The sequence below is a fragment of the Gobius niger genome, assembly GCF_951799975.1.
Source record: "Gobius niger genome assembly, chromosome: 9".
NCBI classification, from domain to species: domain Eukaryota; kingdom Metazoa; phylum Chordata; class Actinopteri; order Gobiiformes; family Gobiidae; genus Gobius; species Gobius niger.
Genome location: NC_136860.1, coordinates 6,477,488 through 6,549,576, shown reverse-complemented (window position 1 = coordinate 6,549,576; position 72,089 = coordinate 6,477,488). Strand labels below are relative to the sequence as shown.

At 43.1% G+C, this 72,089-nt stretch overlaps 2 protein-coding genes across 3 annotated transcripts in view; both read right to left on the bottom strand.

Moving 5' to 3' along the window:
• Window positions 1-24,418, bottom strand: part of pde9aa (phosphodiesterase 9aa) — a 30,725-nt gene extending 6,307 nt beyond the window's left edge. Inside the window, exons 1-14 of one of the 2 annotated variants that reach the window (XM_079562937.1) lie at window positions 24,205-24,418; window positions 19,923-19,993; window positions 18,426-18,503; window positions 18,299-18,342; window positions 13,739-13,793; window positions 12,487-12,557; window positions 6,546-6,630; window positions 5,957-6,017; window positions 3,844-3,918; window positions 3,156-3,242; window positions 2,982-3,086; window positions 1,355-1,437; window positions 1,107-1,263; window positions 636-749 (exon numbers count right to left, since the gene is read on the bottom strand). In XM_079562937.1, coding sequence (XP_079419063.1) covers window positions 636-749; window positions 1,107-1,263; window positions 1,355-1,437; window positions 2,982-3,086; window positions 3,156-3,242; window positions 3,844-3,918; window positions 5,957-6,017; window positions 6,546-6,630; window positions 12,487-12,557; window positions 13,739-13,793; window positions 18,299-18,342; window positions 18,426-18,503; window positions 19,923-19,993; window positions 24,205-24,267 — 1,149 coding nt within the window. In that variant the 5' untranslated portion in view covers window positions 24,268-24,418. The remainder of the gene's footprint in view (window positions 1-635; window positions 750-1,106; window positions 1,264-1,354; window positions 1,438-2,981; window positions 3,087-3,155; window positions 3,243-3,843; window positions 3,919-5,956; window positions 6,018-6,545; window positions 6,631-12,486; window positions 12,558-13,738; window positions 13,794-18,298; window positions 18,343-18,425; window positions 18,504-19,922; window positions 19,994-24,204) is intronic. The other variant, XM_079562938.1, reaches the window with a different exon arrangement.
• An 8,722-nt stretch (window positions 24,419-33,140) lies between these two features.
• slc37a1 (solute carrier family 37 member 1) lies at window positions 33,141-60,477 on the bottom strand. Its single transcript, XM_079563012.1, has 20 exons — window positions 60,231-60,477; window positions 55,394-55,505; window positions 53,470-53,551; window positions 53,274-53,382; window positions 51,097-51,175; window positions 48,033-48,168; window positions 47,309-47,385; window positions 47,080-47,246; window positions 46,951-47,000; window positions 45,212-45,271; window positions 41,343-41,462; window positions 40,125-40,215; window positions 39,988-40,050; window positions 39,347-39,432; window positions 37,947-37,995; window positions 35,900-35,973; window positions 35,691-35,769; window positions 35,480-35,577; window positions 33,646-33,710; window positions 33,141-33,563 (listed from the first exon to the last, which is right to left on the bottom strand). Exons 2-20 carry the CDS (start codon window positions 55,447-55,449, stop codon window positions 33,548-33,550), a joined length of 1,557 nt encoding a protein of 518 aa, XP_079419138.1. The 5' UTR covers window positions 55,450-55,505; window positions 60,231-60,477; the 3' UTR covers window positions 33,141-33,547.
• Window positions 60,478-72,089: the final 11,612 nt, after the last annotated feature.

The following is a 72,089-nucleotide window of genomic DNA, read 5'->3' as shown; positions in this document are numbered from 1 at the left end:
GCCCTGGGTCTGTCTATACCCTGTCTTCAGCCCTATCTGCAGACGGACTCCCATCAGCCCCTGGGTTTGTCTATACCCTGTCTTTAGCCCTATCTGCAGAGGGACTCCCATCAGCCCTGGGTCTGTCTATACCCTGTCTTCAGCCCTATCTGCAGAGGGACTCCCATCAGCCCTGGGTCTGTCTATACCCTGTCTTCAGCCCTATCTGCAGAGGGACTCCCATCAGCCCTGGGTCTGTCTATACCCTGTCTTCAGCCCTATCTGCAGAGGGACTCCCATCAGCCCTGGGTCTGTCTATACCCTGTCTTCAGCCCTATCTGCAGAGGGACTCCCATCAACCTTGGGTCTGTCTATACCCTGTCTTCAGCCCTATCTGCAGACGGACTCCCATCAACCTTGGGTCTGTCTATACCCTGTCTTCAGCCCTATCTGCAGACGGACTCCCATCAGCCCTGGGTCTGTCTATACCCTGTCTTCAGCCCTATCTGCAGAGGGACTCCCATCAGCCCTGGGTCTGTCTATACCCTGTCTTCAGCCCTATCTGCAGACGGACTCCCACCCATATGGTACCTTACCCAGTGACTTTCCTGACAATTGTGTGGGACAATGCAGAGTACGTCCCGGCCTAGACTTACACAGGTGACGTGCTCCTCGTCTGCGTAGTCGAAGCTGTCCACCTTTTGTTTGAAAGAGTCCAGGATCTCCCCATGACGTGCCATGTCTGTGGCCAGGATCAGGGTGATGGTCCCCTGAGAACAAACACTCGTTATTTCAGGATGTCCTGAAGTCAGACCTACAGTAGACCCATTCTAGTTCCACCATTTTATCATTGTATTAATATAAAAAACGGCCGATATTTTCAACAACCATATCTAAAAAATAACCTAGAAAATGAACAATATTGTCTGCTCAACACTGACACATTTTACAGTTTGGAAGCATCATTCACAGGGTTCAAAAGGAGGATGTCTTTAATGACTGAATAATGGTCTGTCACATACCTCCAGTGGGACCATGACACTTAACATGTAAGTGGGACTGTTTTCTGAGATGTTCTAAGAAATGTCCCTCTAAAAAAAGCCGCGAGTCTCGGTTCAGTCCTGTACCTGCCGGATCTGTTTGAAGGCCTCGGGGTCAAACTTGGAGAAGATGTTGCAGTCGGGCTGGGAGAAGATCTGGAAGGCCACGGCACAGTGATGGTTCTCCAGCGGCGAAAGGTCGTTGTAGCGCACGGCCAGCTCCGTGCGCGCGTTTATCTGGTACCTGCAAACATCAGTTCATTCATAACTACATCTGCAAGGTCTTTTGATCCATCCACTTTGAAATGACAATCCAAGCTGAGGGTGAGACCTACGTGTTGTTGTAGCCGGGATGGTCCAGGTCGTGACACACTGCTGCCGTCATCAGGATCAGAATGTCCACCTGAGTGAGCTTCTCCTGCAACAAGCACACATGATCTACAGTGTGTAGGCCTGGATGAGCCTGGTTCAGATCGTGTTTAGACCTGATATATAAACACAGTTTAGTCATTGCTTAAGGGGGAATAACATCAGCGGTCCTGAAATCAATTTCACTGAAGTCCAATCAAGTCCAAATTGAAAAAAAAGTTGTCAAGCAAAGGAATTATCCCCCTGAACATATGGGGTTAATTCACAGTTCTATGGGGATTTTTGTGTTTTGTTTATTTATAATAATTACTATGGAAATAAATGCAATTCATTGAATCCTGTTGTTTTTGTTTACTCTAAAATACATTTGGCTCCTAAATAGAAGAATGCATATAATCCATATAACTATGTACGTGTATTTCTCCTCTTTGCAGTTCAACACACTGGGCCCTGTTTAGTCCAGGTTTAGTCCAGGTTCAGACCTGCTCGCTGCTGATCAGGAAACAGCGTCCCTATTTGCGCATTACGACCCCACATGCGCATTTAAAGCCACACTGCGGAAAATGTTACCCAATATGTAAAATTAAAATACAATTAATTCTTTTATGATAGATATTTTCATCATTGAAAAGTACTTCATAAATGTACAAACAAACATGTGCTTTTGCTGTGAGCGGCTCAGCTCTCCTAAGACATGATTGTAACTTTACCGGGAGTGGGTACGTCTCCAGCTCGTCTCCATGGAGACATTGACTAAAGTCAGACAAATCTGAGATTCAAATTGGTTAGGTTCTCATCCAAATAGATTGTTTGATTACCCACTGCAGAAATGGCATTTTTTGTGTCAAGCTGGTCATTAAGAGCATGTTTTGTACTGATGGCAACAGCATAGTCCAAAATGTTACGCAGTGTGCCTTTAAGTGGGGTGTCTTTGGTTTGAAAACTTTAGCGAGCCGTATTTCAATCATAAAGTGTAAAGTATGAACAGTGTCAAGGAGCTCAGGGGCTGTTGAGCTGGGCTGTAGTTTACCGCTCTGACAGAGAGGAGCGGAGAGACTGGGGGGTTCACACATAACGACTGAGAATCAGGAGGGCGGCTGCACTACATCAGTCTGTCATACAGCTGACACCACGCCGCTGTAGGCAGTGTGTCCAGCGTCTCAGTCAGCGTGGGAAACACGTGCATGTCCTGATTGGTCAACAGTGTCATGTGATCACTGTCGGCACATCACAGTTCAGTGCTGCAGGTACCAGTCTTCAACTCGTCTATAGTTCTGTCAAGTGGAAATTCAAAGTGGGCAATATAAAGAAGCAGGACATATTTCAGAGGATTTAATAAGAAAAGGAGGAGGACATCAGCCCTGAGACGGCGGTGAGAAGTGTGTGAAAAGAGTGGTTCTTGTGGGCTTTTGGTAAAACAATGTCGTATTCATAGAGAAATGACTAAGGAGCCACTGTATTTTCAGTGTGTTTTCTGCTCTGTAACTGGCTGCAGCAAATGTCCATCATCTGGGTGATGCAGAACCACTTCACATCACCCAGGTCTGGTATAGTCTGGCTTGGCTCAGCTTAGTCTGGTTTGGTCCCCTTTACCTGTAGGTTGCAGAGGCAGATCATGCTGTACATCATCTGGGTGACGCAGAAGCAGTGCCTGAAGTTGTGGAAGGGGTTGTTCCTGTAGTTGTCATGGATACACAGCTGCGCACACACAGTCGCACAGATGAGTAAAGCTGCAAACGCACCTTCCCTGACTTAGGGATTCCTCACCAGCCAGCGCTTGAGCGTGATGGGGTTCATGTTGAAGTCCTTGACCAGCCCCAGGTCGTGGTACATGTGCTCCAGGCAGCTCAGCATCTGCGGACCGACAACAATCTTGTCAGGGCACTTTCTAAAGACCTATTCATACTTCAAAAGACTTCTTGGTGCCAAACTTCTCTGAAGACCCCCAACAACTGCTATATAAAGACTTCAACTTCCAACAAGCCCCAATGTGCTTTAGGAAATCAGAGAAATCCCTGGAGCTGCCTTAAATGCAACCGGCACCATCGTGTAGACTAGTCGTGTTCTTGGGAAGGTGATCTCTTTGTCCGGTATTGATAAAAATATGTTCCTGCTGTGGAGGAGATAGAGGCTGCAGTGGCTTTGTCTCCCCCGTGCCACTGTGGCTCAGTGAGGAAACATAAAAGTCATGATTCTCCAGTATAGACATAATATACTGAAGCTGCCATGTCCCGAGTGCTCTGCCCCCAGCAACCAAACACACTAAACGTGCAGTTATTCCAGCTCCAGAAACAGCTTTTCAGTGACCATGTCCAGCAACGACAGCTCATAAAACGGATGGTAAACGTGCATTAGCTTGGCTCTAGTTAGCGGGCGGTAAGTAACTAGGCCGTTTATTGGATTTGAACTACAGGAAACGGGCTCAGTCATCATCAAAAGCTGTGCTGTGTCGTACCTCGTTGGGCTCCCACTGCCAGGCGTCGAACGTGGGCAACCTCAGCGCCTCCACCGTCTCCTTGGACAGATGGTACTGCAGCAGGGAACAGGGTTATTTTCCCCCCTCTTTACTGCAGGGTTGTTGTTTTGTAACACAGCGATACGTTATATAATTGTGCATGTATGCAAAAACGCTCATGAGTCAGGTCTGAAGATTAAACATTTGTACTAAATCTCTTAACTCCTACCTGAAAAGAGCACATTTTCTTTAGTTCAGCTTTACCCTAATCTAATGAACTTGATGTTTTGTGTTGCTCTTTTGTCGTCAAACGGGGGAAAATGTGCTCGGTTAAAGTGGGGGTTAAGAGATTAAAAAAAGATACACGGCAATTGTCTGAGTAAATCTTAGTAAAGATTTCAGAACAACACACTGTTTCGCCCGAGAACAACATCTTTTACTTTTAGTTTGTTACTCTGAATTTAATGTCATGCCCATCTACACAAAAAATCTCAACAAAACAAAGGATGTTTCAAATGACATGGAGGCATTCCTTCAGTTCTGTATCTATTAAAAAGAAGTTCAGAGTAAAAAAGTATTGATTTTGTGTGGATTTGCACGTCAGCGTTTTTTGTACAGTTCTATAAAGGAAAAAAAGGCACCTTATGCTTAAGTGCTTTTATGCGAAAAGGCTGATATTTGTGTGTATTGGACCTTGTAGTGACCCTGCGGCTGTATGAGTGGGCAGCATGGAGCTTTTTATTTCCATCACATTGCTCTCTCGGACGCTCCAGGATCAATTGTCTTGTAGGTTTTCTGGTCCATCAGCATTTAAAGCCTTCCAAACAGTTGATCCTGGAGTGTCCTGGAGATAGAGTTGCACCAATCCAGCCTTTTTACTTCCGATACCGATACTGGGGTTTTGACTATCTGCCAATATCCGATATTAACTGATACCAAGAGACTTCCTTAAAAGTGGCAGCTCTAAAGTCTTGCAGATCAATGATCAATTATATCTATTGATAAACTCATGGAAAAACACTGAACAAGGATCAGTGGACTTCTCTTGGGTAGGACAGACTTTACATTATAAACAACTCACATAACATAAACTGACATCTGATCATTACAAATATGTTACTTCACAAACGAAACACTCGACCACTTCAGCAGTGGCCCATTTGATTTGATTACTTTAGGTTGTTCTATAATAGCTTCTGTCCCGACTTTGATTAGTTGACGTTAGCATTAACATGCTAGCCGTGGTATTTTGTCCGGCGATACAATATATTTGTGGAGGTTAAAAGTAACTCAGGGATTGAATTCTCCAGGTTCTGCTCTTCAAAATGACATATAGCATGTCCTTATATTTAAGTAGTGAAAGTTGTGTTTTTAAAACCAGTATCAGGTTCAGTATTGGATATTTGTAGACAATATCTGATACCAGTATGGGATCGGTGCATAGAGACCACTGTGATGCAAAGTAAAGGCTCCATGCTGACCTCTCATACGGTTGCTGGGTCACTACAAGGTCAAATACACACAGATATCAACCTCTTTTTTCAAATAAAAAGTAGCATAATGCACCTTTAATACAAACTTTGATCAATTTGAAACTTGCTGTATATTGCTGATATAAATAAAAGGAAAACTGCACAGCTTATATGAGACATTTTATGAATAAACATGGCTAATTTTAAGGGACGAAATCTAAATAATGGATAAACCCAGGTTTAAATGTATGGTTTTATTTTTAGTTCCAAAGATTTTTTTCAGAGATTTTGGATCTGAGCTATTTACAATACGCAAAAAAATATTGTAACATCCAAATTTTGCCCTGTTTTTTTTTTGGGGGGGGGGTTCAAAGCTCAATAAATCATGCAGGGATTACATATAACACCATAACATAACTGGACCTTAGCTCATCTGTCCTGACAAATAAGACCTTAAACATTGTGTCAGGTTTTATTTCATGTGGATTGGCCCAGGAATTCCAGAGGTATTAACCATAAACCCGGTCAAGAAATCCTAATTTGACAGTTCCCATAGTTCCCATAGATGTCACGTGAACAGAACGTATGACAAACATGGCGGTGATTCCCAGCGTCCCACACGTGCACAGCAGCTCACTGACCTTTGGGTATGAAGGCACGTCTCTGCGAGGGGTCAGCTTCTTATTGTCCTCCAGGAAGCTATTGCAGGAGACACACAGGACACACATGACATATACTGCCAGCAGGGGGCGTCAAAATGATAACTGTCCTGAGCAGGCAGCAAAAGGGCAGATGAAACACTTTCTCCATTTTAATCACATTTTTTCACCATTTTGCCCCATTTTTGCCAATTTTGTCTACATTTTCCCCCCACTTTTTTTTATAAATTTGTTCTACATTTTTCCCACATTTTCCCCTTTCTTCCCCTACTCCTTCCCCTACCCATTTCCTATATTTTCCCTCATATACTCTTTTCACTTTCCCCCCATATTTCCCCCAATTTTTCCACATTTTTGGAACTTTTCCCTTACAGTCTTTCCCCATCTCTCTCTACTTTTCCACAGCTTTTTACCCACTTTTTCCCTACATTTCTTGACAATGGAGATAAACTCGATATTGTAAATGTGCATATTTCCCAAACTGCAATTTCGATATTATCTTGTCGACGATATATTACCCAGCTCTAGCTCAGAGCCCACAATTTGTGACGACACCGATGCTCTAGGTCACCTGTTGTTTCGAGACGCCATCTCCTCTCGAAGTTTCTTTATGTCGCTACGGCATTTCTCGATCTCCACCACCTTCATCCCCTCCACTGTGGACAGAGGACACAGGAGACATGTGAGACAGGAGGACAGAGACCACAGGAGACGGCACATTCCAACCGGAGACTCTCTGGTCGTGAGGCGACCATAGAGTCTGACTCTTGATGTGAAGACGCCTGTTGCACTCACTGCCTGGTAAAGCGGCCCCACTCTGAGAACAGATGCTAAGTGCCTGGATACCTGGTCGCCATGACAACCATGTGCCCACACAAATGTGTATCCTTGCATCACTCTGGTCTCCATGGTGACCTATCCCTCCTGTCGCTACGGGTTACATGCTCAAAGGCAGCTGAGTGGAGCAGAGAGGGAGACGACCTTTCCCTCGATTAAACCAGGATTTTCAGGAACATGGCCCGCCAAAAGGCCAGCCGGAACTAACCAATCAGCAACAAGGACTAACCAATCAGAAATCGGATTCAACCAATCAGCAACCGGAACTAACCAATCAGCATCTTTTCAATAAGATTAATGGATTCTGTAATCCATCAAAACTAAACTATACTGGGTCTAACCAATCAGCAACTGGCTCCAACCAATCAGACACTGGGACTAACCAATCAGACACTGGGACTAACCAATCAGACACTGGGACTAACCAATCAGACACTGGGACTAACCAATCAGACACTGGGACTAACCAATCAGACACTGGGACTAACCAATCAGACACTGGGACTAACCAATCAAACACTGGGACTAACCAATCAGACACTGGGACTAGCCAATCAGCAACAAGGACTAACCAATCAGAAATCGGATTCAACCAATCAGCAACCGGAACTAACCAATCAGCATCTTTTCAATAAGATTAATGGATTCTGTAATCCATCAAAACTAAACTATACTGGGTCTAACCAATCAGCAACTGGCTCCAACCAATCAGACACTGGGACTAACCAATCAGCAACTGGGAAGAACCAATCAGACACTGGGACTAACCAATCAGCAACTGGGAAGAACCAATCAGACACTGGGACTAACCAATCAGCAACTGGGAAGAACCAATCAGACACTGGGACTAACCAATCAGACACTGGGACTAACCAATCAGACGCTGGGTCTAACCAATCAGCAACTGGGAAGAACCAATCAGACACTGGGACTAACCAATCAGACACTGGGACTAACCAATCAGACGCTGGGTCTAACCAATCAGCATCTGGGAAGAACCAATCAGACACTGGGACTAATCAATCAGACGCTGGGTCTAACCAATCAGCAACTGGGACTAACCAATCAGACACTGGGAATAACCAATCAGACACTGGGACTAACCAATCAGACACTGGGACTAACCAATCAGACGCTGGGTCTAACCAATCAGCAACTGGGACTAACCAATCAGACACTGGGACTAACCAATCAGACACGTGGACTAACCAATCAGACACTGGGACTAACCAATCAGACACTGGGACAAACCAATCAAACGCTGGGTCTAACCAATCAGCAACTGGCTCTAACCAATCAGACACTGGGACTAACCAATCAGACACTGGGACTAACCAATCAGACACTGGGACTAACCAATCAGACACTGGGACTAACCAATCAGACACTGGGACTAACCAATCAGACACTGGGACTAACCAATCAGACACTGGGTCTAACCAATCAGACACTGGGTCTAACCAATCAGACACTGGGTCTAACCAATCAGACACTGGGTCTAACCAATCAGACACTGGGACTAACCAATCAGACACTGGGACTAACCAATCAGACACTGGGTCTAACCAATCAGACACTGGGACTAACCAATCAGACACTGGGACTAACCAATCAGACACTGGGACTAACCAATCAGACACTGGCTCTAACCAATAAGACACTGGGACTAACCTATCAGACACTGGGACTAACCAATCAGACACCGACCTAACCGATCAGACACTGGGACTAACCAGTCAGACACTGGGACTAACCAATCACCTCTCGGGAATAACCAATCAGCAACAGGTACCAAAAAATGAACTCCCATGAGGGGGGTGATGGGGCAGACAGAATGCTCCAATTGTTAAAAAAAAACTTTCTATACCCGATTTGTTTTTATTTCTTACAATAATGACTGAAGTAAAAGTTTAAGCTCATTCCTGACTCACGGTTCTAACATCCCAATTCTTCATAGAAATGTGTTCATAACTTTCAGGGTCACTTTTCAAGGTCACTGTCACAGTAGCGCTAATCTTACAAACATTAAAAATCTTTGTAATTACATGAGAGGTGAACAAAACAGATTTAATTTCACTACTAGTATAAAAATCGTGTACATGGCCTACTAACCAACGTCCCAATCTGTGCGGAGTTTGAAAATATAAGCAGATTTTAATCTTGTTGAGCAATAAAACAATGAAGTCTAATATAAAGGTTACTTTGGGGCAGTGAGCAGTCGAAATTCACTGGAATTGCATTTTATTTGACCTTGGAGGAGGCTCCCAGACCCCCCAGTTTTACCCAGTGCCCATATAATAAATGCTTTCTAATAAATGTGAACAACACAGTAACTGATAACAAAGACTGAACATTATCTCCAGATGACGGCAGCCTGAGCATACAGCTGTCCTTAGTTATTATCTAATGACCTGACTGTCCGGTCAATCAGAAAAATGAATGACTTTAACAGGGCTTTCGACGTGTGTGAGACTGTTCAGTTCAGTTAGAGTCCGCTCATGACCTTCAAACTCTCTCCAAACATGGGGTCAAGTGTACTTCACTGTCCCTGCGGCTATGGGGAAATCCTGCGCTGTTCTTCCGCCTGACCCGGCACACTCTCCGAACACTGTAAAGACTTTATGGACCTGTTTATGAGCTCTTATCTCGGCGGCAGCTTCTGAAGATCCTGCAGATCAACATTCACCTCGGCTATATTTACACTTACAAAAAGAAATGGAACAGTTGTAAAAAAGAAATACGATTAAATAATGCACTCTTCTAGCGCTTGTGAAAAGCCAAATATACACAGAACAGATGAGTGACCAGGCGATGACCTGTTAGACCAGATAGCCTCAGATAAGGAACATGCAGCTGTTGCATGGGTGAGTTACTTCCTCATCTTTGGCCCAATGAACAAGTGCACTGGGACAAACACATCCTGCAGTCCAGCTCCTGACAAGATCTAGATTTTGATTTTAGTTGTTTTTTTTCTCTGAGAGTTCTGAGAGTGATTTATTGGGATTTAAATTAATAATTAATATTCCCATCTGGGGCCAGGACTCCCCTGAAAAAGAGATTATTAATCTCAGTGGGACTATCCCGGTTAAATGAAGGTCAATAAATAAATAAATAAATAAATAAAGTGATAGTCTGTAAGATTGCAAAATTATGGGGGAGAGAGGAATTTTTTGAAAATCAGGTCCCCTTCCCTCTCGATGGGACCTGAAAGAAAAAAGGAAAATCGCTCTTTCTAAAGAAAAGAAAAAATACAGTTTCTATAAATAAGAGTAACGGGGAATGACATGTTATGACGTCCCGCGGTAATGAACGACTCGAAAAGGTTAAAGAGCCAATAAAATTGTGACAGCTTGCTCTTTTTTCTTGTATCTTACCACCCTTTACAGTTGTACATCATTTCCCGAGCTATATGCATGAAAAAGAAAAAAACAAAGACCGATTTAGACCGATTTCCACCGGAGCAACAGATGGACGCGGCTTCATTTTATTATTTTACTGATCAAAGTCCTGATGACAACTGTTGAGTATTACAAGCCCTCCCAGCACTGAGGAGAAATGCAATATTTATTTGAATTTAATTGCAATTGGTAACGGAAGTCATGATTAGGGACAAATCATATTTATTATTTGAAAATCAGTTGGTCCGGTTGTTTGCGTTACATTGTGCTGGGGAATGACCAGTGTGAAACAAGCCAATAAACAGGTTCAAATCAGTTTGTATAATGAAACACGTTTTGGTTAACTCATGCACAAATGAAAAACGAAGCTTTCAAAAACCTCCTCTGATTTTTGGTGTATCTCACATGTTTCCTTCCTGCTCCTCGCCTTATCACTGTGAGCCGAGTCAGCGTTTCTTCTCAGATAATCTCCATTCATATAAACGCTAAACCCTGTGGCTCCTTCATCCAGCTAGTTCTGCTGCAACCCTCCTCCGTCCCAGCAGCAAATGGGATGTCAAAAAACAAAACAAAGGGCAAACTCAAAAACCCAGTGGGAGGAAAGAGAAAGCTCGGGGAGAAGGAGAGATCCGCTCTCATGGACGGACAGGCTGCAGATAGACCCCGGGCTGATGGGAGTCCCTCGGCCTATTTAAGAAAATGAACGAAAACATACCTGAAAAATGCACTGATTAAAACAAACCTGTACAAAATAGAAAGACCTATGGAGACGGCTTTGTATAAGGGCATGTGAGCAAATTGATTGTATGATCTGTGCGGGCCGAGATTCTCACGGGGCTCCCATTAATAATAATAATAATTTACCCTATTCAAAGTCATATTGCCGCTAAAATCACATAAAAAGGCAACGTGTAGTAATGACTGCAGGCGAAGTACTGGTGTAAAGTAGCACATTTTAGTCAGTAAATGTATTTTTCCTACTTTGGGAACCACTGACATAGGGAATAAGGTTAGGGGCCATTAAATAACTTAAATGTAAACATACCTTACTAAACATGTAAGTTCTAAATATGTCTAATTCAAAGCCGAACATCGTTATCCATCACTTTCAACAGAGAAAAAAGCACTTGTTTCATACGAAAGACCATAATTGGTGGGAGCAGGACTCAACACATCTCCAAGGATATATGTATATACTGGATATAGGACATATTGAAGGCCTTATCCACCTTATTCCTGGATATTAATACAGAAATGATTATGTGTACATTTACATTTTCCGTGAGATCCCGGAAGTTGCGAAGATGATTTTCTCGTAGCCAGTGTTGGGCAAGACACTAAGTGAATATTTAATGGCATATATATTACTAGTTACAGCTGTAAAATCCTAATATGTTTGTATTGTTGTACATATTACACTTTCAAAAATGTTACACTGCTTTGAGCTACTTCTGAGTTACTTTTGGCCAAATATAAATTGAACATAGTAATAAAGCCACAGAGTAACAGCAGATCGTACACACCGGTGTCCCACTTGATTTGGTGCTGCATTTTATTTGGGGGAGTTTGGTATTTTTATGTTCGTATATCAATGCAAACCATTCAAATGCACTTGTAACTCGAGTTACTTAAATTGTATTACCATATTTTGTTTAAGTAATATGTTATATTCCTTAGTGTACGTCGTCTGTGATACGTAGTCCCCAACACTGACCGCAATATTTAAAACATGTCCTCGTGCAGCTCAGGAACATGTTTCACTGTTTCAATTCAAAACCAGAGAAAGTGGCATTTGTGTTTGGAACATGCTCCTGGACTGACTGTCACATTTTTCAGGCCGATTTTGAACATGCAACTCTCATACGAGGAGAGCCCTCAGTGGTGTGATTTTCAGTCATAAGTTTACTGTAAGCAGCTCATGTTCCCACATAGTTTACGTCTCTAAAGCTCATAAAACGTGGGCACCGTGGCTCCGACACATTCCGGAAATCCCACAGATAATTCATGCAAGGGCTCATGGGGCGCTGGAATAGATTGGACAAAGGCAGTTCGGATATTTTATTTAAATTGTTCATATTTTTGCGCCAAATCCATTCCAAACTTTCCAAACAAATTTCCAACATCATACTTTGGATTTTTGCATAAAAACCATAGGGGGGGCAGAGGAGCGTGTGGGGTGGGGGGATTTGGGGGGCAGAGGAGCGGGGGGTGACGACTGATTAGCGCGGCGGCTAACAACTCAGAGTGAACCAGAGAAAGTAGCAAAAGTGCACTTACGCTCCACACGCTTCTCCAGCATGGCCAGGCGGTTAGTCACCTCAGTCTTCAGCTCGTTGATCTTGAATGCCCTGCAGGAAAAGACAAAATGGATCATGAAGAACACAACAGAAAATGGTGCGGTGGTTTTGTCCAGATGGATGCTGACACAGTCCGCCTCCACGACCGTCCCCTGACCTCCAGAGCAAAACAAGTGTTTGGGCCTGTTTCAAATCCGTTACAAAGGACCACAAACTAGCTCTGGGTCAGTTGTCCAGGAATCTTCAGCCATGACCAAACCGAGGATGGATCGAGTCAATGACGTCAGAGACATTAAAGTGTATAACATTCACTGCAGTGAAGAGTGCAGTGAGCAGTGCAAAGAGGAAACAAAGCAGCTTCTTCACAAGAGGACGCATCAGCACCACAGGGACAGTGGCAGACAGTGTTCGGCAGGACAGAGGTAAAGGCCACTAACCATGATTCTGATGATTCAAAATGTCAGCCATGATTCAAAATGTCAGCCAAAGCATAGAGACTGTAGGGGGAACAGTAAAGACGGTGAATATGTCCCTGAACAGGTTTGGTCAAATAGGCTTCCAGTTTGAGTGGTAATGGCAAAATCTGACAAAAGAGTGAAAAGAAGCCTCTAGAGAACCTTATCAATGGAATTGTATCTGTAAAGTGCTTTGCATTCAGCCGACATCACAACATTCTAAAGAGCCAATCGTTTAAAATTGAGGCAAAAATGGGCAAATAAAATTCCAAGATGGTAACTACGGTAAGTGTTGAACTGCCTTAGCTTTTGGCTAATATCTCTGTCATGACTGGGAGAATGCACATGAAATAGTGTCAAAGGTCAATGTCTTCTCTGTCGGCTTTCAACTATTTCTTTGAAAGGCATCCTAAAGTGGTGACAATATTCGAAAATATGAGCGTGATGAAAGGACTTACTGCCATAGAAATAATATGACAGGTCTGTGAATCCATTTGCTGTCCAAATACTGCAGAGGTGCATCATATGTCAGTGTTCCTTTTGGAGATTACATCCTCGCATTGTAAAACGTGAATGCAACCAAACAGCATCCACATAAAAGTCCACCGTCGATTCAGTGCTTGTCAGAATAGATGTAAAAACCCTTCAAGTGTGAGAGTTTGGTATGTGGCCAATAGGCTCAGAGTGCACAGAATGTAGCGGCTCACTTCCTGTAATAGTCTCTATGATTAACCTCTGCAGCCCCATCAATGGTATTAAAAAAAGGTGGCGTCTTACCTTGAAAACTGCTCGGCCACCTGGGTCAACACATTCTGGAAGAGCTCCTCCTTATCTGCAACAAACCCAAGAGTCAAACCAGGACCGGACCGCGATCAAAGTCAAGACCGGACCAGGTCTAAACCAACAGGAAACGATTGGTAACACAGCCTCAAAACAACCTGGAGAAGTGTTAAACCGGGGAAGCAGGTCAATAAATAGACGGTCGGGAAAACAACCTGTGTTTTGTAGGTGAGAACACACTGTGCTTACAAGAGCCAATCAGAGCGCAGGGACGGGGCTGGCAGCTTTATAACCGATCCTTATTGGCTGAACACTGGTCAAAGGTCGGTACCTGTAGCCAATAAAACGACGGCGTGATTGAAAGGACGAGGACAACAACAAGACAGCGTTTCCTTCGGCATCCATGCGGGACTTTTCCAGTATAGACCGGTGACAAAGTGACAAAGATCAAAAATGAATTTAAATCGTGGTTTTGAGGGTCTGTACTCTGCTTGAGTACATTACACTCCTTACACCAGTTTAGCAGTTTGTTTGAGCCTGTTTACATTCTTCACACTAAATAAAAACTCAAAAAGGAGTCGGCCGAAGCAAGAAAGCTTACAAGTGCCTACCCCCATTCAGTGTTTAGTCCCTTTTAAAAGTCTTAGGATTCAGTAGGGGGCACTGTGCAGAATTACAATGAAATTCTGGGTGCTATGGTTTCCCCTGCTGGTCAGGTTGGCCCACAGCGGCTCAGGACTAACACCTGAACACTATTTCTACTTACTTACGAACATGAAGGAATTGGCTTGTTGGATGTGGTGCGCTTATGAAAGTTAACTAGAGACAAGACAATTATTTTCAGGCAGGTTGATTCATATTCATGGCACTATGTTCAATTATTGAGCCTTTAGCTTCAAGACAAAATTGTGACCTTTCTAAACACAGTCGTCTCCTCCACTGAAGTATTTACATCCTGCATCAAGCTCCTGACACGCTGAGAGTGCTCATCGACCAAACTCACCAAATCTTAAGAAAACATACTTGTTCTAACAGTCTAAAGGTACGTCTACACACCTAACCTGACAAAGCCCGCCACCGCTTCTATTCAGTCGCTTGGGACGGTTCAGAAAAAAACTGCACTGCTGCTGCTAAGCATTAAAATATGAATGAAAATAGTTTCCTGATTCTTTGCTTGTGCTTTGGTGACACTGAAATAGTTTTACGACCTTTCTCTGACCTCGCTGGACATTATCTCAATATGTGTGGTTTGAGTGTGCAGTCTGTCCAGCCTCACATCATGATGAAATCCCCTTTTCCCCCCGTTTGTTTTCCAGTGTGTTCTTTATTGCGTTTGTGTTTTCATAAGTTTATTGAAGCGTATAACTCCTCTGATCTGAATGCCTGGGCTCAGGAAAGGCATTTCAAACCACAGCTGCTTTTCCTCCTCTTTCCAGACGGTGTTTCTGTTTCTCTTGTGTCTTTATGATGTAGTAGAGCTGGTCATGTTGCTCCAAATTCACATGATGATGTGTCCTTTTTCTTGAATGTGTGTGTTGGACTCCACTGCCTCCTCACGCCACTCTAAACAGCTGACCCTTCCAAACCTGCCACCTCACGCACTAATGCACGGCCCTTGTGCACGGCCCTTATGCACGGCTTTCACATTGACAATACACAGTAATCACCGGCACCGGCTGCGGGATCTGTGTTACAGAGGATTCACACCTCAAGTGAAAATATTTGGCTTTCTAGAGATACACTGATCCCAGATTTCAGAGCCAATACTGGAAAAAGTACAATATCGGGTATCGGCTACAAAGATCCGATCTGAACCAATACTGTTTTTGTCTCTCAATGCCTTAAAACATAACTTTTGCCCCTGAAATCTAAGTGAATATGAGCATGCTGCATATGCTGCTTCGCCTGTATTTTTGATCGTCGAGCAAAATTGTTGCGGTTAGCAATAGCATGCTAAAGCTACCGAAAAAGAATCAAGGCAGGGTCAGAAACTATGACAGAAATACCTAAAGTAGCCAAGTGTTTGCAACATATTTGTAATGATCAGATCACTTGACGTGAGTTGTTTGTATTAATGTAAAGCTGTCTGGTGTGAATCTGGTGTGAGGTGTGTGTGCACCGTTAGCTCATCTCACAGGAACAGGATGTACTGGCGCTCACAATTATAGGATCATGGAACTAGCGTAGCCACATAACGGGCCAATAAAGATTGTCCCGTCGTGCCTGTGTACAGCTGTGATTTTCTTATGCACACCACACATTGTAACTGGTTTTGTTTGGATGTTTTGTTTAAATTGTCCAGTAGAAGAAAACAAAAAACACTTGTAGCTAGCGCTAGCATATCAAGCTAGTTTTTCATGGGCCGTTGAACCACTTTACTGCTCTAAATGTCTCTGTAGTGAGAAATACTGTATATTCAGACTTCAGCATTTGTCGTTTAGGAGAAATGGGAGTAATGTTAGCTTTTCCTCTTTGTTCCCCCCCCCTCGGCTGCTTCGAACATGACCATCTATGAGCATGTCCAGAGATGTTGTCTGTATCTATTTCTTAAACTGGACAGCACATCTGGGGAGAGGCTTTCATTGTACAACCAGCCCATTGTGTAGGGGCGGACTGCACAGCGGGGAGGCTGCATGCAGCTGCGTTCAACTGCACTGGGTCATTACGGCCTGTGGACATGTGTTTAGAACGGGACATACGCACACATTTTAGACCCGTGCACACAGATAATTATACATGTTTCCTGTTTTGATCCATTTTGCTGAATAGTGAAAGTATAGACCAGGGTCCTCAACTTGTCTGACCTCGAGGACCTTCATTTGCCAACCCTGACATTCTGCGACCCACCACAATCAGAAATCCCCTGTGAATGAATCCAGAATGAGAAGCAACAGTCTGTGGGCTCTTAGGCGAGTCTTTGGTCAGTTATAATCCCACTTTAGACTGGCCGTTTGTCAGTGTGCTTTCCCCAAAGCTTTTCAGTCTTTTTTAGAGCAAACCGGTTTGGACCACTATTGGAGTGACCAACGGGTGGCGCTGTGGGTCTGCGTTCAAGCTGAAAGGGGAAGTATTTGCTGATTATTGCCATCTTTTTGAATTCCTTCCACTTCTCTGCCGCTCGACACTATATTTTAATAACTCGTAATGCAATGTCGGGGAGAATGTCATCACTGTCCTTCAGTTCTTGTGTTCAAGTCAAAGATATTTAATAGAACTCTAGATTGAACATGACGCTTGTTAACATGGCCAATGTGGCGGCCATCTTGTAGCTGATGCTAAATTGTTTATTTAAAGGGACAGGCCACCGTTCGTCCATACTGAGATTTGTTCTTACCTGAGCTTAGACGAGTTGATGCGTACCTGTCTGGTCTGTGTGCCCGTGGAAAAGCTTGGTCGCTTCTAACTTCACCACAGTTGGAGCTATAGGAATACACTGGGAGAGGCCAAATACTAATAATCAACATCTTTGGTCACACTTTGCGTGACTGAGGGCACACACAAAGACCTGACAGGTACGCATCAACTTGTCTAAGCTCAGGTAAGAACATATCGTGCCAGGCCACACTTTGGAACATTCTGGGCTGCTGGCCTTTGTGGCCAGTAAGACATTCTGTGTTTTGTGTTCTGTGTCTCTTTTTGGTATGTTCACTTTCAAGTGACTTGGGATTAAGTAAGTAAGTGCTTTATTTGTCATTGTACAACTGTACAAAAAAATAGTGTTCAGGTGTTAGTCCTGAGCCAATGCCACTGAGCCGCGCTGCCACTGTGGGTCAACGTGACCTGAGGTCGGGGAAACCGGAGTACTGCCTTCAGTCTCCTCTGATCCTCTGAAAACGGTGCAGCGCCTCCTGGGTTTGTCCCTATTTCAGAGCGTGGTGTCCTGCACTGGTCAGCTCCTCTTCCTTCTGCGCAGCTCCCTCCGCTCCACAACAGTCTTTCTTGTAGTTCCTCTTGTGCCGCCTCCTCTGTGCTGCAGCTGTGAGGGCTCTTGGTGCCTCTTCAGTGACTCAGAAGAAGACGTTTCTAGGTCTCAAATGGGTTTAGCTGATAAGCTAGCGGTTCACTTTTAAAAAGCTGCTTTCTTCAGGACCATTCTGGACTCTCAAAGCAAAAAACATCCACCGAACCCCAAAACCCCTGCACAAAATGCAGCTGTTCTGAGAGAGAGGGAGGTTTACACGTCGCCATGACGAAAATTAAATGACACTAATTTAGTTTAGTCATGACTTTGCTTGTATTTGTTAGGGCTAATTTTGTTGCACTTTTGTTGTCTTAGTTTAGGTTACATTTTAGTTAACCTTTTGTAAGTAGTGTCAATATCCCCTTTTGTTTGAATTGTTTTGTTAATTTTTGTAAACTTTACCTTTTACACAAATTGTTAAAAAAAAAATCATCATTTTCCATCTTGGTTATTCAAAGTATTTATTGTGAATACACAGTGTGGTTCCCTGTACTATAAAATCCTTTGTGTGCTGTCCACGCTGAAGCTTTCAAATCAAACACTTTTTGTACCACCCCCAAAAACAAACAATGAAAAATAAACTAAAGAGGACTCACCGGCCAGTTGTCCTCCGCTCAGGGGGATCACTCTGTACGCTGACCTGAGACAGGACACACGGTCACATATTGGCGATTATTTTTGGTTGATGCAGGTGTGGCCGTGAGCTCGGTGTGCGTCACGTACCTCTCGGTGTTGTGGGGCATGGTGGGGTCGATGGACACCATGGCCCCAGTCGAGTCCAGCAGGGACAGGTTAGTGTTCCTGCAACAACAGCAGGACTAATGTTAGGCCTGATATTTAGAGAAAGGACAGTATTCCCACTTCTGTGACAAACCCAGTCCAAACAGTCGCTGCACAAAGTTTAAACTGGAACTGAACCTGGTACTAAACAAGAACTAAACTAGGTCCAAACTAGGACTTAACACATTAGAGCTAACTCTGAGCTGTTGTGTTTGTGTCATGATGTAGCTGTATGTGGCTAACAGCAGCTAAAGTCAGAAACATGTTTTACTCTCCACAGAAATATCTTATCCACAAAGTAGCTAATGCTAATGCTAACGCTGCTCTCACAGACAGACAGCAGGAGCATAAAGAGGAGGACTCCCACCCCAGAATTCAATCAGAATTCAACATTGGCCCCTGCTTTGAAGCGCTACTTCACAGTTAGCCAATCAGAGGCTTCTTTCTAAAAGCAGAGCTTCAATGGGGTTTCCAATAGAGCTTCAGCAGCTCTGAGGGACAGGGAGACGACGGGGAAGACACAAACACCTGATTAACCACTGACATACTCATTCAACACACTGCAGTGCAGGGGTGTCGAGCTTGTTTTGGGTCGAGGGCCAAAATTCAGCCCCCACGGCGCGTCATGGGCCACATATACTGTAAAGGACTGTGGCCTCATAAATAACAAAGACTTATTGTGCTCAGCCTGTGCCACATGTTTCTCAAAGTGCTACATAAAGTCATTATTCATTCACTCTACACTCGATGGCAGTTAGTTACTATTGTAGCCACAGCCGCCCTGGGGCAGACTGACCATTTACCACGCGGCTATAATATGCTGTTTATATCCTGATCTCCAGTGCCCTCTGCTGGACATGTGTGGAATTCTTTCCTTTTTTCAATGTAAACTGCCCCCTAGTGGCTGGAGTGAGCATTCTGTTTATTTCTTTCAAAATCCATAACTCCACACAGGCATGAAGAGAATTACTTTTATTTTTTGACATACTCAGAAATCCAATCATCTTGCATGTGGCCCACGGACCATGTGTTTGGCACATGTGCTCTAGTGGATTTATTACGTCATTTAATACTTTCATTTACTGAATGGCAATCATCTAAGTGAACTTTTGGGGAAAGTTCAGCTTCAATGCCACTGGATCATTCAATTAAAAATGTGCATTTCCCCAAAATCAGAACAGCCTAAAGTTTACAAAGGCTATAACACCGGCACTCTGAACGGAGCCAAGACTGTGGTTCTGAACTCATGAAGCTTCAGGACCTTCTTCCAATTCATAAACACAAGTAACAACACAAGCATTTAGTTTTGACTTGTAATATAACATTTGAAATTTGATACGTTTTTAGAATCAAATATCGAAATCCCACATTTCCTTGCAGTGTTTTGTCATTGTAAGTCGAGCCGTGTGCCTGAAGGCCTAAGGTTAGAGTGTGTGGTACCTGGCCAGCCCCAGAGCTGTGCAGAAGAGGTCTCTGATGTCACCTGGACTGCAGTATCTGCTGAACACCACCTGTAGAAAGAACAAGTTCCTCTTCACTCAGACACAGAGGAGCAAACCCAGGTGGGTCATTTTACAATCTGTGTTTGTCAGACGTGGTTTAAACCCAATAAGACACAATTTAGGTTTTTAAAGTCCTTTTTAGACCTGGTTTAGTCCCGATTGGATCAAATATTTCATGAGGTGGGACTTGGTGAGTAAAGTTTGAGAAGCGCCGCTCTAATGCATACAGTAATAATAAGTTTACTGTTTCGCTGATCCAACTTCCCTCTTCAGATTTATGGGAACCGGTTTCTTCAAAGGCCGGACTCTCAGTGTGTTTCTCTCACACTCTGTATTACAACACTGTACACACTGTACACACTGCACACACTGTACACACTGTACACTGTACACACTGCACACACTGTACACACTGTACACTGTACACACTGTACACTGTACACCGTACACACTGTACACACTGCACACACTGTACACACTGTACACTGTACACTGTACACACTGCACACACTGCACACACTGTACACACTGCACACACTGTACACACTGTACACTGTACACACTGCACACACTGTACACACTGTACACTGTACACACTGTACACTGTACACCGTACACACTGTACACACTGCACACACTGTACACACTGTACACTGTACACTGTACACACTGCACACACTGCACACACTGTACACACTGCACACTGTACACACTGTACACACTGCACACACTGTACACACTGTACACTGTACACTGTACACACTGCACACACTGCACACACTGTACACACTGCACACTGTACACACTGTACACTGTACACACTGTACACACTGTACACACTGCACACTGTACACACTGTAGACTGCACACTGCACACTGTACACGGTTTTCAAAGCAACATTTGTGATTTTGCAGATTATTTCATTAGTACCACTATTAGTAAGATGATCCAAATTCCTTATGAATCTATTTTTGTATCTTAAGTCCAAAGGAAGCAAATTGGTGCTAATGTTTTAAAGATATTCTACTAGAAGACATTCCCTCTGGTTTGTGGTCTTGTGAATTCACTCTCATTAAATAAGTTCTTAAACACATGAACTGATTTCCACGCGCTCGCACAGATTCACTTAAGTTTTTACTGCGACATCACAAACGCAGCTGCACGTGCTTCTTTTGGGACTCTTATTTATTGATTGATTTATTGATTGATTTATCAGGGACGATGCAATCAACATAGTTACAATGAAGGTTTGCAGCTGATGCGATACATATAGAGCTTTAAGCTAGTGCTAATTCGCAGCTCATGTCCCTTGTTGGGCCTTTCTACACAGTTTACAATAATAAAACACATAAAAACATTTGTATAAAACCTTTTCAATCACACACATACTGTTCAAATATGATCACATACCACACAGACTCAGTGCTATTTTAGAATCAAATTTAAAATCCTGCTCCTCACATTTAAATCCATAAAGGGTTTAGCTCCGCTCTATCTCCAAGACGCTGTCATTCCATATCAGCCAACCAGAGCTCTCCGCTCTCAAAACTCAGGGACTAGTGATTCCATCCTCTAGTTTTTCTTACTGCATATGTGTCTCAATATAATTCAATATTTCTTTTAATCTGAAGTCTGTTCATCACTATTCACATGGTGTCCCCTGTCCCACTCCCCCTCGGGGCAGTGCCTGTCTCAGATCGAACGGAGGAACCCCGCCAAAAGGAGGAACCTCGCTGGACGGTCTGCGATCTTGGCCCGCCTGCTGAAGGACTCCCATCAGCCCTGGGTCTAGACCGTCTGTCCATGGGAGTGGATCTCTCCTCCTGTGGTTCTCTCCGAGGTTTCTCTTTTCTCCCACTGGGTTTTTGACTTTTTCCTCACTGTACTGGAGAGTCTAAGGACAGGGGACGCCCACGCCGCTCCTCACCACCTGCTGCCGACGCTTATTTGGACTTCATGTTTGCCTGGATACTTCACTTGCCTGGACTAAATTGTCTTGTGTACTTATATACTACTTTCTTTTACTGCCTTAATGTTCGGTGCAGCTCTGTGAGGAAAATCCTGCTGTGATATGGGGCGTTACAAAACTATTGATTGATTGGTTTGTTTTCCAAGACTAGACCCTAGAAGTGAACATTTTAAACTCAGATCTGGTTTTAAGTTCTGTGGGTAATGAGCTCCACAGCTTCAGACCTGAGTACGAAATGGACCAGTTGTTATTGATGGAGCCTCTGGAGCCTCTGGTGAACTGAAGCTCAGGTGCTTTGGCGGAGTCATCAGACGTGACAGCGGTTAACCGGGGGTCCTGAAATTGTTCCGAGGATTAAGCTAGCGTGATCTTATATAACCATGGGGACTGCAGAGCCGGTTAATCTGGACATATGTCGCGCTGATATTAAGTCTGTCTTTTTGCTTCGATTTGGTTTTGCTCGGCTGATGTAAAAACTGAAAACATCATTTGTGTGATTTCAACCAACAACACAATACAAAGTGATCAAATCTGTAATGTTTTCTTACAACAGAATGCCGACAAGCTTTAGGCACAGTGTCCCAATGTGATTCGTTCCTGAACAATGAGATCGGTGCTGTACTTCCTGTTCCCTACCGTTTACATCGGGGCGTCAAACTCATTTTGGGTCGTGGGACGCATAATATGATAGAGAACATTTTGACAATAAATGAACAATAATAAGCTGTGATTTGGTCAAAGCCCCAACTTAACTGTAGCTTCATCAATGACAACGGCTCACACTTGTATTGCACTTTACAAGCCTGTGTCACAAGTTCCTGAAAGTGCAGCAGTTCATTCACTTGGTGGTGGGAAGCTGTTATTGAAGCCACAGCCGCCCTGGGGCAGACTGTCCATTTACTACGTGGCTTTATCATGTGTTGTTCATATCCTGAGCTCTTATTATGTCAGTGCCCTCTGCTGGACACGTGTGGAACTCTTCCCTTTTTTATTTATTTAATGCCCCCTAGTGGCGAGAATGAGCATTCTGGTTTTTCTTTAAAAAAAATGCATAACTCCGCACAGGAATGGGCGAGAGACTTACTTTTTTCCCCCCTACATACTCTGGAATTTATGCTCTACAGGGCAGGGGCCGGATGTTTGACACCCCTGCTTTAGATTTAGGTGTGCTCAGTATTAATAAGCATTAGAAATCATTTTAGGGTGAGAGTAAGGGTTAAGGGTTGGCTATGAATAAGCGTGTTATTAAAGTATGTTGACGTTATGATAAAAGTATAATAAGAAGTGTGTTAATACTTTACAAGCATATTATTAATGAGCAGACCTTCATATAAAGCGCTACCATATACATGCTTTCTTTTAAATTAAAGTAGAGACTAAGACTTGTTTTTGGTCCTAGTGTGAGGTCACAACACGCTAGGTTTTCACACTTTTTTATCACTTTTTCGTCACTATTTTGTTGCATTTTTGCCGCTTTTCAATTGCGTTACTGTCGCTTTTTCCGGCACGTTTTCGCCGCCATTTTGACGCCTTGTTGAAGAAGCTTGTAGATTTGGGTAAAGCCAAAGTGGGGAAGATGTGCTCTGTCCAACTCACATGGTCACAGTCCATTTCTCAAGTCTGACCCCTCTTTAATGCGTAATGTTGTTCTGAGCGTCCACAGATCCAGCGCTAGATCCCCTACTGATGATGGGAGAGTGCGACCACTGCGCAAAACCTCCTCCAGCACACCCCGAGGTAATAACTCTTAACCCTCGTCTTTACCGAGCGCATTTGATAGAGTTCGGCTTCACCCAAATCTAAAAGCGTCTGGACCGGAGAGTCAGTGCAACACCTCATTTGAACGCTAAGAACAAAAACCTGATTGTGACTTTATTGTCGCCACGTGTATGTTAAGTTTTCGTCGCATTTTTTGTGTTATTGTTGCCTTTCTGATGTTTTTTGACGCTTTTTTGTTGTTGTTGTTGTTTTTGGTCTCATTTCTGCCTCATTTGAAAGCTAAGACCTTGCAGATGCGTGTGAGTCCGGCGTCTGCGTGACTGGGATGTTCTGTTGGTGAAAGTGCGCGCGGCCCTGGATACACGTTCATCCCGAGCTGACTCTTATTCGCTGCTCGTTCGTCCAAACGCGCGCGGAAAACACAACCCAAAAAAAAGCCGCGGCGATCGAGGTCACGACAAGTCACGTAACAGACGTCAACACGTCGTTTCGCCATTTATAACCCCCCCCTTTGCCCCGTCCTGTCCTTACCTTCTGGATGCGCCCGTCCACGTCCAGGTAGATGACCCGGTACGAAGAGGAAGCAGTGCCCATGATGGCCCGGGTGGGATCAGTCTCCCTCCCTCCTGTCACTCTGCGGAGCTCCACGCGCTTCTGACCCCGGGGTGACGCGCTGTCAGCGGCCGAGACCACGACACCACATCCCCGCTCTCCTCCTCCTCCTCCTCCTCTCTCTCTCCCTGGAACCCTGTGCGCGCGCTCTCCGTACCTTCTCCGGTGGTTCTGGTGGCGGTGTTTCCTCCGGTGGCAAAGGGCGCAGACGGAGCGGCGCTGGTTTCGTTGCGCGTCGCGGAGCGTGTTTGGCACCGTGTTTGCGGGCGAGCAGCAGGTGGAGGGCGCTCGGCCAATCGCAGGGCGCGCTGGGGGGGCTACGTCACTCTGCCCACGCGCGGGTTACCCTGGGCTTCACGCTATTGTTGAAGCGCGCGCTCGAGGGTCCTTCAGGTTCGAGACACTTGGGTTTGAATGAAGTGACACAGAGAAAAGGAGCAGCAGGAGCTGTTATGAAACCACTGCGCTAAACACGGGCTCAGCCAGGAGGTCTGGGGGGCGGGGGGGCCCTCAGGGGTCACAGACTCATCAGGACTAAACTAAGAGCAAACAAGGTCTAAACCAGGAGTAAACTATAAACCAGCACTTCTCTTACAAGCCTATTATGTGATATTTACCAGAAAGCTTTCTAACTGGGACTTCAGGCTAAAGGCTGTGAGAGCTGTTGGTCAGATGGGGCTGGTCGTCTCAGGTGGCTCAGGGGTTGGTTGTCACCTGGGGTCCAGATGGTCACATTAATCATTAATCGCCTTATGGGTCGACCCGAGGCCGCCCCAGTTTCAACTTGAAGTTACTTCAAAGTTAGTTCAGTCGTGTTCACACGTGCTGCTCGCACCACGTCGCACCATCAGCCACAACGATCAGCTGATCAACTAACTTATTCCCATGGCAACGGGCATCGACTGGTCAGCGAATATATTTTTCCTAGGATAGTTGGTAGATGAACCGGTCACAAGTCATGAGAGTGAAACGTCATACACACATCAACCAATCAGCTGAACCCTGACCCTGCCCGAGCCTCTGGAGATGAAATATGAGGCTGATCCAAAGTGAGGAGACATGACCTGAACCGGCTCATGGAGAGGAAGGTTTTACTGCAGCAGGAGGGAGAGAGGAGCAGATACTGATGATATAAAGTTGACCCATTTTCCCTCGTCAGAGCAGTAATCCAAACGTCCCCATGGGCGTGAAAGTGAGAGTAGTTTGGCCTGAGGTCGGACCTTCAGACCGGCTCCGAGACCTCCCGTTTCAGCCGGACTCAGAGCGGCTGTTCAAAGTGCCGCTCTCGGCTCGACAGCTCCTTTAGGTCGACCTAACTAGAGCCTGTGTGAAAACGCCCTGAGCCGTCTACAATTTGACGTAATGGAAGTAATATTCAACAATTATATCTTCTCTAATGTCCCTCCCTTTGTTGATTTCAGCAACTAATCAGAAGCTATCAGGCTATGCCTTTGACCAATGAGACGGGCTTTCCTGTGGTCTGTCTGCTCCAATCAGGAGGGAAGGAAGCTTGAGCTTTTACTTTTGAAAGTTATCTCTCCCTCTCTTCATTTTGCTCCAATCAGGACTTTTAGTAACAAATTTCACTCCCAACTTGCACTCTTACAGGCTGTCACTTTAATAACAACAGGGACGACCTGCCCCGCACAGGGGGAACATTGTTATATTGTCCCGTCTTTAACAGATAACCTGTTACTTAGGGCACGTTAAACGATACCAGTATGGTATTGGGGAAAAAAGTTTAGATACTACTGAACTGTTTTTTTTTAAAGGGACTATACAGAGTTTAAAAATATCCCCCTACATGTTCCAACAATGTCCAAATGTGTAGAATGAGCTCAGACCTGTTCACCACAACTGCCTCTAAAATCCTGCACTGTCAGAAAGGTGTTACTTCAGGTCTGAAGTGCCGTCATGCACGAGCTTAATATAGATGCTGCAGTTACACGTATGACCTGAGGTGGCGGTAGTGAGTATAAAATGGCTAACTTGCATCTAGCCCCTTTAAAGTGAGTGTGTCGAAAGCAGGAACTGAAGAAAGTCTTCTCTCTGTGGATCCAAGTGTTGATGCTGTTGGTCCAGGGACAGCATCAGAGGAAGAGGCTTTGTTGTTTCAGCTCAAAGCAATCATTATTATTAGTTTTTTTTTTTTACATGTATTCCCCCATTTTTCATTTTTCCCCCATACGTTTATGCCCAGTCATTACCCAGTTTCCCCCTTTTTGTCTTATTTTTGCACCCATTTTTTGTCGTTCTCGTCTGTCGTTTCTCGTCTGTGTGGCTCTCGTGGGACGTCCTGTTTTTGAGCTGTGGACAACCAGCCCGGGTCTCCCTCACTGCTGCCCCTCATGACCAGGAGGTGCTGCTAAACGTGCAGGCATGTCACAGAACTAGTATTTCAAAGTTACTAATGCCTCGGTGAGCTAGTGCTACGTTTGCTCATGTGTGTTTGCAGCACTCCCAGATCTCTCTCATTCATTACAGATGGCACTGTCCACCTCGCCCAGGGGCCTCTCGCGTGTGGCCCTCGTGAGGAGAGGCCGTCTGCTGGTGTCAGTGAGAGCCGCTCCGGAGCGTCCTGTCACCTCCAGCTGAGCGGTCACCACTCCACGCCACGGCCGCCCGCTCCGGCACGGCGGATTAAGCCCAGAGTGCGGGCCTGGGACAGTCGAGTGGCTGTGTGTAAAAGTTCGATTTAGCCTCCAGTTTCCAAGTGGATGTTACACAACAGAGAGTGCAAATCCTGCTATTTCAGAATCACACACTGTGGACATCAGGCCTGTTTTACCACAACATCGTCAACACACAATCATTTTTATCCTAGTTTGTGTTTTTTTTCAGGACTTGAATGAATTCCTCTATTTAGGCTCTTAATCATGCACTAGAGTCCACGAGCTCTGGGGGTGAGGCCAGTTAAAGGCCTCCCCAACCAGACAATGACAGCAGGCAACTGCCAACCTTCAGGCTACAGACTGAAATAGAATTCTATTTCAATTGGAGGGAGAGTGTCAATACAGCTCTACGGGAGAGAAACAGTTTGTGAAAGAAAATGTATTTTCCCCCATCATTATTTGACAGTGATTGGATTCACACACCTGACACTTTATTCTCTTTCTACTGACAAAAATCACACACATGTTTTTTGAATATGTCTCCACTTTTGGACGCCTTAATGAGGAAATAATTAGACCATAGTTCATATGAGCTGGAAGAGAGGACTTTGAACTTTGGGACAGTTTTTGTTTTTTTAATTGTGGTGCCCTGTGGGGGGTGCTCCGGGAGTATGGGGAGTATCTGCTAAGGGCTGTCTGTTCCCTGTATGACCTCAGCAGGAGCCGGCAGTAAGTCAGACCTGTTCCCGGTGCGTGTTGGTCTCCGCCAGGGCTGCCCTTTGTCACCGGTTCTGTTCATTACTTTTATGGACAGAATTTCTAGGCGCTGCCAGGGGCCGGAGGGCGTCCGGTTTGGGAGCTTCAGGATCTCATCTCTGCTGTTTGCGGATGATGTTGTTCTGTTGGCTTCAACAAACCAGGACCTTCAGCACGCTCTGGGGCGGTTTGCAGCCGAGTGTGTAGCGGCCGGGATGAGGATCAGCACCTCCAAATCCGAGGCCATGGTTCTCCACTGGAAAAAGGTGCTTCCCCTCTACAGGTCGGTGGGGAGTCCTTACCTCAAGTGGAGGAGTTCAAGTATCTCGGGGTCTTGTTCACGAGTGAGGGACGGATGGAACGTGAGATCGACAGACGGATCGGTGCAGCGTCAGCAGTGATGCGGTCGCTGTATCGGTCTGTCGTGGTGAAGAGGGAGCTGAGTCGGGGCAAAGCTCTCCATTTACCGATCGATCTACGTTCCCACCCTCACCTATGGTCATGAGATTTGGGTAATGACCGAAAGGACAAGATCGCGAATACAAGCGGCCGAAATGAGTTTCCTTCGCAGGGTGGCTGGGCGCACCCTCCGAGATCGGGTGAGGAGCTCAGTTACCAGGGAGGAGCTCGGAGTAGAGTCGCTGCTCCTTCACGTCGAAAGGAGCCAGCTGAGGTGGCTCGGGCATCTGTTCCGGATGCCTCCTAGTTGCCTCCCGCGGGAGGTGTTCCAGGCATGTCCTAGTGGGACAAGGCCTCGTGGAAGGCCCAGGACACGGTGGTGGGACTATGGCTCAATCCGAAACCATCAAATTGTCGCCTCTAAGCACTAACACTAGCAACTAACTCCTTAACCTTTCATGGGGTCGACTGTTAGATCTCTGTGCAGTTAGTGAACTGGAGCTTCAGCAGCATTTTGAACAATCCGTCCATCCTTAAACAGGGGAAAGGGAAGTGACATCACCAACAGCTGTTTTTCTTCTTCTTTAAAGTTATTGGTGGAGTGCAGGCCAAACAAAAGTGCATGTCGCCCCCTACTGTACAGTGTCCAACAACAACATAGTGTCCAAACAAAGACCTTTAAGGAGAAAAATAAATCCAAATGATCCAAACATTTCCCTTTAGTGTTATTTTATTTCAACAGCTGTTTCATAAAGCTACATTATGCAAATGATCCATGTGGCTTAAGTTTCTACTAAATGAAAACAAAAGCATTTAATCCGTTTCCTGAGTTTACTCTTTAACACTGACATGTGACTGAGCTGTGGGGACGACAATATGGATTTTGTCACTTTTATAAAGTTTGGCTTGTGCAGAATCTTACTTTTTAATTATTTTTATTTTTATTATTAAATGTGCTCCTGTCAATCAACAGTGGTTGCACATGACTCAAGGGTGGGGTCGAGGGGGGTGGGGGATTTGGCGCAGTGGCTTATGGGATGGCACATAGCTCCTAATCACTGGTTAGTTAGCATCAGAGGTCCCTATGCTAAAGTGGCCATGATAGTTAGCATCAAGGCTCCTTTTCCTAACTACTTCCTAACTGACTTACCAATTCGGAGGCAACTTGCCACATGGTGGACGCTGACGCACATCCGGTTTGGCGTAAGAGCTCTTAGCAATCTGACCGTTTCGGACGCAGCCTATGTCTCTGAGCTGGCCTGGTGTCGCCTCGGGGTCCCCCCAGAACAGCTGGAGGAGGTGTGTGTGGACCGGGAAGTTTGGGCATCTCTGCTGAGACTGCTGCCCCCGCGACCCGGCCCCGGTCTTGCCCAAGAACACAATGTATAAACAGTGCATGACTTTTCAAAGCTGACTTTTAGCGGCCGATGTGAAAAGAGAAAGAACTGAAGCCTTAAGGTTTCTCAGCTCTAAAAGGTTAGCCTGAATCTAATGATACGAGTCAGTTTAAATAATAAAACCAAAATCATATCCCAGCGACCCACTCCCGATCTGCCGCCAAACTCACTCCAAACTTGACCGTTACTTTGTGTCTTTCTTGTCTTCTCATTTCTTACGACCCTGTTGGCTTTTGGCAACAGAACGTTTGATGGTTCTGGGTCCCGCCCCATTAAGAATGCAGCATTTATGTCTGTCTCTGGTCGCTTTGTGATCGGGCTCTGTACCTGATTCTTTGGTTTACTCTTATCCCAATTCTTCACAGGGATGAGTTTATAAACACTTTTCCCACGAAACGATGAAAAGTCTGCAGTTGACCCTTGCCATAAGCCGCTCTGGCATGCGGAGTCTAACACATGCTGTAACGGGGCAGAAGTGCGTGTCCGTGACTCTGCCCTACCAGCGTCATGGAGATCGAGGCATGGGTTGCAATGTGCAGAGGCAAAGGCATGCTGGGTAATGGGGAGAGTCGGGACGATTCCTGGTGGGCTGCGCTGCTTTTGGGCCGTCAGAATAAAATAATTCACCAATAACACTCACAGTTGTGCGGTTCCCGGCCTGACAGCAGGAGCCTGGGCTGCTGTTCCAGATGTAAATGAAGAAACATAAGTGTAATTGTCATGTTCATCGATCAAATACTGACTGACGGTCCACATCAGAAAGTACTTTCACATCAAACTTTTCATTCATTGTAGCAGAAGATACCATCTTAACTGACTCAGGGGGTGCTGTAAGTGGAACACCCCTCTGCTTAAGTTCAAGTTGGTGCAGTCCAATCCAGCAGGGACAGAGAAGTGTAAAAAGACAGGTGAAAGGCATTAATGTTCAATGTAGAAAAAGTGGACAAATAATATACATTTATCTGCATAACTTGGGGCTGACTCAGTGGTTGTATTGGGCTCAGACTGTGTGCAGTGGCCCACGAAACCATCGCACCATAGTTGAGCTATAACTCCATATGCACATGAGACACATGGGTCTAAATCATTACATTCCCGGACCAAAATGAGGTCCCAACCTGCCTTTGTGCAGGGGAGAAATATACTCAACTATCGAGGCTAAAGCCTCATGTGGAATCAGGAGAAAGAACTCCTGTACCTCTAATGTAACCAGCACAGTCCAGTGGACTCGTCCTGCTCTTGTACATCTCGTCTTATGTTAGGCCAGTATTGGAAAAAGATTTGCATTATTGTTAAAGTCACACCGCGTACAATTTCACCCACTAAATAAAATTGAATGTCTGTGTCGATAGAATATTTTTTGGAATAAACTGACCTTTTGAGGGACTATTTTCTAGCAGATCACTCCGCCGCTGCTTAGTTTATACAACCACGAAGCTGATGCTGCTCAAATAGAAGTTTAATATAAGTGAATTATTCTATCAACAGACATTTATATGGTTAGTCTGGTGTTATAAGTGATTTGCCTCAGGTGCTCTGTGGAGTGGGTCACACTGTTTTTAATGCAGGCGAGCTGATACCATAGAAATGCGCTTGCAGCTAGCCTTGCATTAGCCTAGCGCCACGGAACTCTTCAAATATAAGAACTGCATGAATTACAAAGAAAATATCTCCAGAAATCAGTAACACTCTGGATAACTAGGAAATGAGGCCCTATGTCAAAAATCGTGAAATATCCATTTAAAGCTTTGCAGACCATGAAAAAAACAGTAAACAAAATCGGATAAAGTGATAGTTTGCACTTTAACAGACATTTGATCTCTGATTTGTGTTATAATATTCCTCAAAATGATCTTGAGGTCTAGAGGTTCTATGTTGGAGGGCCAGTTTTGGCCCCCGGGCCTGAGTTTGCCCACCCTTGGGGCACCAATGGCCGTTTTGGGGCGGGGCTTTGTGAAAGGTCAATTGGGTGCACAGTGTCTTTTCAAAAATGTCAACTTCGACCATTTACATATTACATTTCAAAATTGGGTTAGTGCTTTAGGAATATCCCCGACCCAGCCTCAGAAGGACCTCATCTGTCCACCACACAGACCTCCATCCACTCCACAAACCTTCATTTACCAAACAAACACTGCAGGTCCCAGAAGAAAACATCTCACATGTTCTTTTTATTCCATTTTGATTCAAACCAAAGGCACAGGATTCCATAAATAATCAACGCAAAAGATCAATAAATTATGTTCATCATAAATACATCTGAGTCTCCAGCATCAGTCCAGCTACGTTCTTCACCTTCAGAACCTCACTATGTACACAATCTCTTTGGTGCATTTTCTTAAGGCAGTGGTTTGTTCCAGACACTTGTATGGTTCTCCTAGTTACCGTCTGAAGGTCTAGTGAGAGCAAGAAGATAGATGGATGGATGAATGGATGGATGGATGGATGGAAGGCTGCCAGTCCTGAGGAGCATGTTCCTAAGAAGTTCTTCAGGTGCTACGGAGAGTAAACTCTTCCACGGTTCCTCAAGCGTCATTAGTTAGTTATGTTCCTGATGTTTGGGGGGGTCAGGAGGAGCATGCTCTTCAGACGTTCTTCAGGTCTTACAGATGTTCCTTAGGATACGGTTCTGAAGGTACTACATTCAAAAAGGTGAAGGTCAGGAGCTTATTTCTCAGACGTCCCTTGCGGCGGATTTGCACTGTTTGAACGTCACACTAAACAGACTGAGGAAATGTAAACAGAATTGTAACCATAGGCCGTCAGTGTGCTGCTGTTGTTTATTTGTTTACAGAGGTCCAACCAATACATTTTTGAGCTACGACGTATGATTTCCCCCAAGGCCTTTCATTTTAGACGGCTAAAGTCGTTCAGTGTGCACCCGGCTTCACATGTAGGACGCTGCAGGAGCATGTTCTTCAGAGGGTACATTCAGAAGGTAAAGGTCAGCACCTTTAGACTTTCCAAGAGGTGCTACAATCAGGAGGAAGTTGTTTCTCGGTGTAAAACCGTCTGAAGGAGCATGTTCCCAGGGTGTAGAGGGGTAAAACCGTCTGGAGGAGCATGTTCCCGGGGTGTAGAGGGGTGAAACTGCCTGAAGGAGCATGTTCCCAGGGTGTAGAGGGGTAAAACCGTCTGGAGGAGCATGTTCCCAGGGTGTAGAGGGGTAAAACTGCCTGAAGGAGCTTGTTCCCGGGGTGTAGAGGGGTGAAACTGTCTAGAAGAGCATGTTCCCGGTGTGTAGAGGGGTGAAACTGTCTAGAAGAGCATGTTCCCAGGGTGTAGAGGGGTGAAACTGTCTAGAAGAGCATGTTCCCGGGGTGTAGAGGGGTAAAACTGTCTGAAGGAGCATGTTCCCGAGGTGTAGCGGGGTAAAACTGTCTGAAGGAGCATGTTCCCGGTGTGTAGAGGGGTGAAACTGTCTGGAGGAGCATGTTCCCGGTGTGTAGAGGGGTAAAACTGTCTAGAAGAGCATGTTCCCAGGGTGTAGAGGGGTAAAACTGTCTGAAGGAGCATGTTCCCGGTGTGTAGAGGGGTAAAACTGTCTAGAAGAGCATGTTCCCAGGGTGTAGAGGGGTAAAACTGTCAAGAAGAGCATGTTCCCGGGGTGTAGAGGGGTAAAACTGTCTAGAGGAGCATGTTCCCGGGGTGTAGAGGGGTGAAACTGTCTGAAGGAGCATGTTCCCAGGGTGTAGAGGGGTAAAACTGTCAAGAAGAGCATGTTCCCGGGGTGTAGAGGGGTAAAACTGTCTGAAGGAGCATGTTCCCGGGGTGTAGAGGGGTAAAACTGTCTAGAGGAGCATGTTCCCGGTGTGTAGAGGGGTAAAACTGTCTGGAGGAGCATGTTCCCGGGGTGTAGAGGGGTGAAACTGTCTGTAGGAGCATGTTCCCGGGGTGTTGAGGGGTGAAACTGTCTGGAGGAGCATGTTCCCGGGGTGTAGAGGGGTGAAACTGTCTGGAGGAGCATGTTCCCGGGGTGTAGAGGGGTGAAACTGTCTGGAGGAGCATGTTCCTCAGATGGTCCTAGATGAAACGAGGCAGGATCCTCGGATGCAGTGATAAAAAGGAGCATGTTCTTCAGGGGTAGCCCTCATGGTCCTAGTGCTCCTTCAGCCTGCGACACAGGTAGAGAGAGACAGTGAGGGGAGGCACAGAGGAGGACTGGTAAGAGTGGAGAAGGTCCCAGGGGCACTCACTGGATGGTTGTGATGGGTCTGGGCTGACTGCAGCTCAGCTCTTTAGTGACCAGCCGGAGCAGCAGCTGTGAGGGAAAACACAAACAGAGAAAATCATTCATCCTGGAGTGGTGGCTGAGTGGTTAGCACTTTTACATCACGCTGGAAGGTCGACCAAAATATCAGGTATGGATTCTAAATATCCAGTACTGAACAGATACAATTCCTCTCGAAAGTATTCATACACCTTGAACTTTTGCACAGTTTGTCATGTTTGCAACCATAAAAAAGATTGTATTTTGATTTTTTTACTGAACGTTCACACACAAGTAACAGACAATTGTGAAGTGAAAGCAAAATGATACATGATTTATTTTTCAAAAAATAGAAAACCGAAAAGTGGGGCGTGCATAAGTATTCATACAGCATGAATGAATACTTTGTGGAACCTCCTTTTGCTGCAACAACAGCAGCAAGTATTTTGGGGTCTGACTCTACAAGATTAGCACATGCAGAGACTGACATTTTAGCCCATTCCTCTTTACAAAACAACTCCAGCTCTGTCAAATTAGAAGGAGAGCGTTTGTGAACAGCAGTTTTCAGATCTTTCCACAGATTTTCAATAGGATTTAGGTCAGGACTTTGACTGGGCCATTCTAACACATTAATATGTTTTTATTAAACCATTCCATTGTAGATTTAGCTTTGTGTTTAGGGTCATTGTCCTGCTGAAGGTGAATCTCCGCCCCAGCCTCAGTTCTCTTGCTGACTCAGCAGGTTTTCCTCCAAAATGTCCCTGTATTTGGCTCCATCCATCTTCCAAACTATTCTTACAATCTCCACAGTGCCCGCTGAGGAAAAGCAGCCCCACAGCATGATGCTCCCCCCCGTATATTTGACAGTGGATGGTTGGTGAATGGCCACCATTTCCCAACAAGGCTGTGACATCAGTAAAGAGGGGCCAGAATCATGGTGAGAGAGCTGATCGGCTACTTTAGGCTCCCTGAAGGTGTCAAAATGACATTTGAAAAATATGTGGAGTTTCTGACAGAACACTTTCTTCTATGCTACAAAATGAAGAGCCGTGCTTTCTCTAACAAGATCATCTTCATGCATGACAACGCACCATGTCCTGCTGTAAAGAAAACCTCTGCATCACTGGCTGCTATGGGCATAAAAGGAGAGAAACTCATGATGTGGACCCCCTCCTCCCCTGACCTCAACCCTATTGAGAACCTTTGGAGGCTCAACAAGAAAAACTTCTATGAGGGTGGGAGGCAGTTTTCATCCAAACGGCAGCTCTGGGAGGCTATTCTAACATCCTGCAAAGAAATTCAAGCAGAAACTGTCCAAAAACTCACAAGTTTAATAGATTTAAGAATTTTGAAGCTGCTCAAAGGAGGGCTCTTATGTTAAATATAACTTGACCTGTTAATATTTTTTTGATTGAAATAGCTTTTGATTTTAGGAAATATGACCTCCTAATTCAACAAATGACCATTTTCAGTTAATTACAAGCTTTAAAATGTATTGAAACGATGAGTTGCATAATAATTTGGAACAGTAGATTTTGAGTTTTTTTACTATATTTATTTTTGAAATAAATACTGTTATCACTGGGAGATTTTTTCAACCACATTCAAATGATCTTCTACCAGTTAATGACTTGAAATTATGCTCTCATTTGAGTTGACAGTTTAGAAAATCTGCATATTATGCAAAATTTGCATAATAATTAGGAACGCAGTGTATGAACACTTATGCATGCCCCACTTTTCCCTTTCCTATTTTTTCCCATCCCTAGTCCCAGTGGCTTTGAACTATGGGTCAAATGCAGAGGACAAAGGACACTGACCAGGAGAGCTATGAAGTCTGAGGCCATCAGCATGTAGAAGACCTGGTCCCACCCTCTGGGAGACAGCAGCCCGGCCAGAAGAGGACCCAGCGCGGCTCCTGCAACAGAAAACAGGACAAAAACACAGCTGTAGTGGGAAATGGTAAACTAATGAACAAATGAAATAAACTTCTGGATGCTCCACTGAAGGTAAATGGGTTTAGACACTGACCCACAGAGCCGGTCCCGTCGATGATGGCCGTCACCGTGGACAGAGCCCGCGCGTTCCCCTTCAGGCTCTTGTGAGTGCCCTGGGACAAAGACACAAACACATCCATTTGGAAAGGATGTTGCGGCGGCTAATATTACGATAACAGTCATTTGTGGAGCCTGTGTGATCACTGTAGGAGATATTAAAAATGTGTGAGTGAGGGAGCTTACCAGGTCAGCGGAGACGGCGGTGGTGATGAGCGCGTAGGGCCCGTTCACCAAACCTCCACACACCAGCAGCATCCCTGAAACACAGCACTGAGGTCAGCTCCACCGCACAGACACAGGCAGACACGCATGATGGAGTAAAAGGACAGTTTGAGAGACATCCCTTGAAGATAGTGTTGTCTTTGACAGCCCTCTTAGTTTTAGTCTTTTGGACAAATATGAAATAAATTATATTGTATTGTATATTATATTCAATATATTGAAATAAAGTATTGTAAATGTGTAAATGTGGATGGAGGCTGACAGGCTAAGCAGTACTCGGCTTGTGACAGTCAAATTAACCACGATGTGTCATTGTGAACAGGACTTTTCCCAAAAGTCGTCAACGAAATGATATGGTTATAGTTTTTGCTGATGAAAACAACACTACTTGAAGGTCAGAAACCATGAAGCGAGACAAAGCAGGTCTAATCCAGGATTATTCCAGGACGGCTCTAGAGCTAATAGGCCTGCTACAGGGTACACTAGAACTATTCTGGGGGAGAACAAGCTGTACATGGGAAAGGGGACTAAATATGAACTAAATTTAGACATAATCAGGAATAAAAACAGGAGTAATCAGGACCCTAAGCCCAAATCAAGACAAAAGTTAAGTCGGACTCATTCAGGACTTAATGAAGCGCTAAACGAACCTAAACTGGGGCTATTCCAGGACTAAGGACTGACACCACTACAGGCCCACGTACCACAGTGTGAGAACCACCATCGTAGAGGCTTTAGAAACAGAGAAAACCAATCAGAAAAGGTGTACTTGAATTTGTCCAGGAACTACACTAACACTTACAGTATAGAGACTAACCTAACCCCTGAAGGTGGCTTGAAGAACTACTCCTTCTTAAAGGTCCTATATCATGCAAAATCGACTTTTTAGAGCTTGTAGCCATGTTGTTCTGCTATTATGCAACTGTTTCAATATTTCCATTGCTCTGCCTTGTCAAACGCGCTCCAGAAATCGAGACAGAAGTGTCGGCTTTATAGCTGTTCGCTACACAACACCACGCCCCCTCGGACAAAAAAAAAGAAAAGAAACACAATAATATATAAAATGTCCAGATCGTGACTCTTCACAAGTTTTTGATCATCATTTGTTTCACTTCTGTTCATCACAGAGCTACCAAAACCACACATAAGGTGTATTAGTGTGTCTAGTTTCGTAATTCAAAAAACACATGGGAGCGAAAAACGAGCTCTTCCGTTTTTGGCTCTCAATGTGTTAAGTTGGACATGTTTCCTACGGACATATGTTTCAGCTGAGACTAATAGAAACTATCCATCCATCCATTTTCTTCCACTTTTCCGTTGCCGGGTCGTGGGGGCAGCTGTCTGAGCTGCACAAATCACACTGCACCAGCCCCTATGGCTCCTCCTGCAGGTGGTGAGTCCACAGAAGGACGACCTCACGATTCTCAGGCCTGTTGGTCTCTCATAAGGGGCTTCTGAACCGCTCTTTGTCTGGCCCGTCACCTTGGACCAGTTTGCCATGTGCCTTACCAGGGGCACGAAGCCCCGGCAACAGAGCTCCAGGATCATTCAAGTGCTCAAACCCCTCCACCACGGTAAGGTGGCGGGTCTGGGAGGGGGGAATAGAAACCAAATAAATACATTTACATTTATCAATTTGAGACTTTTGCACTAGTTTACCAACAAATATAAAGTTTTTCATCATGTATTATTTATGCAAAAATAGATTAAAGAGCTAAGATACAGAAGGGGTATGTTATATACTCAGCCTGTACCCAACAATCCTTAGTTGCTGACAAAGCCCCCCAAGGTAAGACATGAAACAAGCTCACTGAACCTAATGTTGGAAAACTCCTGAGAGCTAACAAAACAAGGAACAGTGAAAAACAATCAATTAGAGTGGGAATTGGAATAGATTTGATTACACAATCTATCTCTGTCATCTGCCTGGAACTGGTATCCCGTTTGAAACAAAAAATACAGAGTCCATTATTACAAATACAAGTGGCTCGGGCAGAGAAACACTCACCTATGGTCGGCCCCATTCCAAACTCGCTGATCATGGAGAAGCCATAGAGCTGCAAGACAACACAAGGTCACATTTATTTGCTAGAATTCTGAAAGCAGGGACATCCAATTTGATTTCTCTTGAACTGCAGCAATAAACAAAACAAATCAACAAAATAACAATCAGGATTCATTAAGTTAACTATGTCAAAATATCTTTTTCAATTAAAAAAAATATATTTTCCTTTGATTATCATTCAGGATAATCAAAGGAATTGACTAACTTTCCACAGAGGTTCAGATCTGTGGAAATAACCACAGATGTTAACTTCTTGTTTTTTTTAAAGTGGGGGAAAAAGAAGACAAAAGATAAAAGAACAGTTTTAGTGCAGCTTTCCCGCTCAGTCTCATGATTCCAGGCGTAACAGTGAGTATCTAGCTCCCTCCGTTGGAAGTTTGGTGCAATCACAAAATGAACTGCTCAACTAAGAGAATCAGATGTATTTCAGAACATATGTGTCGAGCTCTAAACTACAGGGTTCAGGGTTAGCAGCTTTAAGAGGCAATGAGGCTAAACGTGACACAAGGACAAAGTTGGCTTTCCCATTTCGAAATGAAAAAGCCCAAACTAGGTCTAAAAGGGCGCCTTTCAAAACGAGCAGAACAGCCCAGGTCACTCTTTATGCTGTAATGCGAAGTCCACTTTCTTTCAATAATGGGTAGGGGTCTAGAGGGTCTTTTGAGTACTTAAACAGGCATTTTGTGTACGTAATTATACTTTCCATCAGAGTCAGCCCCTCAGCTGGAGGGGGCACCAAATTGCACGTCAATTTTTGAACCCTATGGGGGTCCATGCCCCTGCCGTCTACGCACTTTGGGGGACACCAAAGCCCAATCCTGTCGAGAGCACATTGACCTGCTTCTCAAAATCCTCTTGGGGGCCAAATGTTCTGTACTGAAGGGTCAGTGCCTACTGCTGCTGTAACGGATTTAACTAATAATAGATCTTTTGAAATGTTTTCCAAACAAGAAATGTATCGTTTTTATTCTGGAAGTGAGTGCACAACCAGATTTGCTCTGCCTAACATTTTATCAAAACATTAACTTGCCATTCTCTATGGAATAGGACTTTGGAGCTTGAATAAAAAAGGAAAACACTAATGTTTATTTCTGCTTTTAGTCTTTATTTACTGCATTGTCCCGCATCTAATCAGTACGTAGCTGCCCACAGCTCCTCCTTTAGCTTGAGCAGCTTTGGACAAAAAACTTTAAGCTATGGAAACACCCCCAAACTGCTCCATCCTGCCCCCCCTTACTGCTCCTGGGAAGACGCCTACAGAAGACTGAACCATGCTGAGGCCCTTAAGGTGCTTGTACCAGACTATGTACCACAGTTTGACCCATAGCTCTGAAAGCACTCACAGTGGGAGCAGCCAGCAGCAGCATGATGGCACACGTGGTGGCCCTCATGCCCAGTTTATCGGAGACCACTCCTGCCAGGATCCCTCCTGAGGACAGAGCAGAAACTACTGAGGACAGAGTACAAATTACTGATGACCACTTCAAAACATCGACTTTGTTATATTAAGCCCTGAGGTTGAATCCCTTTCCCAAGAACACCCATACTAACTTTTGGAATTCATTGGGACACCGAGAGCAATCAGTCATATTGTTGTTTCTACGAGTATAGTAATCTTAGTGTGTGTAAACTTCTGACTTTGTAAAAAGTAACAAAGACATTTCTAAAACATCCCATCTCTAATTCTTCTGGCATTTAGCACCTAAAAACCTAATAAAAATAAAAGTTAGTTCTGATTTCATGCCAGACAGTGAGAAAAAAATGCAAATGTGTCTTTTTATAAAGTGTGCGTAAACATCTGGTTCTCACTGTACATTGAGAAATGAAAAATAGAGCAAATGATTATTACTGGGGTGACGCGCGAGAGAATTTTGTCTCGATAAGGGGACCGCGATGTCCCAGACTTGGGGCGTGGCTGTCGTTTAAATACAAAAGTAGTGTCAGCCTTGCAGGAGTCCTTCAGTCCCAGGGTCCTGTTGCATACCTATGATGCCGCCCACGTCGAACAGGGTGGACAGGTCTCCGGCTCTCTTGGCGTCCAGGTGAACTGAGGACAGAGTGACAGTGAGGCAGAGGACCACACAGACACAGGGTTAGGACGGACCGGGGTGTGGTCCTCACCTGCTTTGGTCATGTAGAGGGGCAGCCAGAACAGGAAGGTGTAGCTGACCAGTTTGGCGAAGAGCAGACAGAGGGAGAACTCCACCACGCCCTGAGGAAAGACAGATCGTATGTCCCTTTGTTTACAAACCAAGTACAGGCGAAAGAAGTGGTTAATCATTCGGTTTTTGCGCAGTCCGTAAACTTAAGCCCAGGGCCAGATCTGGCACATACATCGTGTACGTTATGTTAACGGCAGAACTTGTTTTGGACCTTTCCTTCTTGAAAACTCTGCCATCCATTAAGCTGTGCCCTATTCGCACGGGATAAGAAATACCTAGGAAAACCTCGGGTAAACCATAACTGACGTAAGTATGTCGGTAATTTAGAAGGTAAAAACTCCCCCGACTTTTACCTTTAGAGCAATTCTGCAAACTCCGAGGTTCTCAGATAATTCTAGTCCAAACCCACATGTTGGAGTTTTGAAAGTTTAAATAATTGCAAGGATATATGGGGAAGGATTCAACACATGTTCTTTCAGTATATTTTATGACCACATTTAAAGGGACTCTACAGAGTTTAAAAATGTCCAAATGATGTATTTTCCTCCCCCTACATGTTCCAGCCATGTCCTAATGTGTAGAATGAGCTCAGACTTGTTCACTGCAACTGCCTCTAAAATCCTGCACTGTCACTCAGAAAGCTGTTACTTTGGGTCCGAAGTGCCATCATGTACGAGCTTCATATAGAAGCTGCAGTTACACGTATGACCTGAGGTGGCAGTAGTGAGCATAAAATGGCCAACTTGCATCTAGCCCCTTTAAGCTATATTAATAATTAGCAATGCTTTAGAATTTTTCCAAAGCTGATTCATAATAAAATATTCCCCTGAGCTCACAATGCAAAACAAAATAGAAAGCAAAATAAATTTGGAAACATTGCGCTGATAATGCTCAGTTGGATCTATCCCTCACCACAGCCTGGTCGTCTGCAGGAGAAGCCTTTACAAAGACACGCAGTGTGCAGCTTTATTGATGAAAATCTATATAATTTATATCTTGCTTTTTCAATATTAATATCTTGAATGTTCATATCTCGATACGATAACAATATATCTTTCAGCCCTAATTCCAATCCCATGCAAACAGGTTTAAGGTGCTTTGATTCAATGTAACCGTTTACAGCTGGACCTCGACATCCAGATGCCATTTTGTTGCAGCTTTTCCAGGGCGTACTGACCGGAATATTCAGCGCCCCCATGAAGCTGATGGCTCCCGGCTCCTGGCTCTTCACCACCACCACGGGCTGCACCTGCACACGCTCGCTGTCCCGGGGCAGCAGCAGCTCCGTGTCATAGCTCTGAAGGTCACACAGGTCCACAGTTACAACGGGAACACCGGACAATACGGCTCAAAACATCAGCCAATCCAGGGCTGAGAGTCAGAAGGGCGCAAGTGACATTTTTGAGATATCAATCTGGACGGCTCACAGGCGGACGACCGCACAAACTAGGTTTGATTAGAACGCTCCACCACAGAGTTTAACAGGTGCCTACACGTGCAGACCCTCTGCACAAAGGCAAAAGAAGGACATGTCCTGAGATCCCTCTCAGTCTATGACTATCATGGTCCTTTAGAAAAGCTCAAAGGACAAGAAGAACGAAAGAAGATGCAGTTTGATATGATATACACTGGACAGAGGTCTCAGGGATGGCGGCCATAACAACAAAAGTCACATGACTGAAAGGCATGTATTTCAGTGGCATATTGTATAAACCCAAGTAATACACCGTCATGTACTCAATATTGAACAGTCATGTATTTAAAGGTGAGGCACAGTAACTCGTATTTCTAAATAATTGCACCCTTTTGATTCTCAGCGATGGTTCGGTATATTGTCTGATTCTTTAAGTAAAATAAGCCATCCCCAATGGGCCGTCTTTCCACCTCTGCAAAGGACTGGCAGTGTCTCTCGCCCAAATAAGGAAATAGAGAAGTCAATGTCTGCCAGTCCCTCACAGGAACACCCGGGCAGCGGTTTGACAGTCCAGCCGGCAGTCGTGTGCTCGCCTGTGTGCGTAAAGCCTGGTTCACACGGCAGGATAATGAGCCCCGATTTAAGCCCCGATTTCTCCCTTCTGACAATATTAAAGGAATAGGTCACCGTTTTTACATACTGAGATATGTTCTTACCTAACCTTAGACGAGTTAATATATACCGTCTGGTCTTTGTCCGTGCGCTCTGACACGCAAACGGAGCCTCTCCCACATGTCATATAGCTCCAAAAAAGCTCACGATAGAAGCTACCAAGCTCTTCCACGTGTTCCCTATTTAAATAAAGTTACGTGAAGTGTTTTCATGCGAAGTATATTTACACAGAAATGGAACGCAGTAACTCCTAAAGACTTCCCCCCGCTCACTTCCGTCAATAACCTTTAGGAGTTACTGCGCGGACGTTGTGCTCCTCGTATCATTACGCCTCACAATATAGTACCCCTTTTTATCTGCTTATAAAATCGACATGCTACATTTCTGTGTAAATATACTTCGCATGAAAACACTTAACTCACGTAACTTTATTTAAATAGGGAACATGTGGAAGAGCTTGGTAGCTTCTATCGTGAGCTTTTTTGGAGCTATGTGACATGTGGGAGAGGCTGCGTTTGCGTGACAGAGCGCAAAGACCAGACGGTGTATATTAACTGGTCTAAGGTTAGGTAAGAACATATCTCAGTATGTAAAGACGGTGGCCTATTCCTTTAAGGACGCTCCGATTATCGAAATGGCTCTACAGGTCGTCTGAACAGCTGTTACTGCCGTGTGTGGTGTGACAAGACTGCTCTTGTCTGCTTAGAGGGATGTTGGGATGGCTCCAACCTCAAAATCTGGGATATTGAACACGTTGGATTGTGGTGAGCCCCGAGGACAAACGAGTCGCAACATGTGGACTGTGACGTGTAGCCAATCAGAAAGCGAGGTGACGAGAAGCACAGAGGGGAAACCAAAATCAAAACCGCTGTCATGGCGCACCAGAAAGAACTACAAACGACAAACTGTGGCCACTGCCTCTTCTCCGTCCGCCATGTTTGTTTACTCTGAAGTCACGTTTGAGGTTTTGCGAGATTTCGCGTCTAACCTGGGAATGTTCGCAATTGTTTTTTAATCGCCATTTGTGGGGTCTCTCAGGTTTGGAAAATCTCCTGCCATTTTAAAATCTTCCCATGTGAACCAGGCTTAAAGCTCATAACCACAGGACTGATCTTCATCTCCCTAGTACGGTGGACACACACTGAAAGCCATAAACAAATATGTAAATCTCTCGTATCCCACAGTCATTTCCTATGTGGAAACACATGACCCACATTTTTAATGCAAATTACACAACAGGTGCGGCTGGTTCTGTGGCTTTGAGTGTGTCTCCACCCAAAGAAACAACAAAAGAGACACAGCTATTATAATCATCTACTGTACAGAGAAAAAAATATAGAAAAACTGGACAACTCAATTTTATAACAAGGAACTATAGCCAAAAAAAAAAGCACCAACACCTCCGGTACCCTCAATCCAAATGCACAGACTTAGTTATTCTTGAATCATTCAACATACAGTATAAATCAGAAAGTACAAACATGCTTTAAACTAGGGCTGCAGAGGAAAAAAAAGAATAATTTAATTGCAATTTTTCTGATGAGAATTGCAAATGTGATCACATTTATGATTCCGTTTTCAAATCAATATTCAATATGGATATGCAGATGAAAAACAATCTCAGGAGCATTCACGCTTGAGAGGAGGCTGAAAGATGAACTCACATACGGAGGACAAAAACTGCCGAAACAATGAATACATCAGTCTATTTACAGGGGCATTCAGGAACCTTTACACCACAAAAGAGTTTGCATTTGTGTGACAGCTTCCATTACCGAGGCCCCTAGGACGCTCCAGGACCCATTGTTCTTTTAGGAACTATGGAAATCAGCCTAGTCCTTTGGGTCTATTATTTTAGTTTATTGTTTTTACAATTGTATTATATTTTTAATGACTTTTCTTCCTGTATCTAATTTACAGTTTTTAATTACTTGTAGTTTTTATAGTTTATATTTATTTAATAATTTTAGTTTTAGTGATTCCTATTTACACTGCCGATCTTATGTGCAGCACTTTGGAAATGCTTGTTTATTAAATGTGCTGTACATTGTAAATACTGTAAAGTGGATTGATTGGATTTAAATGGTTCCATTGGCAGAGAAAACCAACCAGCAACTCTAAAAACAATTGATTCTAGAGCGTCACGGAGGCCACCATGCTAAGCACCCGTACAGCCGCTGGGTCGCTGAAAGGTGCCACATAAAAGGTTCCAGAACGCACCTGTAAATGTCCATATTGGCAATTTTCCCAATTTAACAGGTCATGTATGGTTATAATTAATGAAAGCGATAATATCAGGAAAAGAGGACAAAACAGAAGCACGAATAAAATAAGTGTGTAAGTAAATAAATAAATGTAGACAGAAAATAATTATAGGGCGATATATACACCATGAATGACCTGTTAAGATAAGGAAGGACTTTATTAATCTCACTTTTATTTTTTCTTTAGACAGAAAATAATTAATAAAAAAATTATGAATTAAAAATTATAGTCACAATTACCTGTTAATCAAATAAATATGACATATATTTCTACTGATCTGTTGTCACGTTTGAATTGTCATTTGCTAATATGGACATTTATTTATTGGTTGACTGTTTCATTGTTGTGGCAGTTTTGGTCTTCCGTACTATACATAGCAGCTGCCGTGCTGCAGCCCTACTGTAAAGTGCAGATCATGAGCTCATTAAAAGTCTGGTGTATTTGGAGTGAGATCAGGATCCAGGCTGCGCTGACGTCTGCAGACACTGACCTTCCTGTTCGGGACTTTGAACTCAGACCAGTCAGACCAGCTTTGTAGAAAGTCATGCTGAGTGTGGGGAAAAAAGGCTTTAAATGTGCACTACTTAAGAAACTTTATCATCTTTAACGTGAAGAGGAAGGCTTCATCAGTGCAAAATGACAGATAAAAGAGTCAGTACATGCTGCATGTAAAGTAGAGGGGCGAGCGCACTGACCTGGGGTTTGCCGTCCTTGTACTGAGGGCGGAAGTCGGAGTGTCCATTGGCCGCGCTCCACTGGGACGGACACACAGTCAGGTCAATACACACATGCTCCAAAACACATTCTGACCACTGAGTAGGACACAGCAGAGATCATTTGGCATTCTGTCAATAAACACATTTTTTTAAATTCTGTTTAAGATAAGATAATATTAATCTTGCAATGGAGAAATTCCCGCCATGTGGAATTTTAATAATAAAAGAATAATACATTTTATTTGTAACGCACTTTTCATTCAGTGAATGTCAGAGTGCAACAAGAAAAAACACACATTAATTTTGAGGAAGTTGTGCTCATTGGACTCACTCACATGGTCCGCATGTATCGGCCCTTTCGTGGCATGATATCGGCCGATAGCCGATATTGTAAAATGCGCTCTAGTTGAGTGTTCTTGATAAACCTAATGGTGAGCGAGGAGTGTATTTATAGTGGACATGTCATGCTTATATTTGGCTTAAAAATAGACCTAAAAACATTATTTTGGTATTATATTATTATCATTATATTTATGTTTCATCATTTGAAATGTCTTCCTATTCACCTTATTCCGGAAGTTTAGAAAATCAGTTCTATACGGACACAAAGCCATTTTTAGGCCGCGCAGAGAAACAGTTAAGTGCAGTGTTGACTTGTTGGTGCAAAAGAATATTGGACATTTTACACAAATCGATCTACTAAACATCACATTTTAGACGCAAACATTTTTCCTCGTTTTCTGCTTAATGAACGGACTTGGAACTCTACCAGAAGAGTCAATACAAAGGAAGTGCCGATCCAAAGCAAAAAGAGGCAAAGGTGGGCGAGGCAGAAAAAGGTGAATAAAGCTCGAGAAGATTCTAACTGTAGAAAAAAAGTATCAAAAAGTAACTTTCAGTTTCAATTAATGGTGTGGTTTACACACACACACACTTTGAACAAATATAATATTGGATTATGGGCAGTTTTGGGTTTTAAATATGACGCAGTTGTATCCAGGAAGTACAGAATGAAGCGCTGATTCTCAGACCAAGAGTGAGAAGAAGCTTCTGAAGATAGAATCTAAACTTCCTCCTAACTACTTCATCCCGGTCCAGTTGACTTTATGATGATGGACAATTCCTGGACAACTGAGATCCTACACTGAGAGCCTACACCAACATAAGACTTTAGGTCTTTTTAATTGATACTTTCGAAATAATCGGCAGCACCTTTGAGTAAGAGGGAACTAAACAGGGGAATTAAAATGAAAAGACTTGAAGGGTACAAGACGGAAAAGTTTTATTTGTTCTGCCTTAGACCACCAGAGTCTTTCCTGTCTCTTTTAGGCAAACTGCAGTGGGCTTTGGCATTATAAATCAAACTCCTTTCTATCCTGATCCGATAAATGACATGCTGTTATGAATATTATGAATATTATGAAATTATGGTATTGCATTTTAATGTGTATAACTGTACAAATTACTTCCTTCAGGAGGACACATAACAACTGTCCAGGGACTGATGAAAAATAGCCCTTAGGCTAATTCTGGCATATTTACATGTATAATGTATATTAATATGCACTGTCCCTATAATAAATAAATAAAATAAATAAATAAACATACAAAGAATAACAACCAATTTAACGGCTCTGGAGCAAAACTCTGCATTCAGAGTCAGACTGGGCAGATATCGAGCTGGTTCTGTTCTGTTACTGCAGTAGGCTCATACTCACGGCTGTCCCAGGAGAGCTCGGGGATGATATGCGCTTCAGGTCATTTGGATCTGCAGGAAAATGATAGTGAGTTTCATGGATATGTGTCAGTGCACAATAAACTTAAAGTAAAGATGGCAGCGCACTCACGCTCTACCAGGAAGAGGAAACAGACGACGCCCATGGCTGCGATGATGAGGCCGGGCACCAGGAAGGACAGGCCCCAGTTGGAGGAGACCCAGTACCCCGCGATCAGAGAGCCCAGGATGTTTCCCACGGAGGTGTGAGAGTTCCACAGGCCCATGATCAGGCCACGGCTGGGGGAACACAGAGGATCAGTACCAGTCTGTCGCAACAGAACCAGCGAATGCAGCCTCACCGTCCTTTGCCGAACCAGTTGCCGATGCAGGTGACCACACTGGGCCAGCCCGTGGTCTGCACCAGGCCATTAGCCACCTGCAACCACAGCACAGAGCCCCAGGGCCGGAGTCAAAGGGAGAGTACACAATATGTCCTGTGCGTTAGAGTGAACATTCCAGCATTCCCTTTTAGAAAGACGTATCTTGAAAGACGAGCCCAGTGTCTAAGGTCGGACCTTATGAGCCGTACAGCCGAACATCCGATTTACGCTCAGCCTGTGATTTCACTTTTCATTATTCCGTATAATATTGAAGTTTTAAAATACGTGCCATTCTGAGTTGTTTCGTTTTATGACATGAAAAATGCTCATAGCAGACGTTTATGGGTAATTTCATTTAGGGCTGCTCGATTATTGAAAAAATTATCATCCTAATTAAAATCACGATTATTCAAACGATTATTTCTTTTTTATTATATCTTTATTTTATTTATTTATTAATCAAAAAACTATGCTGACATTTTCTGTCATAAAAGTACAAATGATTTCAAGTACGCCTCGATTAAAGACAGGTCTCTGCTTCACACCTGCCCCCTGCTGGCCAGTCCTCACACCTGCGCAAGTAAACTGATTTTTTTCCAATACGTCTCCGCTCGAATCCTCTCCTTAACCACACCGAGAAACGCCAGGGGTCCGCCTGAACGTACGTGTTGGTAAAAAAGGGTAAATGGGACTCCTCTCAAACCTGTACAAAGATGTAGAATCCCAGGTTGTGGATGTTGTAGAAGTAGCCCAGTCCGAACAGACAGGTGAAGAGCCCGCTGAACAGCATGCCCACGCTCAGGTACAGGCGGATGGGCAGGCGCTCGCCGATGATCCCACTGCAGAGGACACAGGGACACATTCAGTACTACTGCAAAACAGACCAGACACAAACCAACACTAGAGATGCACCAATCCAGGTTTTTTTTGTGTGTGTTGTGTTTCTGATGTTAACTGTTACCAAGAGACTGTCTTTCTCTTAGTCAAAAGGTGAATGGTCTCTTCTCTCCAGTATGAACTCAATACACACAAAAAGTTTATTTTCACTCATAGTTGTGTGAAGCCATTTAAGGTCAAACAACTGAGTTTGCTCTTTTGAAATCATCATAAAAATATAAACGTCCAAATTGACCCTGATGAAAGGTTTACATACCCTGGTGATTTTGACCTGACAAAATGCACACAAGTGGACACAAAGGGGTTTGAATGGCTCCTAAAGGTAAGCCTCCTCACCTGTGACCTGTGTTTGTAATTATTGTGTGTGTAAAAGGTCTGTGAGTTTTTGGGCTCCTGACAGACTCTTGCATCTGTCATCCAGTGCTGCACTGACGTCTCTCTGAGTCATGAGGAAAGTAAAAGAATTGTCAAAAGAGAAAAAGTAACTGAACTGTATAAAATGGGAAAGGGTTATAAAAAAAATATCCAGGGCACTGAGAGTATCAATCAGCAGTGTTCAAACTCTCAGTCGAAAATGTGGGATTCTGTTGAAATCAAACCACGGTCAGGTGGAAAATCCACAAAGGTAATCCAAGTATTTTGGTTAACCTTTGGTTCCTCACTTCTCTCTTCACCAGGTTTTCCTTGGAGGAGATAGAAAAAGCGCATGTCGCTGATTTATGGAGTTTAACATTTTTCCATCAGAAAAAAATGGGACGTTCTGGGACTGTATTGTATACCACTTCTAACCTGGCTAACACCAGGCTGCTGTGTGCGCTCGAATTATTTCGAACTGCACAACAGCCTGGGGACCATGGCCAAATCTCCGGTGGATTTGGGAACCAATCACAGAGCGAGGAGGGACGGCAAGACGATGACGCACTATTCGATATATGGAAGCTTGTAGTTTATTTACGGATAATTTAAAAAAAAGTTTATTTACGGATCCAACATGACAGCAGCAGACACGATGGTATTTTTTGATCAAGCTTTAGACCTTGTTCTAAATAATTTAGCTCAAAAGTTTACAGCGGGTACGTCATACGTCATCTCATACGATGATATGATTGGCTGGGGCTACGTGCAGACCATGGTGCAGACGCATGAGACTTTTTTTTTTTTTTTTTCGTATCGCCCAATAAACGACTATGGACGATCGTAAACCACACCTCTCCTACGAGAAAATGAATTGGTGGTCCCCAGACTAAATATCACTTGTGATTTTAGTCTGGTGTTAGCCAGGCTATACCACTTCACTTTTCTTTAGTAAATACTGTGTTTCCAATAACACTCCCCTTCAGATGGCATTTGTTTTAGCCCTGCCCCTCTTAAACCATCCCTGTTTGTTCAGTGGTAAGCACAGTCCTGTCGTGAGTGTTTATATAAAAGACGGGGTCAACGGTCACTCAGTGTGACGGAGCGGGAGACTCTTTATTTAGGTTTCATCACATCTATAAAAAAATCTATCTAAACATCTATAATAAAATAGCTTTTACTCGCTACCAATTCAAGTGTTTAACAATAACTTTCGTAAAGCCACACTGCCACTATTCCAGGTTATATACTGTCGTAATGAATCACACAGTGTAACAAATGTAATAAGGTTTAGTGGAGGTGTCCAACAAAAGCCACATCATCACAGACGTTTTTTGTTTTTTATGTGTTTATGACTTTTATTACCAGGATGTTGTCCACTTCCTGAATCCAGGCCTGGATGTTCAGTTCCAAACAGAGAGAGAAACTACTTGTGGCCATATGTGTTGTACCATACTCAAATTTCAAATGTGTTTTGTTACTGAAAAAAACAAAAAACTTGATACCGTTGCGTCATCCACAAATTGAGGTGCGTCTCCTGGTGTTGTTGTGGCCTACTACGAGCACTGACAGACAACTATATTTGTTGTTGACAGACATGTATGAATGTGTATGTTTGTTAGGTTGTATTTTTAAAAAGCAGCGGCTGCAAACTGAACTGCCTTCCTGGGATGAATAAAGCTTTCTGAATCTGAATCTGATACAATGGCAAAAATCCCCCCTTTAAATAAATACTATATTAGCTTCTCTTTTTACATATGCAGTGTATTATCTACATTTCACAACAATCAACACAATATTAGTTTATTTGCTTTTACCACGTTGTTGAAAAATCAATGTAATAAAAGGTCACATTTGTTGTAATTGTTTTTGAATTTGCAGCTGCAATATTGGAAGTCTAATGCTAATAGCCGACTGTACAACCTACAAAAGAACCATCGTGTTAAAACCGTCTGTTTCCGTCTTCATGAGCAGTGAGCAGACCCTGCTGTCACATTCAACAGTGCATGAATTCAAAGCTCCAAACAATTATTTTATTTAAATTTGAATTTAAAGTGTCCTCACCAATAGAAACACCAAACCAGCCTTGTTATCTGCTACAAAACATGTTCAAACACCAACAAACACTGTTGTTGGGACTTGTACAAAATCAGACTCTAGATTCTCTCATTCCCAAAGCCCGGTAAGATCCGCGACAACAAACACAAACGGACGAGGCAAAGCGGTGGCAATATTTATGTGGACGAGCACATTTCAACGTGTGGAGCAGATAAAGGGGAACATATATTTGCTCTCTGCATTTTGTCCATGAGAAAGGTCCTGGTGGAAGCAACAACGCTGTTAACGAAAGGCCCCAGGTAAACATCTCCACCAAACAGCATGTACATGTATCATATCTGGTCTACGTATCGGGACAAACGAGAATACACACTGTAAGTTCCCACCAGGAGAGTCTAACCAAGGACCTTCTTGCTGTGAGGCGCGAGTGTGTACAGTAAGTGTGACGTCCTTTTCACCTGAGGTACATGCCCACGGCGTAGGCACACAGGAAGGAGTAGTCCATGGCGCCCAGCAGCTGCTTGTAGTTGCTCTTATCTGTGGACGCACAAGTGAGCACAGGACGTTAGCACTGGACGTTAGCACAGGACGTTAGCACAGGACGTTAGCACTGGACGTTAGCACTGGACGTTAGCACAGGACGTTAGCACTGGACGTTAGCACAGGACGTTAGCACTGGACGTTAGCACTGGACGTTAGCACTGGACGTTAGCACAGGACGTTAGCCCAGGACGTTAGCACTGGACGTTAGCACTGGACGTTAGCACAGGACGTTAGCACAGGACGTTAGCCCTGGACGTTACCCTGGACGTTAGCACTGGACGTTAGCACTGGACGTTAGCACAGGACGTTAGCACAGGACGATAGCACTGGACGTTAGCACTGGACGTTAGCACAGGACGTTAGCACTGGACGTTAGCACTGGACGTTAGCACAGGACGATAGCACAGGACGATAGCACTGGACGTTAGCACTGGACGTTAGCACTGGACGTTAGCACAGGACGTTAGCACTGGACGTTAGCACAGGACGTTAGCACTGGACGTTAGCACTGGACGTTAGCACAGGACGTTAGCACTGGACGTTAGCACTGGACGTTAGCACAGGACGTTAGCACTGGACGTTAGCACTGGACGAAGGATGGGTTAAATGCAGTGGACAAATTTCCCTACGGGGAAGTAAACAAACATGCTTTGTCTCCCAGTTAAAAGATGCACCGCAGAATGTTAAACTGACTGTCAGCGGGACAGTGACAAATTATGGCTAAAGCAAACAAAGACAGCAATGTTAGCATCATTTTGGCATTATATAAGCCGTAACACATGTTGACAAGCAAACAACCCAATGAAATGAAAGCAAAAAGTTAGCTTTAGTTTCAGGTCTATACCAAAAAAAAAAATCACCCTCCTTTATGCACTTTGAGCACCTGTTTGAAGCAAAGGGTCAGGTGCCCAGGTGGAACTTTTGAAGGGAAATTTCCCAGTGGGCTGCAACACATTTTTTACCGCCAGAAATCATATTAATAAATAACAGATTCTTACACTTGGGCTATCACAGACCTATGGGCTTTAATGAGAAACAGTAGTAGTCTGGACTGCTACTTATAAAAGCAGAGACAGGAACTGACCTGTTGCAAAAGTCCTACCCCCTTAGCAACTTTTAGAGAGCTCCATGAAGAAGTGGAGTTTAACACATGTCATGTGCATGTTAGTGACTCTTTTTGGTGTAACACCAGTGCAATATCATGCAGACTGAGGCTAAATGAGTTGCATGGTGCAGTGGAGGAATACAATTGAAATATGCAAAAAAGTGTAACCGACACAGTCGTGCGGACGAGTCTTGCCAGGTGAGTTCTCTTATGTTAATCTAGTACTGAAAGAATATGAGTGTTAATATTAAGTTAGCTGATGCTAAACCTACAGGGGTCAAGCAGCTCACTGACCTCTACTGCTGACCTCTACTGCTGACCTCTACTACTCTCCTGTGTCAGTGGTTCTTATTCAGTGAGGAAACATGTTAGTAACATGATAGTAACATGTTAGTAAGATGTTAGTCTTTCTCCAGGCTCTATGTCACATGTGCTTTCAGCGCTGGCAAAACAAATCTTGTCTGAAATATCAAGGCTCTGCTAAGAACAACTAAACGCTTCCTATAGCACTTACAAAGTAAACGTAAATATATATTATATTATATTTGTGACGATGTCCAGCAATGACAGCTCAGGAAACTCTTGGCCAACGACAAGACAGATGTTAAACGAGTCGTACCTCGGCTCACATGCTTTTTTTTTCAGGCTTTGAAAGGGGGAAAACATGCCACGCTCGATATTTCCGATCTTCGGTCGGGAGAATGTCAGATAGGAATGGTTGCAATGAGGTATGATCAGCAATGACCAGTTTTGCGAAAGTTCAACCACAAAAACGTTTTTCATGTCAATCTCCCAAATCAGGAGAGAGGTGTTAAAATCAGAATGAAATAAAACTGCTCTCAGTTAAAGAGGCTGACTGTGTGTGTGTGTGTGTGTGTGTGTGTGTGTGTGTGTGTGTGTGTGTGTGTGTGTGTGTGTGTGTGTGTGTGTGTGTGTGTGTGTGTGTGTGTGTGTGTGTGTGTGTGTGTGTGTGAGAGCAGAGCTGACCAAAGGGTTTCCAGCTGCAGTGGTCCTGGGGCGGGGGGGTCAGCGAGGGGGGGGTCCCTGCTGAGCTCCATGTGTCCCCCACAGATGAACAGTTCTTATGCAGCTCACTCTGCACAAGGCAAAGCAACAACGACTCAATACAACTCACGACAATAATATTCACAAGTAACTTGTGTGTTGCTCAAATTGTCTGTACCTTGACGATGCTGATGGGCTTCCTGGACAGGTGGAAGCTGGTGTAGAGGAGGAAGGTCAGGGAGAAGGTCAGAGCGCGGTACCTGCACACATCAAAGTACCATACACATTAGTGATGCGGGTCAGGGTTTTTTTCAACTAACTAACTAACTAACCATCACTAATACACATTACGACCACCCTCTATTAGCATGTTTAGTGCTTCGCCTGTTATTTGGCACCAGATATTGGTGTAAAAAAAAATGTATCGGTACCGAGCCCTCCTTAATTGGCCTGTCAAAATACAAAAAGCAGCATCGCTCACTCAGTTGATGTCCAAGGTTATCTTTTAAATTTAAGCAATCTTTAAAATGCCTGTCAATCATGACAGGAAGTAGAGACAAGAGCCCTTTGCCCGGTCTCTGCTGTGTGTGCACTTTGGATATATTTTTGCCAAGGAGTGCATTAGTTATGTTTTTATCAAAGAAATTGTTTGGACTTTGGACAAACTGCTGACTGTGGCTCAGCATCAGACCCCTCCAGGAGGGAAATGTGGGGCGGTTTGTGCATGAATCACAACCAGGAGCTCTTCTAACAAGCCGGTTGGTGATTAAACGCTTAACCGATTATTAACTGTAAAGGCTCCGACTTTTGGTTAAAGAAAAAGAAAAAAAACCCTGCAGAGCTAGCATGAGGAGACAAGGCCTCACACCATTACACGGCCACGCCCTGCTCATTTGCATATGTCGTCATCCACACGCCGTAGGCCTGATACGTGCACTAACACAGGCTGTCGTTACAACATGTGTCATTCTGTGAACCTCCTGATGACAACAGGAGGTTGGCGCTAGTCTCCCCGGTCGACTCTCGCTCACCCCAGCTGCCTCGCTCTCGTCTCCACTCACACTGGTTACATTTTGTTTACTTAAAGGAGCTTTGTTGGTTTGTGTTCTGCTTGAATGTTACACTTTCATGTGTGCATATTAAGTAGAAAACATTACACAGATCGTAGGATAAGACTAGAAACACACATGAAAAAATAAAAAATAAAAAAATTGCGCTCACATGTACACACAAGTGCAGGGCATTTTTTTGTTTTTTGGGGGGCGGTGATGATGGTGAGGAGCTCAAACCCGCGGTGTGTGTCACGTGACCGCGGTGTGGCGGTAATCTGGTTACCAGCCCAGGCCTATATTCAATCATTACATTTCAGCTTCTTATTGCATATTAATGATAAAGAAAATACCAAAACAATCAGAGAAATCTCTGTAATGCCTCACTTTTCATGATCAATGATCTGTCTCTGCTCCAAAACACAAAGACAGATTTAAAACTCTGTATGTCACGGTTCATGCAAACACATGTGCACCGTGCGTCATGTGATCTGCTGCTCCTGGCGTGTTTTTGTGTTTCTAATAAGTCTGCAGCAGCAGCAGGCGTTTCAAGGAACTAAGTCAACATTTTTTTACTCAGGCGCCGCATTTATATATAAATATAATGTAAATCAATGGGAAAGTATCTGAATTATTGTATATTTAAGTTTCACCACAATGACTAACTCACAAAAGTTTAGGTTTGCGGTAAATTGATTCTGACAGAAAACTGGCAAAGGTCAACAAAGCAAAGTTAGCTACAATTCCAAAAACGTCAAGGGATAGAGGTTTATTTTGATCATAAATAAATAAATGGAAATCTATTTGACAAAAAACACAAAGAGAGACTCAACGTAAAAGAAGAAGTTAAAAGACAGACAGAAAAGGCCAGGAAATGTTCAAAAATACCAAGTGTTTAGCTCATTTAATTGGGGAACACGGTTGTCTGAGGATATTTCTGACCAGCTTGATTTGTGCATTTATGGTACAAAGAAGTTAGCGTTGGTTTATTAAAACATCCTCTAACCATCATTTCTGTGTTTTCTGTGTCAGAAAAGTAAAAACTGCTCTCACCACTGGTCTCTGTTGAAGGAGACCAGGAAGCGGATCCCAGGCGGAAGAGGAGCCATGGTCCAGGACAGGGGTCACCGAAGAGGGTCAGCTTCCTCCGCTCCGCCCCATCACACTGGAACAACAGCACAACTGAATTCATATCGTTTACCTTGAATCTATGCTGGACAAGAAGCGCAACAAGAAAGTGATTTATATGACATTGTTCAATGAATGCTTAAAAATGTGCAGGTATTTCATAACAAGAGCCTATGGAGAAAAGGTATTTAGTCATTTGGAAAGAACATCGACTAAATCAGTGGTTCGCTCTTCAAACAAAGTACCATCTCATAATATAGTGGCTGGATTGATAAGACTTTTATTTGATATTTGCAGTTGGATAGAAACGACGTCTCTGGAATCGCCCATATATGGTCATGTATGAAGCATTCAGAGGGAAAACAAATAAAAAAGAAATCTAAGCTTTCTATAATTACTCCAAGACTACTTTAAAGGCACACTGTGTAACATTTTGAACTATACCGTTGCAGCTCAGCTCAGATGTTAATTCTGCAGTGATGATCAAAGAATGGAGTTGGATGAGAACCAAACCTATTTAAATCTCACATTTTGCTGCCTTTTCACATCTCCATGGAGACGAGCTGGAGACGTCCCCTCTCCCGGTAAAGCTACAGTCATGTTTGTTTGTGCATTTATGATTTAAGATGATGTATTTTTCTATGATGAAATATCGCTCATAAAATAAATGCTTTTATTTCAATTTTATTTATTGGGTAAAATCCAACGCAGTGTGGCTTTAACAAATGCTGAATTATGAATATAGTTTTCTACCCAATGAAGATACAAAGACATGGAGAGGAGCAAAGTGGCTCAACAGCCCATAAATATTTAAAGGAATAGGCCACCCTTTTTACATACTGAGATATGTTCTTACCTTAGCTTTGACGAGTTCTTCAGGACCTGTCTGATCTTCCCCCGTGCCTTCAGTCACGTAAACACAGCGCAGACGGCGTTAGCATTTAGCCTCTCCCTCTCTCCTCTATAGCTCCAAAACAGGTCAAGATAGAAGCTACCAAGCTCTTCCACGTTTTCACTATTTAAATATGGTTACGTGTTCCACTACAAAGTATAATTACACAAAATTAAACAATGTGGATTTTCTAAGTGGATAAAAGGGGGAACTATATTGTAAGGCGTAATAATACCAGGAGTAGTTCGAAATCCGCGCAGTAATCTTCACTTTACTGTGCGGATGCCAAACTACTCCTGGTATTATTACGCCTTACAATATAGTTCCCCCTTTTATCCGCTTAGAAAATCCACATTGTTTAATTTTGTGTAATTATACTTTATAGTGGAACACTTCACGTAACCATATTTAAATAGGGAAAACGTGGAAGAGCTTGGTAGCTTCTATCTTGACCTGTTTTGGAGCTATAGTGGAGAGGGGGAGAGGCTAAATGCTAACGCCGTCTGCGCTGTGTTTACGTGACTGAAGGCACGGGGGAAGATCAGACAGGTCCTGAAGAACTCGTCAAAGCTAAGGTAAGAACATATCTCAGTATGTAAAAACGGTGGCCTATTCCTTTAAATAACGGTGCTTCATGTTAGCATCATGCTTCATGCTAACGCTAACTACAACTGCCGTTTTTGTTTCTACTGAACCATCTGCTGAAAAAACATACACATGGGCCCGATTAAGACTTGAAAGCATTTGTGCGTCCTGTCCTTCATTTGTGCGATTAGGGTTGTCATGATAATTACTAAACTGACGTATTGTTCAATGAATAACAACTAAATCATAAATTCTTGTTTATCATCTGTACATTTTCTTTCTTTCTTTTCTTTGTAAAACGTTGCAAATTGCGTTACATTATATTCCATGTGTATTGCAGCTTGTGTGTAGGATATGATTGTGCACTTTTAGGTCAGAGCTTTACAGTCATTTTTATGCTTAAGAGTTGACAGTTTCCAGTATCTTTCAAGTCAATAATATCGTTTATCGCAATATTTTCCTGCCTCAATATATCAAAGTTCAACATTTGCAATTGTGACGGGCCAAGCTACAGCAGTAACCGTACAACGCTCTGAACACCTCATACTGACAGGTGAGTGCATGTCTCACTTGGCACCGTGGTGATGTTTGACCTGGCTCATTCTCAACAGCGCGGCAGAGTTCAGCGGAGCGCCGCAACAAGCTCTCAGCAAAGTGTGAACCATCGGTCTGCGGGCGGAGGGGCCGCGAGGACGCCGCGAGGCCTCATGCTGAGCAATAATTCAAATTTCAAACAAATGGACTTCAAAATCAACAGGTCGACCGCATTGGGTGGAGTTTTGGAGGACTACAATGAAAAAGGGAACTGTATTTAGCACAATTATCCTGATCATTAAGCCCTTAACCCCCACCGTAACCAAGAACATTTTCTCCAGGTCGACTTGACCCAAATCTTAAACCTTCCTTCAAACGCCTCACTTGAAAGCTAAAACCTACAAAACTCATCTAAGCTTCTTCCTTGTTTTGCTTTAATTGATTTTGTTGTGTTTTTGTGGCTTTTTGGAGGCTTTTTGGCCACATTTTCGACACATTTCTATTGCATTTTTGTAGTGTTTTGGCCGCATTTTGTTTTTAAGTTTTGTAACTGTAATAAAGCCATGCAAATGCGTCGAAAACGCAAACAAAAAAAATGATGAAAAAGGGACAAAAACACAATGAAAAATGTGACGAAAACTTGACAACCAACACAAGGAAAGAGCTTAGGCCTTAGCTTTCAAATGAGGCGTTACACAGGCCTATAGGCTGTAAACTCCAGGTCAAGAAGCGTTCAGATTTGGACAAAGCCGAACTCGGTTAAGACAGGGTTAAGAGGTTAAAACATGTGGCGATTGATTACGTGCAGCATTTTTCATTGCGATCCCACCCGGCTGCTCCTGACAGGCTGCCTGGAGGCGCTGGTAAAGGATGGCTCCTAAAATGCTGCAGGACAAGTTTATACAATACCAATGGAACAGTGCCTGTAATAATTGCCACGTGGTCAAAGCAGATATGACTTTCCAAGCACCACACAAGGCCTAGATCCAAATCCAAACTAAGGGTGTATTCAGACCTTTTATTCAGGCGTGAAAACAACAAACGAATCCTGGTGCGGATCAAAGAAGCCGGACCGAGACCCACTTTTCCAGGTGGTCTCGGTCCGGCTTCCAAACGGGCTCTGGTCCAGTTCGCTTCAGGTGTGAATATAAACCAGTGTTGATCCGAAACGACTCCAGGACACATGCGCCTTTTTGGGCTTAACAAGCCCCCGTAGCAAGGCACCGTGGGAAAAATTAGCCCTTCGCTGCTGCTAACGCTAATACGGGATGGATGCTACAAACAACGAGCCGTGGACAGACCTGGAGCCTCGAGGAGACACTGAGCATCCCGGATATTTGGACAGATGCACTAATACAACAACTGGAAAAGACAAATAAAACTGTGTTTGAGTTCAGCAAGATTAGAGAGAAAATGAGGCAGAGGCTTCGTGCGTCTACTGAACAGACGCGTGACAGTGGAATAAAACTTCGGCAAACTTAAATGAAAGTACGAGATGCATTAAAGAGGGGGGGCGGGGTTCGGGAGAGGAAAAAGCTCAATGTCCCTGGTTTGACGAACTCGATAAAATATTAGGAACAAGACCAACAGTTTGTCCCGTGGACGTAATAGAAACAAACAGCTCAGCAGACGACCCTTCATCCGCACTAAACACCTCTTCCTCCAGCTGCTCCGGTGAAGCTGTAAGTGGTTTCGCCTCTTACATTTCTTTTATTGTCATAGCAAGCGTCAAATATTCATTTTTATTTCATTTCCTGTGGTCGTCATTGCTGTCCAATGGAAGCCTCGATCGTCATGCACGTGTATGTGTTTATAAAATATAGTTCACTTGCAAAAAGTACAGTGTGAATGCGAACAGCACCAAACGAAATTTGGTGCCGTTTGGTGACATTACACAAGAACTATTGTGTAATGTCTTAATGATGCTATTTTGTCCCATTGTTGTCACTTTTCTCGAGTTTATTCATCTTGACGTCGTGTTTTGGGGGCTTTTTTGTGTTGCTTATCTGTAGCGCGTCATTTTTGTGGTGTAGTACGTTTTAATGTTGCTTATCTGAAGTGTGTTTGGTCATTTTTGCCGTCTTTTTTTCTTTGCATTTTTGTTCACAGCCTATAGGCCAGTGCAATGCCTAATTTGAAAGCTAAGGCCTTGCAGGACTGGTTAAAAAAAAAGAATAAAAAGATCGTCCCATCGGCAGCGCGTAGTAGTAAGTCACCACCCTCCTCCTAGAAGTGTGGCTCGTCATGGATCACGTCCAGTCTCTTCTCCCATGTAGACGTGTAATAGAGTCACAATAGAGGCGTAACACTAGTGCACAGAGGAAATTGATGCATTTTCACAAGAGCGGCTTTACCCAAATCTCAAAGCTTCCCGTTGACTATATAGGCCAGTGTAACGCCTCATTTGAAAGCTAAGACCTGCAAAACTGATCCTAACTTTTTTTTTCTTTGTCACTTTTTCATCACTCTTTAGTCCTGTTTTCTTTTTATTATTGTGTCATTGTTACATTTCCAGCAAGTTTCTGTCTCGCTTTTGCCACTTTTTTTGTCACGCTTTTGCTGTGTTTTCATCCCCGTTTTCGGCCCCTATTTTTGACGTATTTTTCAAGAAGCTTTTAGATTTGGGTAAAGCCGAACTGGAGAAAATGTGCTCGGTTCCAGTGGGGGGGTAAGAGGTTAGCAAAAGAAGGAGAAACAAAGCTAGCTAACTAAACAACACAACATGCTCACAGTCCGCCTCGGTAAACTCACCAGACTTCCACGTTAGCTGGAGAGGATCCTGGTCCAGGAGCTAATCCACCCCGCGGGTCCGGCTCCAGCTGTTCGGGCGAGCCGGCACAAGGACCTCTATACACGGGCAGCCTGTCCAACAACCTCCCGGTGCTCGCGTCAGTGTCTGGGGTTTGGAGGCTCGATCAGCGCCGCGCACGGAGACGATATCCGGGGTTGGATGGATGTACCTAATGTACCTCTGTGGTCCGGGAGCTTTTCCTGTTGTGTGACTGACGTACAGCTGCCGTGACGTACGCGCTGCTCTGACGTCATCACGCTGCTTTTTTTTAGTAGTCCAGACGACGTAAAAAAAATAAAATAAAAAAAAAGACATTTATATTTAGCGTCGACTTTTCGAAAAATTCTAATATTTTCTTCTTACCCCCCACATTACCGCGCATTTTCTCCAGAGTGGCATTATCCAAATCAAAAAGCGTAAGAAAAAAAAAAAAAAACATCTAAAAGGGATGTAAATGAAACCGCAAAAAAAGTGACAAAAACATGACTAAAACTCGACAAAAAGGGACAAAAACACGAGAAAAACGCAACTAACAGCGACAAAAATGTGCCGGAAAAGCAACAATAAAGTGACAAAAACGTGGCAAAAACACGGCAAAAAAGCAATATAAAAGCAATAAGACGGCAACAAAAAGCAACAAAAACATGGCAAAAAAGAGACGAAAGCACAACATAATCGTTTCAAAAATGTGACAAAAAAGTGACAAAAACTCAACATATGAGAAACAAAAACTCGCCCAAAACATGACAAAAATGCAGCTATATGCGACAAAAACATCGCAACAAGCAGCAAAATCGTGGCGAAAACACAACATAAAAGCAACAAAAAAAAGCAATGAGAAAGCAACAAAAATCAACCAAAAAATGACTAGACGAGAACGAAACAAACAAAATCGCTTCTAAAATGTGACTAAAAAGCGACAAAAAAAACTATGCGACAAAGACATGCTGGAATAGCAACAACAAAGCATCAAAAATGTGGCGAAAACACAACAAAAAAGCAATGAGAAAGAAACAAAATGCAACAAAACACGTTCAACATTTAAGAAACAAAAACTCGCCAAAAACATGACAAAAATGCAGCTATGCGACAAAAAACATCGCAACAACAAGCAGCAAAATCGTGGCGAAAACACAACATAAAAGCAACAAAAAAGCAATGAGAAAGCAACAAAATGCAACAAAACACGTTCAAATGTGACAAAAAAGTTATGAATGAGGCACTGTTGCTCTCCATTTGAGAAGCTTTTAGATTTGTTTTATCCTAACAGGAGAAAATATACTAAAGGAAAACTTTTTGCTGATAAACTGTATAAATGAGTGTAGTTACGGAGTTAAAGACAGCAAGGGCAAGGGGAATTTTACTTCCGGACCGGAGAGGAACTGTGGAGCTCTGGTTTTCTGACATTAATTATCATTTTTTCCCCCATACACAATGAAGGCTTATTTTAGATTTAAAAATATCTTCATTTTGCCTGGAGAAATGGTGAGCTCTATCATTCTAATTAGGAGTAAAACCGTGTTTGGCCCTTTATCTGTTGTTATTTCAGCAGGAGATTCAGATAAAGTTGTGTTTTTTGCTATATTTAAATGATCACAATATAAAACACATTATAACTACCAACATTTCACTGCAAATAAAGAATGGGCAACGTTTCGTCCAAGGTTTAACCTCTTAACCCCCACCTGAACCGATTTTCTCCAGTTTGTCTTGACCCAAATCTAAAAGCTTTGTAAAAAAAAAGAAAAAAGTGTCACAAACACCTGGCTGGAGGACTGACCTGTTATTGGAAAGGCTCTGGCACGCCCGTTCAGGCTCTCTGAAAGTAATGGCTAAATTCTTGTTTTAATGTCATTTGAGTGCATCGGTCCATTGGCGAGACGCTGCAGGTGAATAGGGAACATTTTTAAATGCACAGATATCAATTTGAAACTTTCATTGTAGATTACTGGCATAAATGTGAGAAAAAATATAGTGCAAGCTTTAGAGCTGAATGGTTCAGAGTGAAACTTTTTAGAAAGAGATTGTTATATATTTAATACAGGAGCTGAGGAGATTGAAGTGAATGTGGAGGAGAATGTCACTATTTTATGTATTTTGTTGTAGCTTCATGTTAACATTTCTGTGGCACTTCAATAGTTGACATTTCCATGATTGATTATTTATTCTATTTGCTGTGGTCATGCTTATACTATGTAATGAAACGCACTGTTAAGACATACAGTATTTTGAAGTGCCAAGTTTGAAGCCAGATGTCCTTGTTCTTTGTCACTGGATTCATTTGAATGTAAGTTATTAAACACATGAATCCTCTCATGGGCCATACATTTCTGTACATATGTTCATTTGCATTGTAAATGTCAGCATCATTCAGAGTTGTAAAGCTACATTTTGTAAAGAAAGGTCTAAAATAAAATAAAAATACAGGGATGTAAAAAGGGAAAATACCTATTTTGTTCAGGGACTGAACAGACTGTACTGTACAAAAAATAAAAAATAAACACAAGAAAAAAAGTTTTACTGTGTGGATGAACGACTGTCTTTGATGAATGTTGGCCATTTATTTTTTGTTGAAAATACAGTAAGTTACATTAAAGTGCAAGTGATCGTGCTCGAAGTAGCCTTTAAAGGTACACTGCGTAACATTTTGGACTATACTGTTGCGGCAAAACATGCTCCTAATGACACAGAAAATGCTGTTACTGCAGTGTGTGATAAAGGAATGGACTTGGATGAGAAACTAACCTGTTTAAATCTCAAATTCTACCGCCTTTTGTCACATCTCCATGGAGACGAGCTGGAGACGTACCCACTCCCGGTGAAGTTTAATCATATCTTAGCAGGGGTGAGCCTCATAAATGTTTGTTTGTACATTTATCAGGCGTTTTTCAATGATGAAAATATCTGTCATAAAATAAATGCTTGTATTTCAATTTTATTTATTGGGTAAAATTCTACGCGGTGTGGCTTTAAGTTCAAGATGAATTTGCTTATCTTTACGATTCAAATATTCTCTTTAACGTTCTATTACAGTGTATCACAGAGGAGGTACCCGTTGGGGCGTCCCCTGTTGCCCTTGAGACTTTTTGTAGAAAATATAACCGTTCAATTTCTTGCATCTTGATGTTAATAGATTGAGGTTATTTGTGTTCTTGTGACTCAGAATTTGTTCAAAAGCATCGTATTCTTAATAATCTATACTTAAACAGTTTAGCCTTAAGTCTTTGGGATATTATGTTTAACTGTTAGCTCTTGAACAACTTAATGAAGTCCTCTGCTCTAAAAGTCCTCTGCTCTAAAAGTCCTCTGCTCTAAAAAGGCTGGAGGAACTACATGTCATATTTGTTTTTGAAGCAATCTTGTGTCATTGTGACCCTGCCCGGGCTCGAACCCGTGACCTTGAAGTCGGCGTGTTTCCAAAGAATCTTTGACCGCTGGGGTTATCAAAAGCGGAGACCCTCTTTTCCCCATGTCATCACTTTAGCCCACTATAATGGGATTGAGCTGAGTGTAACCTGCTGTAGAGCCGACTAACGCTCTTTTGGAACATCTGATCGCAAAGAAAAGTTACATTTACTCTGGTTCTTCTTTAGTAATGCTTTTCTGACATTATTAGCGGGGGAGGGAGAGGACTGTTTACCTGTAAGGTGACTCAGGCCTGTCAATCACAGAACCATAGGCACCCCACCCCTCTTTCAACGCCTCTTTCTCCTGCTTTTTAAAAAAAAATTTTTTTATCTCAGGCTGAGGCTCTGGAAGGAGGGGGAAGTTTCCCTTTCACTTTTTTCATGTGAAAATGCAGCTACAAAATCTGAATCATGGATCGAGCCAGGTTTAAATGCATGGGTTTATTTTATTAGTCAATCTAACTTTTCCGGGTTATAAATTCACTGACTCAGACTATTGGGAATCGATTGAATAGATTGAAAAAGCCCCCTGAAAAAAACATCCAACAATATTGTTACAGTAGCTAAGTAAGACTGGAAAATGTGGTTTCTGTGCGTGGAAATGTTGCCACAATGTGAGAAAAATGCATAACAAAAATAAAAAACTTTGCGAACCTTATTGCGCAAATTAAAAGGTGAAAGTTCATGTTAGAATATCAAACCGCTTTACTTTATGTATTAGGACTAGAATAACATTGATAGAATAGGGATGCATAACGTGTGAGGCCAAAAGAAAGAAAGAATAAGCAAGAGTAACTCGCTAAAGCGATATTTCCACAGTGCAGCTGAATAACACGGCGCTTTGGCGCTCTCTGCTGGTCACACGTGTGAAGGGCAGTTTGCAAACATGTAGCTACTGTGCAGTATAATCCCAAACCTTTAGCTGACCTGACCTGTATTTTACCAGTGGATAACCCCCTTCCTGCAGACATTTGACTTTATTATAAGGACTGAAGAGACTGCGTGTCCCCGGGTTACGTTGGAGAACATAATGTGATAATAATCGTCTGTGGTCATTTTTCATATTTACTTAAAGGAACAGGCCACCGTTTTTACATACTGAGATATGTTCTTACCTTAGCTTTGACGAGTTCTTTAGGACCTGTCTGGTCTTCACCCGTGCCTTCAGTCACGTAAACACAGCGCAGACGGCGTTAGCATTTAGCCTCTCCTCCTCTATAGCTCCAAAACAGGTCAAGATAGAAGCTACCAAGCTCTTCCACGTTTTCCCTATTTAAATATGGTTACGTGAAGTGTTCCACTACAAAGTATAATTACACAAAATTAAACAATGTGGATTTTCTAAGCGGATAAAAGGGGGAACTATATTGTAAGGCGTAATAATACCAGGAGTAGTTCGAAATCTGCGCAGTAATCTTCACTTTACTGTGCGGATGCCAAATTACTCCTGGTATTATTACGCCTTACATTATAGTTCCCCCTTTTATCCGCTTAGAAAATTCACATTGTTTAATTTTGAGTAATTTTACTTTGTAGTAACACTTCACGTAACCATATTTAAATAGGGAAAACGTGGAAGAGCTTGGTAGCTTCTATCTTGACCTGTTTTGGAGCTATAGAGGAGAGAGGGAGAGGCTAAATGCTAACGCCGTCTGCGCTGTGTTTACGTGATTGAAGGCACGGGTGAAGATCAGACAGGTCCTAAAGAACTCGTCAAAGCTCAGGTAAGAACATATCTCAGTATGTAAAAACGGTGGCCTATTCCTTTAACAACATTTGCAAAAACACAAAGACAACACTTTTAAATAATAATGTAATTTTAAATATATATATTTGTATTGACTAATATGAGTGTTGGAGTTCCAGTCTACAATCTTTACATGTCTTTGGAGAGTGTTTGAGAAAATGAATCATGCATCACTTGTTGTTTTCTGGGGTTATGGACATGAGGTCACACATGGGCCATATCCTCTATGACATAACCTGGCAAAGGACATGTGTCTAATTATTTATCAGAGCGCTGCCAGGAGGACTGGAACAGTGGTTTACAACTTGGTCTAAGATAGCATTTAATGTAAAGTTCAGATAAGTGTAACATACTTGATCCTAATGTTATACAGTATTAAAGAGAGCAAAACAACTAAAGAGTGAACGACACTCAAATTCTTTCACATTGGGGAAGTTTATTTGTAGAGCACAATTTGTACACATAGCAGGGGTCTGAATAAAATGACAAAAAGGCCAATAAAATCCACAAAACATAGTATATAATAATCATTGATAATCAAAGAATACATTTGGATGTGGACACAAACCGGGTTGTTCGGTCAGGTTATAGGTATTTGTCAACAATATAAATATCTGGATTAAATAAATGCTTGTATTTTATTCTATTGTGTGAAATGTTAACGCTTCAATTCATGGCATTTGGCTTATATAGGGTTAAGACTGAAAAGTGCATTAACACCAAAATGTAACAAAGTGCTGTGTAACTGTGGCTGGAAAACAAGTGCATTATAAAAATACCTCCAAACACAAGCATTGATAGTATCACAATACTTGATAAAGTATCAATACTTATTATTGAAGCAAAACGTATTGTGATCTGATCCGATATACAGTTTCAGCCCTGCTGAACACTGAAAAATGTTGATGGGCTGATGTGTGCAGATGGCGCTGATAATAAAAATCTCCAAGTGATGATTAAAGGCAGACCATGCAGGTGAAATGGGGTGAGTCTGTGTCTGACTCCTTCAGGGTCAGCAATGGGGTCAGGCAGGGTGGGATACTGTCCCCACTGCTGTTTAATATTTACATGGACGATCTTTCTGTACAGCTCAATAACTGTAAGACTGGGTGTGTGGCAGGAGGCTCTGTCATCAATCACCTCATGTCTGCAGATGACTTGGTTGTGTTCTGTCCGTACAGTGCAGAACTTCAACATCTCCTGAATATCTGTTCACAATATGGCTTTGAAAATTATATTAAATATAACGCTAGAATGATTGTGAGAACCAAGAATGACAGGTCTCTAACATTCCCTGAGTTCACCATGTGTGGCAGTGTTCTTAACATCACAGATGAGATGAAGTATTTGGGTCATTATATCTGTAGTGATCTCACTGATGACCGGGACATGCAGAGGCAGGTGTGTAAACTGTATGGTCAATCGAACATGTTGGTCAGGAAGTTCTATATGTTCTTTCTGTAGATGTCAAAGTTAATCTGTTTAAAGCCTTTGTTCTCCTCTGTACACTGAAGCTGTGGCGAAGTTTTCAAAAGTCCAGCTTGCAGAGGCTCACAGTTGCATATAGTGACTCTATGAGGCTGCTGTTAAAGATGCCCGGACACTGTTTGCTGACTGTGGAGCACACTCTTGTCCTGCTGCACTTCGTCATTGTTATTTTAAATTTATGTGTAGACTGAGCAACTCTCAGAATGCCATTATACGGACTCTGGTGTGTCCTGAGATCAGCTCAATGAGATTCGCGTCACAAATGTGGAATCATTGGCGCTCGTGTCTTTATGCGAGTGGCAGCTAGAGAATTGCTGGTACCTTGTTTTGTTGCTGCAATTATCTGCAGTATTTTAATATATATATATATATTTTTAAACATAAATATGAATCATGTGTTCTCACTTGTGAGCTTAATAAAGATTGAATGAATGAATGAATAAATGGACGCTTTTGGCAAAAGTCATGTTCACAATGACACTCAATATTGTGGCGGAAACTGTCTGTCAGAAACAGTCTGTCAACCTTCATCCACATTTACAATACTTATTTTCAAAAGGCTACTTATCAAACTGAATTTGCCTAATTTGTTGTATTAATAATTTGTTTTTTATTAAACTGACTAAAACTTGAATAAAACTTGAGGAAAACTATCACATTTAGAAATGACTAAAATGGGACTAAAGCTAAAAGCATTTTCTTAAACTAAGAAGAAACTAAACTACCAAAAAAGACCAGTATAGTTTTCTTTCTGACAGTGTTTTACAAACATTTTGTACATTTATATGCACAGATTCAGATTCTGTTGACGCCTCTCGACATGAACCCACGGGAAACTGTGCTGCATCGCCTCACCAAACCTCTGGGGGGGTCAGCGGGTGTGTTGAACTGTACTAGGATCAGGAGAGCGTCCACACCAGCACATCCTCGTCCGCCGCCACTTCCTGCCAGCACCGGGTCACTTCCTGTCTGTGTCCCCGCGCCGTGTCACTTCCTGTCAGAAACAAGGGGCATTGTACGGGACAGGAAGTGGTCCGGCTCCGCCCCCCTCAGCCGCTCTGACCATGAACTGAACCACGGACGAACACCTGAGAGAGCTGAGGGGGAGCAGTGGTTTCGAACAGTACAGGAGAGATGGGACACCCCTGACGGAATCCTCTTTACTTTTTTTGAATGAAGATCCTGCCTATCTCAAAACAGCATTGGCCCACTATTCACAGTATATCAAAATAAATGGGATTAATGCTTTTATCACTTTATTTTAAATGCTTTTGATTTAAAATAAATAAATAAATCAATATACTAAAATAACTTGTTTTACAGCCTGTTGTCACCTCATAGCTGATTAGCCTTTGGGGCATCGTTAAATGTTAAATCATTTTTTTTCTCATAAAAGATGATGAACTGGAAGCCCAGACCGTGTTTCACAGTAAGCAGGACTCATGAGCTCCACGGTGATCAGGATAGAGGATATACAAGTGTCATAAGTGTCATAGCAACAGCCTGGCAGATAGCGTTCCATCACGTCAACGGCACAACAACAGTGACACTCATGACAACTTTGGATTGTTATTCTGTGATTTGCCACTGCTATTTAGAATTTCAAAAATGAGTTTAATTATGTATGGTGTTATCAGAAGTGTGTTATATATGAATGTAAATGTTGTAAAAGCTGCGTATGATAATGAAAAAAAACAACTCATGTGTACGGTACATATTTTGAACTCAGAATAAACAATCAATCATTCGGTCTATCATTTTGTATCTTCTCTTATAAATGCAAAGTAATGGGCAAAATGGCTTATGTTTGCCGAGGCACACACTAGTATCCTTACCCCACACAGAGCCGTTTTTACTACTATACATAGGATACATAGGAGGGCTCATGTTTTCACTGCGGTGCTTAAACGCATCGGACACTCATTCAAACTCTCTTCAGAGGACACTCATATACAGTAGTTTGGCAAACTGAAGAGAGCAAAGATTTTGTATTTGTCTCAAAGGGAGCTGAATCCACACGGCTCTCATGGGCCAGATTCAGTTCTCTGAATGTGCACGATCTAAAACAAGCTACCATGAGGCTAATTCTCAGTGGTAAGATAGAAATAACTTTCAGATGTAGGTTTCAGTTCGTTTTAAATGAGCAGTTCCCTGTGGGTCAGGGACCAGACATGAGAGAATGTGACCATTTACCATTTTAATAAGTGTCGTCCTAAACACCCGTCTGACAATGGCAATTAGTGGTTCTCACACAGCGGACCACGGCCCGAATTGAGGCTATTATGTTCCAGTGTGACTGTTTTGGGTCGTAAATGGGCTTGTTCTTGGGGTGTGTACTGTCGGGCCCCTTAGTGGGCTTTTGCTTAGGGCCTCATAGGGCTGCTCGATTATCGAAAAAATAATCACAATCACACAATCACAATTTTTTTAGTAATAATTGAAATCACAATTATTCAAACGATTATTTGTTTCCTTAAAAAAAAAAACTTTATTTTATTTATTCATTTTTATTATTATTTTAAAAAAACAACTATGGACTACATTTTCTTTGGACAATAAAAGCATTTTTTTTTTAAAATATGCTCACGTTTCTAAACTAATTCTATAGGGATACCTGCCCTCACACCTGTCCAACAGAGCTGCGCGGCTTGATGACGACATTTTTGCGCTTTGGATGGACACGCGGGAGGGCATCCTTAATAATCGTTTGTTCTCGATTATGCTATTTTTGTGATCGTCTAGTGTAATAATCGAAATCGTAATCGAATTTCGATTAATTGCACAGCCCTAGGGCCTCAGCCAGGCTAGCACTGGCCCTGATCCTTCAACAGTAGCTTACCACCAACGAGTGTGGTATGAATAAATAGTGACTAAGTAGCTCTTTGAGAAACACAATACAACCACTGTATATCCCATTATCTTGGAAGTATGGATTTACTTCATTTTCATTTTAAAGGAAACCTTAAATGTTCTGCACTCAATGGCAAAACCATTCAGAATGGCAAAACCAACCAATATCCAACCATTATTGTGGCCACACCGCCTTTGCTCTGCCCGATCCCGTCAGACCTTGGAAGCTCAGCAGGAAGGGCCTGGCAGGACTTGGATGGGAGACCGGTTGGGAACACCAGGAAGCCTAGCGAATGTAGTGGGTGAGTGAGTGGTTGGTGGTGGTCAGAGGGGCCGATGGCGCAGACTGGTCGCCTCGCTTCTGTCAGTCTCCAGGGCAGCTGTGGCTACAATAGTAACTTACCACCACCGAGTATGGAGTGAATGAATAGTGCAGTGTAAAGCGTCTTTGAGTGTCCAGAAAAGCGCTATATAAAACCAATGCATTATTATTATTATTAATATCACCTTTAACAACAGTCCCATTCAAACAGGTTTTGCCGCTCAGTGCCTACAGGTCTGGCATCCTCCTTTAGCTCAGCATAGCCTCCACGGTGACATGTGTGTGGCCTGTAGACACTCTCCTGCTCTGCTCAGACAGATGGAGCTGGAGACGGCCCTGACCCACTTGAGCTGTTTGTTTATTACACACTTTACACTCGCTCAGATCGGGTCAACAGCAGGCCCAGAGGGAAGGCACTACTCGAAATAAAAAACAAAAGTTCTGCTTCTGGTTTAAGTCTGGCTTGTGATAATGTTGTGTGAGTTTTTGTGTGAGTCACTGAGCGCTTTCTGAAATGAACTGTTTACATCAGCAATTACAGACGGAGGCTTCAAACAGTGAGATTAGAGCTCGACTGCAGCACGAGCCGCTTATATGCTTGTTGGCGAGGGCTAAATGCTCATTATACATACTAGACGGCATCTTTGGAATCGCCCATATATGGTCATGTTTGAAAACAGTTACGGGGGAAAGCAATTTGGAGAAAAATCTAAACTTTTTCTAATTATTCAAAAACAACTTTAACAAATGCTGAATTATGAATATAGTTTTATACATTCACTCACACACATCATTCAGCCTGGCCTATAAATCTAAATCGGGCCCAATTGGATTTTTTTCATATCAGTTTGTAAACATCATGTTAGTATTTTCCGTTATTTATGTATTTATGTAACCTGCTGTGTGCACTCGAAACATTTCCAACTGCACAGCAGCCTGGGGACCATGGCCGAAATTTTTGCATGGATTTGGGAACCAATCACAGAACGAGGAGGGACGGCAAGATGATGACGAGCTATTCGATATACGGAGGCTTGTAGTTTATTTACGAAAAAAAAAAATTAAAACAAGTTAAAAAAAGTTTATTTACGGATCAAACATGACAGCAGCAGACGAGACGCTATTTTTTTGATCAAGCTTTAGGCCGTGTTCTAAATAGAATTATGACTTTAAATCTTGTAATTTCGACTTCCTGCTTTTATCTTTTAACATGGCAGAAACTGGCTTCCATAACTTTGCTCCTCTCCATGTCTTTGTATCGTTTTTGGGTAGAAAACTATGTACATAATTCAGCATTTGTTACAGTAGGTTTGGACACAATTGACTTTTCGAAAAAGTCAATTATTAAGAGTTTAATGGCACGACCTTGGCTTATCAGCTCTGTGCTAACTACTGACACTTGCAGGGGAATTTTACAAGAAAGAAACAAACAATACTTAAAAATACGACAAAATTACTTTTATAATTTTGCAGTTTATAACGTTTTAGACAAATCTTAAATTTTACCTTGTATGCTTCATGTCCGTGAGCTAGCACATGGCTGATTAGCTGGCACCGTGATGCTAAACTCTTAATTGGCTTGTTGCACGGTACGGCTATGCTAGTTCCTCTAACCTGAAGTTGTGAGCGCCAGTACTTCCTGTCTGTATTCTTTTCCTGGAATAATAATCATATTTTCTAAAGATTACGTTGTGGGCAGTGAGTTCCTGATAGATGATCATTTACTGTGTGTTCAAATCTTTATGTAATGAGTTCAGAGGAGACGCCTGTGATCATAAAGGATTGATCGTTTGTCTTGAAGCTAAAAGCTAACATGCTATAAAAAAAAAAATATATATATATATGTATCCTATATGTTAACTAATAGGAGAAAGGGGGCGGGCACATTCATGGCGGCGCCCACACAAACTTCAAGAATAAGGTGAAGTTTTGATTTTTCTCCTCTTAGTTTTCCCCCTCAACTACTTCAAACATGACCATATATGGCCATACCGCCCTTGCTCTG

Bases quoted from the DNA above. Each gene is read 5' to 3' on its own strand.
- slc37a1 (XM_079563012.1), bottom strand. From the start codon at position 55,449: ATGGCTCCTCTTCCGCCTGGGATCCGCTTCCTGGTCTCCTTCAACAGA. The intron at 53,383-53,469 runs GTACAGACAATT...TGCCTTGTGCAG, and splicing joins AGCCCATCAGCATCGTCAAG to AGTGAGCTGCATAAGAACTG. The intron at 40,216-41,342 runs GTCAGTACGCCC...GTCTTTCCTCAG, and splicing joins TGGGGGCGCTGAATATTCCG to GGCGTGGTGGAGTTCTCCCT.